At 47.7% G+C, this 72,089-nt stretch overlaps 1 protein-coding gene across 5 annotated transcripts; it reads left to right on the top strand.

Moving 5' to 3' along the window:
• Positions 1 to 30,465: 30,465 nt before the first annotated feature.
• Positions 30,466 to 68,330, top strand: LOC143770499 (chymotrypsin inhibitor-like). 5 transcript variants are annotated; one of them, XR_013214644.1, is made up of 5 exons: positions 30,466 to 30,677; positions 32,782 to 32,941; positions 33,434 to 33,497; positions 33,690 to 33,728; positions 36,064 to 36,367. XR_013214644.1 is itself a non-coding variant. In XM_077260171.1 (4 exons), exons 2-4 carry the CDS (start codon positions 65,254 to 65,256, stop codon positions 66,875 to 66,877), a joined length of 249 nt encoding a protein of 82 aa, XP_077116286.1. In that variant the 5' UTR covers positions 30,628 to 30,677; positions 65,227 to 65,253; the 3' UTR covers positions 66,878 to 67,006. The 5 variants fall into 5 exon arrangements, 2 of the variants coding, with proteins under 2 accessions (XP_077116286.1, XP_077116285.1); XR_013214645.1 differs by lacking the exon at positions 32,782 to 32,941 and having other exon boundaries at positions 30,490 to 30,677; XM_077260171.1 differs by lacking the exons at positions 32,782 to 32,941; positions 33,434 to 33,497; positions 33,690 to 33,728; positions 36,064 to 36,367 and adding exons at positions 65,227 to 65,290; positions 65,469 to 65,507; positions 66,705 to 67,006 and having other exon boundaries at positions 30,628 to 30,677.
• The last annotated feature ends 3,759 nt before the right edge of the window (positions 68,331 to 72,089 follow it).

Genomic DNA, 72,089 nt, shown 5'->3' with positions numbered 1-72,089 from the left:
TCATGTGTGGTGGCCATTATACAGTATGGAGCGTCATGTGCGGCCATTATACAGTATGCAGCATCATGTGTGGTCATTATACAGTATGGAGCATCATGTGTGTTCATTATACAGTATGGAGCACTGTGTGGCCATATTTTTTTGATTAAAATTATTGTATATGAAACAGTATGATTAGCAGTGCTAAATGGGTGTGGTTGGGACGTGGATATAGGTGTGACTAATTATGAATGGGTGTGATCAGAGGTGTGGCCTAAAATTTACCGCACTGAAGAGCTTGTGATCAATTGGCCCTGGTATATAATGTATACTAGAGATGATAATAGAGCTCAGAGGAATTAATTAATAAAGATGGTTTGCAATTTCATCTTAGAGCAATAAATATTATATAGGTGACAGATAAGTCATACTCAGAGTCTTAGCATCACTGCCAAAAAGGTATAAGCATCCAAAGAATCAAGTAACAGTTATTGGGGTCAGTGCCCAAGGAATACCAATAACCTGATCAAAAACCTGATGGCATAATCGCCAGAAAAAAGATACTTCTAGCATATACAGATATCATTGCCAGAAATCTAACTCAACAGTGCAAAATGGCATCTCTGCTAATTCAGGCATGTTTTCCACACAGTGATATGCGCATAGTCAGAGGATGATGAAATATTGCTTAATAGCCACCCCTATATCTAGGTGGCATATTGACAGGCCGCCAGCGCAGCAGAACATGTGCATAGTCAGTGTACACTTATCTTAAGGAGACACAAGTCTCATCCCGACGCGTTTCGCCCCATAAGAAGATCCAGAGGGGCTCATCAGGGGAGTGCCACTCATAGGCACAGGCAGCGGACAATGCGGTTGCTGCATGCGGTAAAGAAAGTAGCGGGCATGAGCGTGTATCCTCGGTATAAATAGATAGGACCCGGAAGTGACTATATTACTTCCGGTGTACGCTTAGAACACCCTTGGTGCGCATGCCCAAGCTACTAATTGCGCAGTAACATACTGAGCAGGTAAAGGTGTCAATGTGTACCGGTGTTAGTGGATACATTACACATGTCCATGGTTCAACATCACTTCCGGTGCGCGCCCAGAGTACTACGCATGCTAAAGCGCCAATGTACAGTGACGATCCAAGGAAGCGTATGCGCATGCCCATGGTTACGGAGCGCACCGATGTGTGGAAAGGACAAACAGCGCCAGGCCCGGATCTAGGGGTGGGCCCAAGGGGCCCGGGCCCTGGGCCACCCACCAAGCGGGGGCCTCCCACCAATATAGGGATAAATATCGCAAAACATGTAAAATACACATCTCTCTTTGCTGTGAACCGTTTCTAATGATAAGGAACATTTAACAAAAGAGAAACTATTGAAAGTGTAGGGACCTGGCTACGGTCCTACATCTCAGGGGCTGGCGCAGAACAGCAGAGTTATGGCACCTGCGTCAGCATCTACTGACCTGGCTCGCCAAACTTCCTTAGTACCTGTACCTAATGCTTAGCTTATGGCACGCGGCAGCCTTCTCCGATCCCAACAGAAGCTTCTAGGCGCTACCTATTCAGCTATATGATCGCTCCCTGGGTTTAGATCAGATGAGAGTTTGTTCAGCTACCTTCGAGGAAGGAGGTGAAGCCACGATGTCGGCGCGAGAAGAGGATCCTCCACCACAGAACACGGCAGGACTTCACTCTGGATCTTCAGTCACTGAAGATCCAGAGGTGAAGTGGGTCAGTCTTCACAGTGTCGCGGTGGGTGAGCATGATCTCTGTGTGTGTGTGTGTGTCTGTTTGTGTATCTTTCTTGCAGCTCCTGTCCTACACAGTATCATACTGTATATACAGGTCCACACTATATCCTGCATTACAGTGTGTCTGTGTATACTGTACAGGGTCGGACTGGGGCAACGGGAGACCCGGACACTGGTGAATGATCCTTCGGTGGGCCAGGGCCTGCCCCCAGCCCCTGCCTCCTTCAATAGTCCCTGCTCTGCACGCTAACAGTGTGCACTGAGTGGTGCACGCTTAGTGACCCAGCACCGGCGAGCAGGCTGTACAAATGATCACCTTCTAACAGCAGTGCGCAGCCTGCGTGGAGTGCCGACCTCACTTCAGCCAGCACAGTCAGAAGAACAGCTGACTGTTCACTGTGTGAGGCTGAGTCTGAGGAGACACACAAGCACACACAATGCAGTCACCTGGTTCTTTCTGAGCTGTGTCTCTTGCTCTTCATCCTCAAAACCAAGTACAGAGGTGGTCTAATGCTGATTGGCTGAAATTCAGCCAATCAGCATTAGTTTTCTTCCTGTGACCTCACAGCACAGCTCAGGCAAGGAGCTGTGATTGGTTGGCTGTCCTGCTCAAGCAGCACAGCAGTGTCCTATAGAGAAACAGAGAGAGGAACTTTTAAGGCTACGTTCACATTTGCGTTGTTGGGCGCAGCGTCGTCGACGCATACCGACGCATGCGTCATGCGCCCCTATCTTTAACATAGAGTGTGGGGGTCACACAGTAAATTTCTAACTTCCTGTGGGCCCCCTCCCCCACTGTATCACCTAAATTCCTGTGGGCCCCCACCCAGTCACAGAAATTCCTGTGGCCCCCTCTTCTGGGGAAGGAGACCTTCAGGAAATTAGGTGACACAGTGGGGAAGGGGCCCTCAGGTATTAGACTCCTTCATGACATCTGCTTTATATGTATGGTGCATGTTAATTGCTACTGTCAATCTCTGTAGTCGTATATAGAGGATGTGTCCCATGTGGTGTAGTATATAGAGCATGTGTCCTGTGTGGTGCAGTATATAGAGGATGTGTCCTGTGTGGTGCAGTATATAGAGGATGTGTCCCATGTGGTGTAGTATATAGAGGATGTGTCCTGTGTGGTGTAGTATATAGAGGATGTGTCCTGTGTGGTGTAGTATATAGAGGATGTGTCCCATGTGGTGTAGTATATAGAGGATGTGTCCTGTGTGGTGTAGTATATAGAGGATGTGTCCTGTGTGGTGTAGTATATAGAGGATGTGTCCCATGTGGTGTAGTATATAGAGGATGTGTCCTGTGTGGTGTAGTATATAGAGGATGTGTCCCATGTGGTGTAGTATATAGAGGATGTGTCCTGTGTGGTGTAGTATATAGAGGATGTGTCCTGTGTGGTGTAGTATATAGAGGATGTGTCCCATGTGGTGTAGTATATAGAGGATGTGTCCTGTGTGGTGTAGTATATAGAGCATGTGTCCTGTGTGGTGCAGTATATAGAGGATGTGTCCCATGTGGTGTAGTATATAGAGGATGTGTCCTGTGTGGTGTAGTATATAGAGGATGTGTCCCATGTGGTGTAGTATATAGAGGATGTGTCCTGTGTGGTGTAGTATATAGAGGATGTGTCCTGTGTGGTGTAGTATATAGAGGATGTGTCCCATGTGGTGTAGTATATAGAGGATGTGTCCTGTGTGGTGTAGTATATAGAGGATGTGTCCCATGTGGTGTAGTATATAGAGGATGTGTCCTGTGTGGTGTAGTATATAGAGGATGTGTCCTGTGTGGTGTAGTATATAGAGGATGTGTCCCATGTGGTGTAGTATATAGAGGATGTGTCCCGTGTGGTGTAGTATATAGAGGATGTGTCCCATGTGGTGTAGTATAGAGAGGATGTGTCCCGTGTGGTGTAGTATATAGAGGATGTGTCCTGTGTGGTGTAGTATATAGAGGATGTGTCCCATGTGGTGTAGTATAGAGAGGATGTGTCCCGTGTGGTGTAGTATATAGAGGATGTGTCCTGTGTGGTGTAGTATATAGAGGATGTGTCCCATGTGGTGTAGTATAGAGAGGATGTGTCCCGTGTGGTGTAGTATATAGAGGATGTGTCCCATGTGGTGTAGTATATAGACATACCTCCCAACTTTAAAAGATGGGAAAGAGGGACAAAGTTTGCGGCGCGCAACACGCGCCGCGGCAAATTTTAGGCCACACCTCTGACCACACCCATTCACAATTAGTCACACCCATATGCACGTCCCAACCACACCCATTTAGCACTGCTGATCACACTGTTTCACATACAATAATTATAAACAAAAAAATATGGCCACAGTGCTCCATACTGTATAATGGCCACACATGATGCTCCATACTGTATAATGGCCACACATGATGCTCCATACTGTATAATGGCCACACATGATGCTCCATACTGTATGATGACCGCACATGATGCTCCATACTGTATAATGGCCACACATGATGCTCCATACTGTATATTGGCCGCACATGATACTTTGTACCATATAATGGCCACACATAGCTACTCCTACACACGTGGCTGCGCTCCGTACACTTTGCACACACGGCTCCGCTCCGTACACATGCGCTCCGCTCCATACACCTTGTACACATTCAGCTCCGCTCCATACACCTCGTACACATTTAGCTCCGCTCCGTACACCTCATACACACACGGCTCCGCTCCATACACCTCGTACACACGCGCTCCGCTCCATACACCTCGTACACATTCAGCTCCGCTCCATACACCTCGTACACATTTAGCTCCGCTCCGTACACCTCACACACACGGCTCCGCTCCATACACCTCGCACACACACGGCTCCGTACACCTCGTACACACACGGCTCCGTACACCTCGTACACACACGGCTCCGTACACATCGTACACACATGGCTCCGCACACCTCGTACACACACGGCTCCGTACACCTCGTACACACACGGCTCCGTACACATCGTACACACACGGCTCCGTACACATCGTACACACACGGCTCCGTACACATCGTACACACATGGCTCCGCACCTCGTACACACACGGCTCAGTACACATCGTACACACACGGCTCCGCACACTTCGTACACACACGGCTCCGTACACATCGTACACACACGGCTCCGCACACTTCGTACACACACGGCTCCGTACACATCGTACACACACGGCTCCGTACACATCGTACACACACGGCTCCGTACACATAGTACACACACGGCTCCGCACACATCGTACACACACGGCTCCGCACACTTCGTACACACACGGCTCCGCACACTTCGTACACACACGGCTCCGTACACATCGTACACACACGGCTCCGTACACATCGTACACACACGGCTCCGCACACTTCATACACACACGGCTCCGTACACATCGTACACACACGGCTCTGCACACTTCGTACACACACGGCTCCGCACACCTCATACACACACGGCTCCGTACACATCGTACACACACGGCTCCGTACACATCGTACACACACGGCTCCGTACACATCGTACACACACGGCTCCGTACACCTCGTACACACACGGCTCCGCACACTTCGTACACACACGGCTCCGCACACCTCGTACACACACGGCTCCGTACACATCGTACACACACGGCTCCGTACACATCGTACACACACGGCTCCGCACACCTCGTACACACACGGCTCCGCACACTTCGTACACACGCGGCTCCGTACACCTCGTACACACACGGCTCCGCACACTTTGTACACACGCGGCTCCGTACACCTCGTACACACACGGCTCCGCACACTTCGTACACACACGGCTCCGCACACCTCGTACACACACGGCTCCGTACACATCGTACACACACGGCTCCGCACACTTCGTACACACACGGCTCCGTACACATCGTACACACACGGCTCCGTACACATCGTACACACATGGCTCCGCACACTTCGTACACACACGGCTCCGCACACCTCGTACACACACGGCTCCGTACACATCGTACACATGGCTCCGCACACTTCGTACACACACGGCTCCGTACACCTCGTACACACACGGCTCCGCACACCTCGTACACACACGGCTCCGCTCCGTACACCTTGCACACACACGGCTCTGCTACATCCACACTGTACACCTCCTGACCCCACACACAGCATTACTTACCTCATCCTGCAGCGGCAAGTTGGCAACCAGCACAACTTCGGAGGTCCCGACTCCCGATCATGTGACCTCTGACTCCTCCCCTCCTGTGACCTCATCACAGGTCCTGTGCGCAGAAAGCAGGTAGCCATACGGAAGGGTAAGGGCCCGGGGCATGGCTTGAGACAAGGGGGCGTGTCGGTCCTGCTGTCTGCGGGTGCGGGATCAGCGCGTCCTGCGCTGGACAGCGGGGCACAGGCTCCAAACCAGGACAGTCCCGCACAATGCGGGACGGTTGGGAGCTATGATATAGAGGATGTGTCCTGTGTGGTGTAGTTTATAGAGGATGTGTCCCTTGTGTAGTATATATTATATTATTTCTATATAACTGCATGGTGGGCCCCAAGAATGACTTTTCTCTGGTGGGCCCCAGGTACTCCAGTCCGGCGCTGATACTGTATGTATATAGTGTGGACCTGTTTACAGTATAGTGCTGTGCTTACACTTTATACAGCCCCTCTATTCTATATACAGCCAGCACAGCAACAGCCTCTGATATATACAGCCCGGCAGCAGCCCCTCATATAATATATATATATATATATACAGTGTATATATATATATATATATATATATATATATATATATATATATATATATATATATACAGCCCAGCAGCAGCTTCTAATATACAGGTCCTTCTCAAAAAATTAGCATATAGTGTTAAATTTCATTATTTACCATAATGTAATGATTACAATTAAACTTTCATATATTATAGATTCATTATCCACCAACTGAAATTTGTCAGGTCTTTTATTGTTTTAATACTGATGATTTTGGCCTACAACTCCTGATAACCCAAAAAACATGTCTCAATAAATTAGCATATTTCACCCGTCCAATCAAATCAAAGTGTTTTTTAATAACAAACAAAAAACCCATCAAATAATAATGTTCAGTTATGCACTCAATACTTGGTCGGGAATCCTTTGGCAGAAATGACTGCTTCAATGCGGCGTGGCATGGAGGCAATCAGCCTGTGACACTGCTGAGATGTTATGGAGGCCCAGGATGCTTCAATAACGGCCTTAAGCTCATCCAGAGTGTTGGGTCTTGCGTCTCTCAACTTTCTCTTCACAATATCCCACAGATTCTCTATGGGGTTCAGGTCAGGAGAGTTGGCAGGCCAATTGAGCACAGTAATACCATGGTCAGTAAACCATTTACCAGTGGTTTTGGCACTGTGAGCAGGTGCCAGGTCGTGCTGAAAAATGAAATCTTCATCTCCATAAAGCATTTCAGCCGATGGAAGCATGAAGTGCTCCAAAATCTCCTGATAGCTAGCTGCATTGACCCTGCCCTTGATGAAACACAGTGGACCAACACCAGCAGCTGACATGGCACCCCACACCATCACTGACTGTGGGTACTTGACACTGGACTTCAGGCATTTTGGCATTTCCTTCTCCCCAGTCTTCCTCCAGACTCTGGCACCTTGATTTCCGAATGACATGCAAAATTTGCTTTCATCAGAAAAAAGTACTTGGGACCACTTAGCAACAGTCCAGTGCTGCTTCTCTGTAGCCCAGGTCAGGCGCTTCTGCCGCTGTTTATGGTTCAAAAGTGGCTTTACCTTGGGAATGCGGCACCTGTAGCCCATTTCCTGCACACGCCTGTGCACGGTGGCTCTGGATGTTTCCACACCAGACTCAGTCCACTGCTTCCTCAGGTTCCCCAAGGTCTGGAATCGGTCCTTCTCCACAATCTTCCTCAGGGTCCGGTCACCTCTTCTCGTTGTACAGCGTTTTCTGCCACATTGTTTCCTTCCAACAGACTTACCATTGAGGTGCCTTGATACAGCACTCTGGGAACAGCCTATTTGTTGAGAAATTTCTTTCTGGGTCTTACCCTCTTGCTTGAGGGTGTCAATGATGGCCTTCTTGACATCTGTCAGGTCGCTAGTCTTACCCATGATGGGGGTTTTGAGTAATGAACCAGGCAGGGAGTTTTTAAAAGCCTCAGGTATCTTTTGCATGTGTTTAGAGTTAATTAGTTGATTCAGAAGATTAATGTAATAGGTCGTTTAGAGAACCTTTTCTTGATATGCTAATTTATTGAGACAGGTTTTTTGGGTTATCAGGAGTTGTAGGCCAAAATCATCAGTATTAAAACAATAAAAGACCTGACAAATTTCAGTTGGTGGATAATGAATCTATAATATATGAAAGTTTAATTGTAATCATTACATTATGGTAAATAATGAAATTTAACACTATATGCTAATTGTTTGAGAAGGACCTGTATACAGCCCAGAATATACATGCATACATATGTACATATTTTAATATTTAATTCCCTTTCAGGACTTCAAGGGTTGACACGATCATTTTGTTACTTTTACATTACCATCATGGACAATCGTGAAGGAGATAGGAACAGACATCGCACAAGAATTTGGGAGTCTGGGGCTTCTAGAAGATGTAAGGTGTTATGACCCCAATGGCGAGGGTCTCAGAGGAACAAGTAAGTCTGCGACGTACAAAAATCCAGCTCATAGGGCAGTGGTAACTGGGTTGACCATATATCTACTCCTAACGCCAACACTAGAAGTAGCCGGGGAACATGCCTACGTTGGTCGCTAGATGTCTCGCGCCAGCCGGAGGACTAACTACCCCTAGAAGAGGAAAACAAAGACCTCTCTTGCCTCCAGAGAATAGACCCCAAAAGTAGGATACAAGCCCCCCACAAATAATAACGGTGAGGTAAGAGGAAATGACAAACACAGAGATGAACCAGGTTTAGCAAAGAGAGGCCCGCTTACTAATAGCAGAAAGTAGTAAGATAACTTATATGGTCAACAAAAACCCTACAAAAATCCACACTGGAGATTCAAGAACCCCCGAACCGTCTAACGGCCCGGGGGGAGAACTCCAGCCTCCCTAGAGCTTCCAGCAAGGTTAGGATACAGATTATGTACAAGCTGGACAAAAATGCAAACCAAAACAAATAGCAAAAAGCAAGGAAGCAGACTTAACTTAATTTAGCAGGAACCAGGATCAGTAGACAAGAGCGCAACAGATTAGCTCTGATTACAACGTTGCCAGGCATTGAACTGAAGGTCCAGGGAGCTTATATAGCAACACCCCTGACCTAACGACCCAGGTGAGCATACAAGGGATGAATAGCATACCCAGAGTCAAACCACTAGTAGCCACCAGAGGGAGCCAAAAGGTAAATTCACAACAGTACCCCCCCTTAGTGAGGGGTCACCGAACCCTCACCAAGACCACCAGTGCGATCAGGATGAGCGGTGTGAAAGGCACGAACCAAATCGGCCGCATGCACATCAGAGGCGACCACCCAGGAATTATCCTCCTGACCATAGCCCTTCCACTTGACCAGGTACTGAAGCCTCCGCCTGGAGAGACGAGAATCTAAGATCTTCTCCACCACGTACTCCAACTCGCCCTCAACCAACACCGGAGCAGGAGGCTCAGCAGATGGAACCACAGGCACAACGTACCGCCGCAACAAGGACCTATGAAATACGTTGTGGATGGCAAACGACACCGGAAGATCCAGGCGAAAGGATACAGGATTAATGATTTCCAATATCTTGTAAGGACCAATGAAGCGAGGCTTAAATTTGGGAGAGGAGACCTTCATAGGAACAAATCGAGAAGACAGCCATACCAAATCCCCAACACGAAGTCGGGGACCCACACTGCGGCGGCGGTTGGCAAAACGCTGAGCCTTCTCCTGTGACAACTTCAAGTTGTCCACCACATGACTCCAGATCCGCTGCAACCTATCCACCACGGAATCCACCCCAGGACAGTCAGAAGGCTCCACATGTCCCGAGGAAAAACGAGGATGGAAACCAGAGTTGCAGAAAAATGGCGAAACCAAGGTGGCGGAACTAGCCCGATTATTAAGGGCAAATTCAGCCAACGGCAAGAAGGTCACCCAATCATCCTGATCAGAAGAGACAAAACACCTCAAATAAGCCTCCAGAGTCTGATTAGTTCGCTCCGTTTGTCCGTTAGTCTGGGGATGTAAAGCGGATGAAAACGACAACTCAATGCCCATCCTACCACAAATGGATCGCCAGAACCTGGAAACAAACTGGGATCCTCTGTCCGACACAATATTCTCAGGAATGCCGTGCAAACGAACCACGTTCTGGAAGAACACAGGAACCAGATCAGAAGAGGAGGGCAGCTTAGGCAAAGGAACCAAATGGACCATCTTGGAGAAACGATCACATATCACCCAGATGACAGACATGCCCTGAGACACCGGAAGATCAGAAATGAAATCCATAGAGATGTGTGTCCAAGGTCTCTTCGGGACAGGCAAGGGCAAGAGCAACCCGCTGGCACGAGAGCAGCAAGGCTTAGCTCGAGCACAAGTACCACAGGACTGCACAAATGACCGCACATCCCTTGACAAGGAAGGCCACCAAAAGGACCTGGCCACCAGATCTCTGGTGCCAAAAATTCCCGGGTGCCCTGCCAACACCGAGGAATGAACCTCGGAAATGACTCTGCTGGTCCATCTAGCAGGCACAAACAATCTGTCAGGTGGACAAGAGTCAGGCCTACCAGCCTGAAATCTCTGTAACACACGTCGCAGATCTGGAGAAATAGCAGACACGATAACTCCTTCCTTAAGAATACCCCCATGTTCAGCGACTCCAGGAGCATCAGGCACAAAGCTCCTAGACAGAGCATCGGCCTTCACATTCTTAGAACCTGGTAAATACGAGACCACAAAGTCAAAACGGGAGAAAAACAATGACCAGCGGGCCTGTCTAGGATTCAGGCGTTTAGCAGACTCGAGATACATCAGATTTTTGTGATCAGTCAAGACCACCACACGATGCTTAGCACCCTCGAGCCAATGACGCCACTCCTCAAATGCCCACTTCATGGCCAACAACTCCCGATTGCCCACATCATAATTTCGCTCTGCCGGCGAAAACTTCCTAGAGAAAAAGGCACAAGGTCTCATAGTAGAGCAACCAGGGCCTCTCTGCGACAAAACGGCCCCTGCCCCAATCTCCGAAGCATCCACCTCAACCTGAAAGGGAAGTGAGACGTCAGGCTGGCACAAAACAGGCGCCGAAGTAAACCGGCGTTTCAACTCCTGGAAAGCCTCCACGGCAGCAGGAGCCCAATTAGCTACATCAGAGCCTTTCTTGGTCATATCCGTCAGCGGTTTAACAACGCTAGAGAAATTTGCAATAAAACGACGGTAGAAGTTAGCAAAACCCAAGAACTTCTGAAGACTCTTAACTGACGAGGGTTGAGTCCAATCATGAATAGCTCGGACCTTGACTGGATCCATCTCCACAGCAGAAGGGGAAAAAATGAACCCCAAAAAGGGAACCTTCTGTACACCAAAGAGACACTTTGAGCCTTTTACAAACAAAGAATTTTCACGCAGAATCTCAAAAACCATCCTGACCTGCTCCACATGCGAGTCCCAATCATCAGAAAAAAACAGAATATCATCCAGATAAACAATCAAAAATTTATCCAGATACTTCCGGAAAATGTCATGCATGAAGGACTGAAAAACTGAAGGTGCATTAGAGAGCCCAAATGGCATCACCAAGTACTCAAAATGACCTTCGGGCGTATTGAATGCGGTTTTCCATTCATCGCCCTGCCTAATGCGCACAAGGTTGTACGCACCACGAAGGTCAATCTTGGTGAACCACTTGGCACTTTTAATCCGGGCAAACAAATCTGACAACAGCGGCAAAGGATACTGAAATTTGACAGTGATCTTATTTAAAAGCCGATAATCAATACAAGGCCTCAAAGATCCGTCCTTTTTGGCCACAAAAAAGAATCCCGCACCAAGAGGGGAAGACGAAGGACGGATATGCCCCTTCTCAAGAGACTCCTTGATATATGAACGCATCGCGGTATGTTCAGGTACCGACAGATTAAACAGTCTCCCCTTAGGAAACTTACTGCCAGGAATCAAATCTATTGCACAGTCACATTCCCTATGAGGAGGCAGTGCACTGGACTTAGACTCGCTGAAGACATCCTGATAATCAGACAAATACGCCGGAACTTCCGAAGTCGTAGAAGAAGCAATAGACAAGGGCAGGGAATCTCCATGAATTCCATGGCAGCCCCAACTTGACACTGACATAGCCTTCCAGTCCAAGACTGGATTATGGGTCTGTAACCATGGCAAACCCAAAACAACCAAATCATGCATTTTATGCAGAACAAGAAAACGTATAACCTCCCGATGTTCGGGAGTCATGCACATGGTAACCTGTGTCCAAAACTGCGGTTTATTTTTTGCCAATGGCGTAGAATCAATACCCCTAAGAGGGATAGGATTTTCCAATGGCTCAAGAACAAATCCGCAGCGCTTGGCAAATGACAGATCCATAAGGCTCAGGGCAGCACCTGAGTCCACAAACGCCATGACAGGATACGATGACAGTGAGCAAATCAAAGTTACAGATAGAATAAATTTAGGTTGCAAATTACCAATGGCGACCGGACTAACAACCTTAGTAAGACGTTTAGAGCATGCTGAGATAACATGTGTAGATTCACCACAGTAGTAACACAAGCCATTCTGGCGTCTATGAATTTTCCGCTCATTTCTAGTCAGGATTCTATCACATTGCATTAAATCAGGTGCCTGTTCAGACAACACCATGAGGGAATTTGTGGTTTTGCGCTCCCGCAACCGCCGGTCGATTTGAATAGCCAGGGCCATAGAATCATTCAGACCTGTGGGAATGGGAAAACCCACCATCACATTCTTAATGGCTTCAGAAAGGCCATTTCTAAAATTTGCAGCCAATGCACACTCGTTCCACTGGGTCAGCACGGACCATTTCCGAAATTTTTGGCAATACACTTCAGCCTCGTCCTGGCCCTGAGACATCGTCAGCAAGGCTTTTTCTGCCTGAATCTCAAGATTGGGTTCCTCATAAAGCAAACCGAGCGCCAGAAAAAACGCATCAATGTCAGCCAATGCCGGATCTCCTGGCGCCAGCGAGAAAGCCCAATCCTGAGGGTCGCCCCATAAAAAAGAAATAACAATTTTTACTTGCTGAGCGGAGTCTCCAGATGAACAGGGTCTCAGGGACAAAAACAATTTACAATTATTCCTGAAATTTCTAAATTTAAATCGGTCTCCGGAAAACGGTTCAGGAATCGGTATCTTAGGTTCTGACATAGGATTTCTGATAACATAATCTTGAATGCCCTGCACACGAGCAGCAAGCTGGTCCACACTTGTAATCAAGGTCTGGACATTCATGTCTGCAGCAAACACAAGCCACTCAGAGGTAAAGGGGAAAAGAAAAAAAAAAAATGAGAGAGAGAAAAAAAAAACTCAGAACTTTCTTTCTTATAATCCCGCTTCTGCAATGCATTTAACATTTAATACTGGCCTGGCAAACTGTTATGACCCCAATGGCGAGGGTCTCAGAGGAACAAGTAAGTCTGCGACGTACAAAAATCCAGCTCATAGGGCAGTGGTAACTGGGTTGACCATATATCTACTCCTAACGCCAACACTAGAAGTAGCCGGGGAACATGCCTACGTTGGTCGCTAGATGTCTCGCGCCAGCCGGAGGACTAACTACCCCTAGAAGAGGAAAACAAAGACCTCTCTTGCCTCCAGAGAATAGACCCCAAAAGTAGGATACAAGCCCCCCACAAATAATAACGGTGAGGTAAGAGGAAATGACAAACACAGAGATGAACCAGGTTTAGCAAAGAGAGGCCCGCTTACTAATAGCAGAAAGTAGTAAGATAACTTATATGGTCAACAAAAACCCTACAAAAATCCACACTGGAGATTCAAGAACCCCCGAACCGTCTAACGGCCCGGGGGGGAGAACTCCAGCCTCCCTAGAGCTTCCAGCAAGGTTAGGATACAGATTATGTACAAGCTGGACAAAAATGCAAACCAAAACAAATAGCAAAAAGCAAGGAAGCAGACTTAACTTAATTTAGCAGGAACCAGGATCAGTAGACAAGAGCGCAACAGATTAGCTCTGATTACAATGTTGCCAGGCATTGAACTGAAGGTCCAGGGAGCTTATATAGCAACACCCCTGACCTAACGACCCAGGTGAGCATACAAGGGATGAATAGCATACCCAGAGTCAAACCACTAGTAGCCACCAGAGGGAGCCAAAAGGTAAATTCACAACAGTAAGGCAAAAGAAGCAACAATGAAATCAACAGAAGAGATAGCGAAGACAAGAAAATGGGACAAGTTCTTCACTGTTCATTCAAGGCAAGTGTCGGAAAGGAGTAAGGACCTTGTAGAATCTGATCAACCTGACAATGCTTCAGTGGAAATGGTTGTTGATCCTGGCAAAGAAAAGGTTGAAGTAGTAACGTGTACAACTGAAGAACACAAAGAAAAGGAGACTGATAGTGGCACATCTTATGAAGAAGGTGAAGTTGAGGGCCCACCAGGGGACGATGACATTGGACTTTGGCCAGCCATTATTTCAGAACAGATGCGAGATTACTGGTTGAAAAGGGGTGTATCAACAATCCAGCACTGTGGTGAAAGTTTGTTCATTGCACACTCAGTTCAGCAACGTAGAAAGGACCGCAATATTCTAAGAATGTGCACACTTGGGCTTTTCCGTCGTCAAAATCATAATGGAGAAGTCATAAAGAGGAATTGGTTATGCTTCTCTCCCTCTAAAGGATGCATTTACTGCTTCCCATGCAGATTGATGTGCTTTATTACAGCATCTGAGTCTTCTCAGCTTTCGTATAATGGATTCTGTGATTGGAAACATTCACAAGAACGTATAAAAAGTCATGAGCTGTCAGCGGAACATCTGAACTCTACAATTGCTTTCAATATGAGGTTAAAAACGATTGGGCGAATTGATACGGAGTTAACACAACAGATCGAGGCTCAGGAGCATTATTGGAGGTCAGTATTGAAACGAGTAGTAAATGTTATTCAGTTTATTGCCGAGCGTGGCTTAGCATTTAGAGGAGATAACGAATTGGTTGGATCACCTAGAAATGGAAACTTTCTGGGCATTCTTGAACTCATCGCCCAGTACGATGACTTTCTTGCACAGCATATCAAAACTCAAGCCAGTCATGGCAAGGGTCATACAAACTACCTGTCATCTACAATTATGGAAGAAATTATCAATGTAATGGGCGAACAAGTCCTCAGAGAAATTATTTCTCGAGTTAAAAAATCAAAATACTACTCCATCTCTTTGGACTCCACACCCGATGCAGCTCACGTTGACCAACTGACCCTTGTATTGAGGTATATGGAGAAAGATGGCCCTGTGGAACGCTTTGTAACATTCATGGCAAACAAAGGCCATGGCGCTCAAGACATGTTCAATGCCTTGTTGGAATTTTTGAAGAGACATGACCTAGACTTGGGAAACTGCCGCGGTCAAAGTTATGACAATGCATCTGCAATGAGTGGCAAATACAACGGCCTGCAAGCCAAAGTGAGAGAGAAAAACAATCTTGCATCCTTGATTCCTTGTACGGCACACTCTTTAAATCTGGTTGCTAAAAATGCTGTAGAAAGCTGCTCGAGTGCTGTACATTTTTTTGACTTCTTTGAAAAGCTGTTCCTCTTCTTCACAGTTTCAACGCACCGGCATCAGCTCCTGACTGAGGCTTTGACAAATATTGACACATGAACAGCATTGACTCTCAAACGTGTCACAACAATGCGTTGGTCCTGCAGAGCTGACTCTACTAAAGGCTGAGTCACACATAACGATATCGTTAACGATATCGTTGCAACGTCACACTTTTGGTGACGTAGCAACGATCCCACTAACGATCTCGTTATGTGTGACAGCGACCAACGATCAGGCCCCTGCTGGGAGATCGTTGGTCGTTGGCGAATGATCAGGACCATTTTTTGGTCGCTGATCACCCGCTGTCATCGCTGGATCGGCGTGTGTGACGCCGATCCAGCGATGTGTTCACTTGTAACCAGGGTAAATATCGGGTTACTAAGCGCAGGGCCGCGCTTAGTAACCCGATATTTACCCTGGTTACCATTATAAAAGTAAAAAAAAAACAGTACATACTCACATTCTGATGTCTGTCACGTCTCCCGGCGTCCACAGGGTTAAAACTGCTTTCGGCAGGAGCGCTGCTAATGCACGCGCTGCTGCCGAGAGCTTCCCTGCACTGACTGTGTCAGCACTGGCCGTAAAGCAGAGCACAGCGGTGACGTCACCGCTGTTACTGCCGGCGCTGACACATTCAGTGCAGGGAAGCTCTCGGCAGCAGCGCGTACATATTAGCAGCGCTCTTGCCGAAAGCAGTTTTAACCCTGCGGACGCCGGCCGGGGACGTGACAGACATCAGAATGTGAGTATGTAGTGTTTTGGTTTTTTTACAATGGTAACCAGGGTAAATATCGGGTTACTATGCGCGGCCCTGCACTTAGTAACCTGATGTTTACCCTTGTTACCCGGGTGCTGCAGGGGGACTTCAGCATCGTTGAAGACAGTTTCAACGATGCCGAAGTCGTTCCCCTGATCGTTGGTCACTGGAGAGAGCTGTCTAGGTGACAGCTCCCCAGCGACCACACAACGACTTACCAACGATTACGGCCAGGTCGTATCGCTGGTCGTGATCGTTGGTAAGTCGTTTAGTGTAACTCCAGCTTAAGGCCCTTAAGCATGACTATCAGCAGATTAAAGATGTACTTAAACAGATTGCTGATGACTTTGAAGAAAAAAAGCTGTCTACGGTGTGAAGCAGAAGGACTGTTAAGACAAATGAATCAGCTTGAAATTGGTATTAACACCACCTTCTGGAATGATATCCTGCAAAGAACAGACGCTACTAGTAAAAATCTACAACACGCAAAACTCGATCTAAACACTGCTGTGGCATCACTGACCAGCTTAAAAAACTATGTCGCATCAAAGCGTGACTCCTTCAAAATTTATGAGAAGCAAGGCGAAGAGCTGTCTGGTTCATCTGAGTATGTTCAAACGATAACTCAAAACAGGCGCCGAAACGTGTGTATTAATCCATTGGATTATGGCCATACGGAAGAAGTACAACTCAGACCTTCTGAAAAATACAGAACAGAAACTTTCTTGCCTATCGTTGAACAGTTTATCGCTTCTCTTGACCAACGTCTTCAAGCTTATAAAGATATATCAATCAAATTTAGCTTTTTTAGCCATCTGAAAGAACTGTCTTCAGACGAGCTTAAGGCCACAGAAGGGCAACTCGTCAGGTCTTATTCAGATGACTTGGACATTACATTTATCGATGAACTGTGTCAGTTTGTAACATTTGCCAATTTATTCACAGACGAGGAGCCAAAAGATATCAGCACTGAACTTTTCATGTACAAGCTTATCATGGAAAAGGGTGTGCAGGACACTTTCCCGACTGCGGAGACCAGTGTGTCGTAAATAGTGCCTTCCCCCTACCACCAATCCTGAAAAGACGACACAAACAGGCTCAGATGGGTTGAACTAGTCGGTCACAGTTTATTAATTTAATAAGCAGGGAGGGGCAAATTACATTTCGCAGCGGGCTCACAGCCGTGGGCCCAGTCTGCGACCGACCAGCGGCCAGCCAATGAGCGGCTACGAAGCTTCGCCCCTCCCTCCATTTCCACTGTGACTTAAAAATAACAGTATTATAATCATCAGCTATAAATTCCAAGTAATAAAACATTTTAAAGTCATAAACACAGTAGTAAATATGTAGGGGAGGGAGGGTGGGACAATTGCTTCCAGAGGGTCAGCCGGGGAGAAAGAGGAAGGGACTGGCCCCGGCACCTGGATTTAACCCTTGTGGGTGTGGCCAGACGCCCCTTCCTCTCTCTTCCCGTTGGTCAGCTGGGCGTCCCCATTAGTGCATCACCTGGGGGAGTAGTGTGAGGGGGGAATAGGCACTGCACGGTGTTTTCCTATTTGCTTTTTCCATAAGGGGCTCCGCAGTCAGAGGCACATTCCCTATGCGGTACCGTGCCTGCCAGACTGCGGTGACCCGTGTGTCGTAAATAGTGCCTTCCCCCCTCCCACCAATCCTGAAAAGACGACACAAACAGGCTCGGATGGGTTGAACTAGTCAGTCACAGTTTATTAATTTAATAAGCAGGGAGGGGCAAATTACATTTCGCAGCGGGCTCACAGCCGTGGGCCCAGTCTGCGACCGACCGGCGGCCAGCCAATGAGCGGCTACGAAGCTTCGCCCCTCCCTCCATTTCCGCCACGGAGGATCATGTGTACTACCTACACGTGACTCCGACCCCCACCCTTCAGCCTTAGTTCCTGTTCGATACCGTCTTGTAGACCTGACAAAAATATATCGAGACCAATGCCCGTGAGATGAATGCCGTCGGGCCTCAGCAGTCCTGATTTGTCGCCTTCCAGTTGGTAGTGGCGAACTACAATGCCGAATTTTGATTTTACGAATCTTGCCACTCTCAGGTTGACCTTTTTTCTTGATCGTTCTAAGCCTCTTGGATCCTTAGCCCTGTGCCAGACCGCACGCGGCACCATCTCCGACCACACCAATATCATGTCGGGTAACAGGTGGAAGAAACGCTCGATATCAGCTGTCATCGTTGAACTGAGGTCAATACATCTCCGTTTTCCCAGATCGTTGCCACCAGCGTGCAAGACTAGTATCACCGGCCCTTTGGCCCTCTTAGCGATGTTACATAGTTACATAGTTATTTAGGTTGAAGGAAGACTGTAAGTCCATCTAGTTCAACCCATAGCCTAACCTAACATGCCCTAACATGTTGATCCAGAGGAAGGCAAAAAAAACCCATGTGGCAAAGAGTAACTCCACCATGGGGAAAAAAATTCCTTCCCGACTCCACATACGGCAATCAGAATAGTTCCCTGGATCAACGCCTTATCAAGGAATCTAGTATATATACCCTGTAACATTATACTTTTCCAGAAAGGTATCCAGTCCCCTCTTAAATTTAATTAATGAATCACTCATTACAACATCATACGGCAGAGAGTTCCATAGTCTCACTGCTCTTACAGTAAAGAATCCACGTCTGTTATTATGCTTAAACCTTCTTTCCTCCAGACGTAGAGGATGCCCCCTTGTCCCTGTCTCAGGTCTATGATTAAAAAGATCATCAGAAAGGTCTTTGTACTGTCCCCTCATATATTTATACATTAAAATAAGATCACCCCTTAGTCTTCGTTTTTCCAAACTAAATAGCCCCAAGTGTAATAACCTATCTTGGTATTGCAGACCCCCCAGTCCTCTAATAACCTTGGTCTCTCTTCTCTGCACCCGCTCCAGTTCAGCTATGTCTTTCTTATACACCGGAGACCAGAACTGTGCACAGTATTCTAAGTGTGGTCTAACTAGTGACTTGTATAGAGGTAAAATTATGTTCTCCTCATGAGCATCTATGCTTCTTTTAATACATCCCATTATTTTATTTGCCTTTGTAGCAGCTGCCTGACACTGGCCACTGAATATGAGTTTGTCATCCACCCATACACCCAGGTCTTTTTCATTGACGGTTTTGCCCAGAGTTTTAGAATTAAGCATATAGTTATACATCTTATTACTTCTACCCAAGTGCATGACCTTACATTTATCCCCATTAAAGCTCATTTGCCATTTATCAGCCCAAGCTTCTAGTTTACATAAATCATCCTGTAATATAAAATTGTCCTCCCCTGTATTGATTACCCTGCAGAGTTTAGTGTCATCTGCAAATATTGAAATTCTACTCTGAATGCCCCCTACAAGGTCATTAATAAATATGTTAAAAAGAAGAGGGCCCAATACTGACCCCTGTGGTACCCCACTGCTAACCGCGACCAAGTCCGAGTGTGCTCCATTAATAACCACCCTTTGTTTCCTATCCCTGAGCCAGCTCTCAACCCACTTACACATATTTTCCCCTATCCCCATTACTCTCATTTTATGTAACAACCTTTTGTGTGGCACCGTATCAAAAGCTTTGGAAAAGTCCATATACACTACGTCCACTGGGTTCCCTTTGTCCAGTCCGGAACTTACCTCTTCATAGAAGCTGATCAAATTAGTCTGACATGAACGGTCCCTAGTAAACCCGTGCTGATACTGGGTCATAAGGTTATTCCTCTTCAGATACTCCAGTATAGTATCCCTTAGAATGCCCTCCAGGATTTTACCCACAGTAGAGGTTAAGCTTACTGGCCTATAATTACCAAGTTCAGTTTTTGCCCCTTTTTTGAATATTGGCACCACATTTGCTATACGCCAGTCCTGTGGTACAGACCCTGTTATTATGGAGTCTTTAAAGATTAAAAATAATGGTCTATCAATGACTGTACTTAGTTCCTGCAGTACTCGGGGGGTGTATCCCATCCGGGCCCGGAGATTTGTCAATTTTAGTTATTTTTAGACGCCGCTGTACTTCCTGCTGGGTTAAGCAGGTGACATTTAATGGGGAATTTTTATCACTAGTCATTTTGTCTGCCATGGGATTTTCTTTTGTAAATACTGATGAAAAAAAGTCATTTAGCATATTGGCTTTTTCCTCATCCTCATCCACCATTTCACCCAGACTATTTTTAAGGGGGCCAACACTGTCATTTTTTAGTTTCTTACTATTTATATAGTTAAAGAATATTTTGGGATTATTTTTACTCTCTCTGGCAATGAGTCTCTCTGTCTCAATCTTTGCTGCCTTGATTTGCTTTTTACAGAATTTATTCAGTTTTCTGTATTTATTTAATGCCTCCTCACTACCTACTTCCTTTAATTCTCTAAATGCTTTCTTTTTGTCCCTTATTGCGCCCCTTACAGCTCTATTTAGCCATATTGGTTTCCTCCTATTTCTAGTATGTTTATTCCCATACGGTATATACTGTGCACAGGTCCTATCCAGGATGCTAATAAACGTCTCCCATTTTCTTTGTGTATTTTTGTGTCTCAGGATATCGTCCCAGTTAATTGCACCAAGATCCTCTCTCATCCGTTGGAAATTTGCCCTCCTGAAGTTTAGTGTCCTTGTCACCCCTCTACTACACATCTTATTAAAGGAGACATGAAAACTTATTATTTTGGGATCACTATTCCCCAAGTGACCCCCAACCCTTATATTTGATATGCGGTCTGGCCTGTTGGTTAATATTAGGTCTAGCAGTGCCCCCCTCCTTGTTGGGTCCTGAACCAGTTGTGAAAGGTAATTGTCTCTCATAGTTGTCAAAAACCGATTACCCTTGCTGGAACTGCAGGTTTCTGTTCCCCAATCTATTTCAGGGTAGTTGAAGTCCCCCATAATAATGACTTCTCCTTGAGTCGCAGCTTCATCTATTTGCTTTACGAGGATATTCTCCATTGCTTCCATTAGTTTTGGAGATTTATAACAAACCCCTATCAGTAATTTATTATTTTTTTCCCCTCCCCTTATCTCCACCCACAGGGACTCTACATTTTCATTAAATTCACCTATATTATCACGCAGGATGGGTTTTAAGGAAGATTTTACATATAGACACACCCCTCCCCCTCGCTTATCTGTACGGTCATTTCTGAACAGGCTATAGCCCTGCAAGTTAACAGCCCAGTCATGGCTCTCATCCAGCCATGTTTCAGATATCCCCACCATGTCATAATTATGCTCCAACAACATTAGTTCTAATTCATCCATTTTGTTGGCGAGGCTTCTGGCATTAGTATACATGCACTTGATGTTACTCTCTGTACCTCTATTCTTTCTTAAATTACTAACTGTTCTAACCCCACCCCCCATGCCACCGCCACCCCCAACTTCCTTATTTGTGCCCAGGTCTCTATCTGCACTATCTTCCCCTCCTATAAAATGAATACCCTCCCCCCCAATCCCTAGTTTAAACACTCCTCCAACCTTCTAACCATTTTCTCCCCCAGCACAGCTGCACCTTCGCTATTGAGGTGCAGCCCGTCCCTAGCGTAGAGCCTGTAGCCAACTGAGAAGTCGGCCCAGTTCTGCAGGAACCCAAACCCCTCCTTCCTACACCAATTCTTGAGCCACTTATTAACCTCCCTAATCTCCCATTGCCTCTCTGGCGTGGCACGTGGTACAGGCAGTATTTCGGAAAATACCACGTTGGAGGTCCTTGCTTTCAGCTTGCAGCCTAATTCCCTGAAATCATCTTTAAGGACCTTCCACCTACCTCTAACTTTGTCATTTGTGCCAATGTGCACCATGACCGCTGGGTCCTCACCAGCCCCTCCCAGTAATCTGTCCACCCGATCAGCGATGTGTCGGACTCGAGCGCCAGGTAGGCAGCACACCGTCCGACGATCCCTGTCTTTGTGACAGATTGCCCTATCCAACCTATGTTGATGACTTCTGGGAAGATTTTTGGCCACTGTAGGCCTCTTATCCCTCTCCAGTTGACCACTACGTTCCTGAAGCCTAGATTCACGCCCCCCGGCCGATGTTCGGCCCGCTTCTTTGCCCAGTAGATGTATGAATGTCCAACCACCCAAGCTGCAGGTTTTTTAGCGCCTGGAAAAAACAAGATATGTTACTTAAGCAGGTCGGGTCTTATGTATCTGGCGAAGCATGCGGATTTCCACCGACCCAACCGCTGCACTTCAGCCTCGGGGATGCCGGCTTTAGCCGCCTCGGTGGCAGCCCCTATACGGAAAGAATGTGTACCGTATTCCGACGGATCGAGGCTAACGGCTTTGAGACACCGATTAAAAATTGTGTGGAACTGGTATTTGGTAAGGGGGGGAGCCATCTGCGTGTGCCAGAAAGAATCTACCCGCACGCTTCATTTTCGTGTATCTTTTTACTACGTTTAGTGGGCATATGGGGCCATCCGACGACTTAACTAGGACCCACGTCCCTCTCCCGGCGGGGTCGCATTTGGATTTGCGCACCCTAATGCGCAGTGCCTCATTACATATGACAGGATCTTCGTTGATTAGCCCGCCATCTAGTGAAGTTTTTGAACGCGGCACCAGCTCGCTGATCCGAAGCGCTCCGAAAAAGGCGATGGCAAACGCGGCTGATGCTAGGACTGACTCGTAGTGGGATGTGCACACCGATGAGGAAATCGTGATAATATCGTGTAGTAAACTCAAAGAAATGGGACGACGACACTCCTGGCTAGGTTGGAGCCTTTTCCAGCCTTTAACGGCTTGTCTGATGAAAAAATATTTCGTCACGTCTGCCCACCCCGCAAGCTGGAAGAAAAAGGCTAATCCCGAGAGATGTCGCTGCGCCGATGTTCCCGACGCGCCTCTTTGCCTGAGCAAATTCAAAAGATCGACCAGCACTTCGCATCTCGCCCGATCGCACCTATCCACCGGTCTTCCGTGAATTAGTGAGCACCACTCGTCCCATGCCTTACCGTAAGCCTGCCAGGTAGCCGGCATAACTGATGCGCGGATCAGTGGCATCATTGATTGGCTACCGTGTCCAAAAGGAGTGTTGGACACTGGACACCCGATGGTTGCGCGGTCGGAAGGAGAGATTTGAAAGCCTGCCAATCGGAGAATAACAGAGCGTTAACAAGGTTACCATCAACCGACATAACTGTGGCGCGACACCAGATGTTGTGCTTCAAGCACAGTAATGCCAGGCGGCGTAGCAGCGCGAGTAAAGGTGGGGATGCAGAGGACATGCTGTTCAAGCTCTTTACTGTGCCGGGGTGTTTTGTGGAGAATCTTATGTTCCTGTTCTCTAGTTGTGTGCCCCAGAGCTCTACTGCAAGACTTCTAGCAGGGCAAATTGGCGGAGGCCCATGAGGCCGGCCAGCTCGCTTTGCACCATTGGTCTTGGTAGATTGCCACAAACCCGTCTCTGAGACTTCCACCTGCTGCTAGCCCTAGCTCTTTGCTTGGCGTTTCCTGGGACATGAGGCAAGTGTGGCCGTTGTAGGAATATAGGAATGTTTTCCAGACTAGCAAGTCTTCCTTCAGTGTGCGAGTAAGCCTAATTCTATGGCCTGGCTGGGAGATGCCCTTCGTTGCTAGCGATAGCCGGCGTGAAAAGGTTCTGCCCACTGGCATTACATGGCAAGCAAAGTTGAGTAAACCTAGCAGGGACTGCATCTGTTGGAGGGTGACTTTTTTAACCCCGCAGAATTCTTCAACCGTTTTCAGCATTTTCAGTAATTTATCCTCCGGCAATCTAAACACCATTGCGTTAGTATCTATCTCTATGCCGAGGAAAGGCAGCACGCTACACGGGCCGACCGTTTTTTCTGTTGAGAGAGGCACGCCGAAATGGCTGGCTAGAAATTCAAATTTGTTTAGGAGGAAATAACAGAGTTTCGAGTCTTCTTGCCCGATGAACAGGAAATCTTCGAGTTAGTGGACCGTCGAATTGCTGCCGGTTTCGTAACGTACTACCCAGTCAAGAAAAGTGCTGAAAAGCTCGAAGTAGTGACAGGAGATGGAGCAGCCCATCGGTAGGCACATGTCAAAGTAAAAGAGCTGGTCCACCTTACAACCTAAAAGGTGGAAGCACTCAGGGTGAACGGGTAGTAGGCGGAAGGCTGACTCTATGTCCGATTTTGCCAGCAGGGCACCGGGCTCGGCGGTCCGCACAAGATCGACTGCCCTGTCAAATGAAGCGTAGGTTACTGATGCCTCTTCAGGGAGTATCACGTCGTTAACCGAATCGCCTTTAGGGTATGAGAGGTGATGGATTAACCGATACTTTCCCGGTTCTTTTTTAGGGACGATGCCCAGGGAAGAGATTCTAAAATTCCTGAATGGCAGTGATGTAAATGGGCCCGCCATCCTGCCTAGTTTTACCTCTTTTTGAACTTTTTCCCGTAAGATCTCGGGAAATTCATGAGTGGATTTAAGATTATTTGCCGATTTCGTTTCGCGACTAAAGTTAAAGGGGATGAAGAAACCGAATTTAAAGCCGAGATCGAGTTGCTGCGCGGCCTCTTTATTGGGGTAGAGGCTTAGCCAAGGGCCCATTGCGGTAACGTTCACCGGGGTTATGCCGTGCATGTGCTTGGCGGGTACATCTCGCTGCGGGGTGTCCGCCACCGCAGGCGGAGCAGTCGTGTTTGTATCTATAGGAACGGCAGTACCCCTCGTTGTACAGCAAGCAGGCCCCTGGTTTCCGTACGACCACTGAATTTTGGCCTGCGGTGGCTGGGTAATTAGTGGCCGACGACGAAAAGGGGGGCTGTTTTTGGGATAGTATAAGACGCAGCCAAACATCCGTCGCTTTTACGCCCCAGCCTAGGTCGGGTTGCATAGCAAGCCACCTGCGGAATTCTTCGTCGTACCGCCTCCACGCTGACCCGCCGTGAGACTTATAAGAGTTATATACTAAGTCTTGGTATATGAAGAGCTCGGAACAGCGTTCCGGGTGTTTTTGACCCATGATGCAGCCTAAGACTGCGAAGGCCTTAAGCCAGTTATTCATGGTTTGGGCGATCTTAGGTCTGCTTCTTTCGAATCCTGCCCTCCGCTCCTTATCTACGGATTGCTGGTCTTCTGACAATAGCGACCATATATCCACGTAATCGTTATCCCATATTTTCTGTTTTATCTCTGGATCCACGTGTGTACCTAAGGGACTAATTCCGCAGAAAAAGGCATCTTTGTGGAGGCTAGCAAGGCTAGCTGACTGAGCTGTCCTTGTGTCAGTTGGTCCGGCCGAGCGAGTCAGCTGTTGGACCAGCGCCCTGATAGTGGATGCTAATTCCCCTTCCCCTGTGATATGTATGGCATGATGCTCGCCAAATTCAGAGCTCTTACCGTTGTCTGACGCAGGCCGAGTGTCTCCCGGTAGTGGGGGTACTCCGACTCCCGTCGTAGCGATAACTTGTTGGCAGGAAGCCCAGGGAGGTACTGTAGATTGGTAGCCCGGGGACATGAGGGTGGGTATCCCCTGCCGGTAGCCGAGGCTGGGGACGTTGACGGCAATGGCTCGTCGTGTGGCTGAGCGGTTACCGCTAGTGGTGTCGCTCCCGCCATGTTGATGTGTGGCTGAGCCGTTACCGCTAATGGTGTCGCTCCCGCCATGTTGACGTGTGGCTGAGCCGTTACCGCTAGTGGTGTCGCTCCTGCCATGTTGATGTGTGGCTGAGCCGTTACCGCTGATGGCATCGCTCCCGCCATGTTGACCTGTGGCTGAGCGGTTACCGCTGTTGGCGTTGCTCCAGCCCTGATGGATCCTCGGGGTGAGCGCCGCCTTCTATGGTAGTGCCTCTCGCTGCACTCGGAACTGTTAGACTGTCCCGACGTGGATGGCGAGCGCCACCTAGCGGACCGGGATCTGTGGCGATAGGTACGCGCGCGGTGTCTATAGGGGGAATAGTGGGGATTTGTGGGGCCGTGGACGTAATGCTGGGAGTCTTCAGAGGAGGATGGGGACGGTCTGCGGTGTATACGCCTGTGACTGTCGTGGTTAGGGGATAAGACTGGCGTGCGCTGGCTGTGTGTCATAGCTGGCGGTGTGGGGCGCGGCGACGGCGTTAGCGATAAGGCGACGACGTTAGCCGCCGGGGGTGTGCGGGACGGGAGCGTGGAGGGTGTATTAAACAGCTCCGTTTGCGTCTGGGTGTATGGGGGTGTTGGAGGTGCGCCGTTTATTAGTGGTGTGTATGCGTTGCGTGTGCACGTGTTTTTGTCATACTGTACTGGTTGCGGAGCGCGCTGGTTGGACGAGATGGCCCGATCAGCACGCTCCGTGACAGCGTTGTTGGGTGAAAGGCCTGACCCCACGACCCCTCGTGCAGGCATTGCAGCGATGCCTGCTGGAAGGGCGTAGTGGGCCAGGCCGCGGCTGGCGGATGTTCTGTGCTGGGGTGGTGGGTGGACGAGTGGGACCAGACTTGGGGGGCCAGACCGCACTGCCTGTGAGGCTCCCCTCCGAATGATTTGGTGTGCAGGGGCCCCACAGGCTAGCATTGTGCTCGCCGAGAGTGCAGGGGCGGAAGTGGGTGGGGCGTAATCGCACCGATCAGGCAGCAGGGAGGGGGATCTGCCTGCAGCTGCGGGGGCTGTGCGGCGCACCCGGGCTGTTTGGCGGCGCTGCACCGCTATCCCGCTGAGCGGCTGGCGCGCAGCCAGGCTACCAGAGGCGGCGGGCGGCCCCCCGTTATGCCCGGAGCTCCGGGCGGAAGTGGGGGCGGAAGTGGGCGCATCCCTGCCGGACGGCGGTGCGCTCTGGGAAACGGGGTGGGCCTGCGTCCATGTGGAGTGCAGGAGTTGCTCCATGCGCGCCAGGCCCCGGTCTGTAGGGCAGGGACCAGAAGTGACCGGGGCCTGCGCATATGTAGGAGGAGGGGGGCAGCGTGGACTGGCCCGGTGATGCGGGACCCTGCGGCGTGCAGCAGCGCCCAGCGAGGACGACCCTGTGCACGGGGCGGCTGACAGAGCGCGGCGGCTTGGAAGCGCCGGCTCGCCGCCGACACGCAGGCGCTCGGGGGGCGTGAGGAACGCCCAGAGCATCTACCAGGAGGAAGCGCTGCGGCAGGGAGAGGAGCGCCGGTGGCAGAGGACAGAGGCTCCGGCAGAGTGGAGGAGGAGGGACAGCCCGAAGCACCGGCGATTGAACGAGGTGGGTCCACGGGCGGGGGAGGGGGCGCAGGCAGTCCGGGAGAGGGGGCGGCGGTAGTCCGGGAGACCCCGAGGCCCGCGGGCAGGGGAGGGTGATTTGTCAGCCCCGGGACGGCAGGAGAGGACGAGGACCCGGTAGAAAGTGTGTGGGAGGACGGAGCCCTGGGGGATGGCGAGTAGGCTTGAGGGGAGACTAGGGGGTGAGGAGAGGGCACAGGAAGGTGAGCACCCAGGTCAGAAATAAGGGAACGCAACCATTGCTCACCTTCCTGTGCAGCTCTCCGTTGTATGGCCTCGATCATGGGGTCAGACATGGCAGGCAGGATATCCGGGGACAATTGCTTCCAGAGGGTCAGCCAGGGAGAAAGAGGAAGGGACTGACCCCGGCACCTGGATTTAACCCTTGTGGGTGTGGCCAGACACCCCTTCCTCTCTCTTCCCGTTGGTCAGCTGGACGTCCCCATTAGTGCATCACCTGGAGGAGTAGTGTGAGGGGGGAATAGGCACTGCACGGTGTTTTCCTATTTGCTTTTTCCATAAGGGGCTCCGCAGTCAGCCTATGCGGTACCGTGCCTGCCAAAATATTGAGATAGCTCTAAGGATATATCTAATTTTGATGGTAACAAACTGCAGTGGTGAGCGTTCCTTCCCAAAACTCAAATTAGCTGAAAACCGATTAAGGACATCCATGAAGCAGGAACGACTTGTAAATTTGGCTATCATGAGATATACTGCGTGAATTGGACTTTAGTGACATCATTAGTGATTTTGCAGCACGAAAATCAAGGAAAGTGCCTGGACTGTAAAAAATGAATGATTTTTACCTGAATTCCTCTGCGTAAATGATTTTTGTAAACTCTTTTTCCTTCCCAGGAGCTGCAGAATCACTCATCTGCACGGCCCCAGCTTTCCTTCCTCACTCCTCACTCTCCTGTCACCAACTGAATAAATCCAACTGCCTAGCAACGGCCTAGCAACTGACTGAGCTAAAGCAGCTCCCCTGAAGTCGGGTGTAGAGCTCCCCCTTCTGGCCTGGAGTCAGAATGGTGTTGTATGTGCTCATTACCAGTTAAAGGGATCAACCCTTGCTTCCAAGCATGGCATCACTCTCCCCGTGAGGAAAGCAATGTCACTGTAACAACCGGTTGCCTGGGGTGTTACATGGGGAGGCTACAGGAGGCTTCTGCTGGACATAGGGAAGCTATGGGGGCATCCTGCTGTACATTGGGCGTCTATGAGGGGATCCTGCTTGACATGGGGAGGCTACAGGAGGCTCCTGCTGGACATAGGGGGTCTATGAGGGTCTCCTGCTGGATATGGAGAGGTTATTGGGAGTTCTTTCTGAACATGGAGAGGCTGTAGGGAGCCCGTGCTGTACATGGGAAGGCCCTGGGGGGTCATGCTGGACATGGGGAGGCTGTGTGTGGGGTCTTACGGTATATAGAAGGGGCTGTGTGTGGGCACAGTTGGTATATTGGGAATATCAGCATACTTAATTCTGATTAATATTAAGTGTTACAATTAAGATGAATATAAAATGTGAAGGAAACCCAGTTCCTCCCACGTCACCAATCCGTGACGTAACTACACAGGCACAGCTCTCCGGCGCGCCCTTTGTCTCTCAGGTCAATAAGGGAACTGCACCTAGAGCAAATGACCGCCAGTGAGACTGCCCTGTTACCTACGCTGGGTATTCTAAGATTCGCAATCAGAGTAAAAGGATCAGCCCAAAATTAATTTATGATTTAATTGCCTTAAGGGCGCGCTAGGTAATTACAAGAAATATACAGTCAAAATATATCAAGAGTTACAGTCAGAGTAAAATATAACAATAATAATACAAGGCTTAGAGGTATAAAGCTGGAGGTCAATTTACCAGGTTGAAGGTCGCTTGTGGAAGCCAGGGGGCTCAGCGTTCTGCAGGTCCAAGACTTAGTTTCCGGGCAGCCCCCAGAAAGCGTGTGCTCCCCTCTGGCTGGCATACCCTCTCCCTTAGTTCCTTAGTTAGTCATCTTCCTCTGTTCTGACCCACTCTCCAAGGGTCCCAGCTCTTAACCCTGCTGTGTCCCTCCCCCCTGTACCTGGGCGGGCTGAGAATCTCCACCCCTCAGCTTCCCTGCAAGATCTGTATCCAATATCTAATAAATGGAATAACTTCCCTCAGGATGATCGGATCAGCACACGGGCGGTACCAGCAACCCCCACATGTACTTATGTTGGCTAACAGATGTAAATCATTCAGCTGCGGCAAGAAAAACTAAGTCTCTGAGCACTAAAAAATACTCGGAGGACCCCCGAGCGTGCTCGAAAAATCTCGAGTAACAAGTATATTCGCTCATCACTATTAATGTTATATATTAATATTGAGCAAAATTAATTTCAGCCTATTGGGTCGGCCTCCAAAACAGTCACAGGTTTCTCATGTGACCCCTTGTGAAAATTAATTGCCCACCTTTACTTTAAACAATTTAATCACACTGTTACAGTGCTATTATTAAGATCACTATATGGGCATCGAAACGCGTGGGTAAAACGTTTCTGGATGATTTTAGTTAGATCTTTATACTTTTTTACAGATTTACACTAAAATTAAGTATTAAAGGTGCAAACCCCAATCCTGTACTGAGTATAGCTGCTGTTATTCGGGAACAGGCCACAGTTTCTGTCCGTGCTCCACTCCTGAGGCTGATTGTCTTGGGATTGGGGAGGGCATGAAGATGATTTTCCTTCTTTTTCTACTGTAAGGTAGTAGCCAGGTAGCATGATGTTCATGATGGTCAGACTGGGAATGTTCCGGAGCTATCAGCCACCAAATCCTATGTAGACATATGGTCAGATATCCGGGGAAAGGAACAAGAAGAACTCAGGAGATAATGAGCAAATATTCAGCACCAGGAAATCTGGATCAGGAGCGGCTGAGTACACAGGAGCAACGTGTCTTCACTTACAGATACTATCATCCTGCCTGCGGCATTAATAAATCTGCACAGAGCAAATAAGAAGCAAAGAGAAACAAAGTAACAACCTCAACAGAAAGAAAGAAACAATTCTGCTCAGGTGTCCAACCCAGAATAAAGGCTGCACCCACCAGACTGCAGCGCTTGCCCCTCCTCGGCACGGCCCACCTACAGGCAGGACCACATATAATCCAGAGGTGGTCACATCATTCATCTACTGCTCTTCTGCGTCCTGAGAATTCGTCTACTCCTGCGGGATCTCACCAACCTCATCCTGTAAGATACGACCTCTATAATTACAGTAGATGAATCTGCACTGATGTCGGCTTTGTACTTTGTGTATCAGATCACTATTACAGGACGCGTAGTATTAGAGCTCGTGGTTTATTGTTAGGATTCAATTATATATAACTTGTGTGTGTTGCAAGAAGTATCTCATGTAGTTGTCTATGACCGCACCTAAATAGGAATAATCGTATATAAGACGATCAAAACTGCAGCCAAATTATAACATTGGGAATATTTTAATTGTTTATATTTTAAGATATTAGGTAACATAAGCATAGGATATCCTGTACTGATCCTGAGTTACAGTTGTGCTCAAAAGTTTACATACCCCAGCAGAATTTTTGCTTTCTTGGCCTTTTTTCAGAGAATATGAATGATAACACCAAAACTTTTTCTCCACTCATGGTTAGTGGTTGGGTGAAACCATTTATTGTCAGACTACTGTGTTTTCTCTTTTTAAATCACAATGACAACCCAAAACATCCAAATGACCCTGATGAAAAGTTCACATACCCCATTTCTTAATACCGTGTATTGCCCCCTCTAACATCAATGACAGCTTGAAGTCTTTTGCGGTAGTTGTGGATGAGGTTCTTTATTTTCTCAGATGGTAAAGCTGCCCACTCTTCTTGACAAAAAGCCTTCGGTTCCTGTCAATTCCTGGGCTGTCTAGCATGAACTGCGCGCTTGAGATTTCCCCAGAGTGGCTCAATGATACTGAGGTCAGGAGACTGAGATGGCCACTCCAGAACCTTCACTTTGTTCTGCTGCAGCCAATGACAGTTTGACTTGGCCTTGTGTTTTGGATCATTGACATATTGAAAGGTAATGTATGTCCCATGTGCAGATTCTGGGCTGATGAGTGCAAATTTGCCTCCAGTATTTGCTGATAATGTTCTGCATTCATCTTTCCTTCATCTTTCACCAAGTTTCCTGTGAATCTGTAGCTCACACATCCCCAAAACATCAGCGATCCACCTCCGTGTTTTACAGTAGGAATGGTGTTCCTTTCATCATAGGCCTTGTTGACCTCTCTCCAAATGTAACATTTATAATTGTGGCCAAAAAGTTCAATTTTGGTCTCATCACTCCAAATTACCTTGTTCCAGAAGCTTTGAGGCTTGTCTCTGTGCTGTTTTGCGTATTGTAGGTGAGATGCTTTGTGGCATTTGAGCAGTAATGGCTTTCTTCTGGCGACTCGACCATGCAACCCATTTTTCTTCAAGTGCCTCCTTATTGTGCATCTTGAAACAGCCACACCACTAGTTTTCAGAGAGTCCAGTATTTCAGCTGATGTTATTTGTGGGTTTTTCTTTGCATCCCGAACAATTTTCCTGGCAGTTGTGGACGACATTTTTGTTGGTCTACCTGACCGTGGATTTGTTTTTGCAGAGCCCCTGATTTCCATTTGTAAATCACAGTGTGAACGCTGCTGACTGGCATGATCTATTCCTTGGATATCTTTTTGTATCGCTTTCCTGTTTTATACTGTTCAACTACCTTTTCCCGTAGATCCGCTGACAATTCTTTTGCTTTCCCCATGACTCACAATCCAGAAACGTCACTGGCTGGATGAAAGATGCCAGAGTCTGTCTGGATCCCAGAAACTCACTCAGCTTTTATGCACACACACTGACTACAAGCAAACAGGTCACAGGTGAGGATGTTTTTTAGTAGCCATTCACACCCATTTGTGTCAACTTCTGTTCATGCTATCAGGCCAAAATCGCCAGGGGATGTAAACTTTTGATTAATGTCATTTGGATGTTTTGGGTTGTCATTATAATTTAAAAAGAGAAAACACAGTAGAGACAATAAATGGCTTCACCCAACCACTAACCATGAGTGGAGAAAACGTTTTGGTGTTATCATTCATATCCTCTGAAAAAAGGCCAAGAAAGCAAAAATTCTGCTGGGAATGTAAACTTTTGAGCACAACTGTACATTACTGATCCTGTGTTACACCCTGTGTATTAGTTGGGGATGTTCTCGGCTGTTGTCGCTCTTCCATTATTAGAATAAACTAGGACACGTTATCTGCATAAAGTTCAATAATCTTCTGATCTTGCAATTCTTGATGTTGCTTTTCCAGTTTGCTGTTGGCACAATCACTAGTAGTATCGTGTTAGGCGATGATGACATTATACATAGGTCACAGATCACGCCCTCGCCGCTCCTAACCTTACTGTATATAAGATGCTGCACTTGTAGGATCCGGCATCACCAGGAGCCGTGTGCTGTGCATCCTCCAGGTAGGTACCGAAATGTTTGCTCTTATCCAGAGGAAAGATAGAATCATATTATCCCAATACCAGAGAGAAGCGCTACATCTATAGAACACCCGTCAGGAGATGGAGATTTACTTATATTCATAGCATCCAGTGGGAACCACACTGAGGATACCGGGGCTGGAGCTCCCCTTATAATGGATCTGTCACTTGTTTCATTACTGTATTAAAGGGTGTATGGATGTCAGGGAGAAAGCTTCAGAAGCCGGAGACCTTTATAAAGAGGAACTCTTCCTTGGTGCTCCCTATTTATTTAAACAGATGGCATGTAATACTACATTTCTCCTCCAGTGGCCGCTGTAGGGAATTGAGAAGCTGCACCTCCATCAATCAGTTAATTATAGGGACGGCTTCGAAATTAGACTAATCTTTTAAGTGTTATGTTAAGCATTAATTGATTTTTGCAATATAGCAAGAGAAAAAAACTAAATATCTGATGCAATTGATAATTTACAGAAAAACAGTGGAACATCATCGCTAAATATGGGGCGAACATCTGCAGTGCTGCTGGCCTCCCTGAGTGAGTTGCATGCGTTATGTACTGTACATTGTATTATACTATAGATATATACTAATAATAGAAGAAGGAAGAATCCAATTTTCCTTGGCTTTTTTAATGTATATTTTGCAGTAGAAATATTATTATTATTATTATTAATTATTTATCTTCTTATTATCATTATTATTTATTTATTTTATTAATAATTCTCAGCTCTGCTCCTCATGGTGATCGCTGCACAATCAGCAGACAGTAAGTATTTGATATTCTCTATGATATACATGATGTCCTACATTGTATCATGACGATTATAATATAAGGATTTGATTTTGTCTAGTCTTCCAGGGAGCTTCCTGTGGGCCACAGTGACAACTCGTGCTTAGAGGTGTTGTCACATCCCTTCCCCCACTTGTACTCTTCTTTTGCAGGAAGGATTTACATAAATCTCTTATCTAAAAGTGGAATCTGGAAATGGAACACTGAAGAGAAAACTGATACATTGTGTCATATCTAGTGTTGAGCATTCCGATGCTGCAAGTATCGGGTATCGGCCGATACTTGCTGTATCGGAATTTCCGATACCGAGATCCGATATTTTTGTAATATCGGATATCGGTATCGAAACAACATTAATGTAAAAAGGTGTAAAAGAAAGAATTAAAATAAAAAAAATCGCTATACTCACCTGTCCGACGCAGCCGGGACCTCGGCGATTGTAAGCGGCAGCGTTGTTTCTTTAAAATTCGCGCTTTTACTTGCTTACGTGAATTCCCGGCTTCTGATTGGTCAGGGCGGCCATGTTGCCGGGACTCGGACCAATCACAGCAAGCCGTGACGAAATTACGTCACGGCTTGCTGTGATTGGTCCGCGTCCCGGCAACATGGCCGCCATTAACCAATCACAAGCCGTGACGTCACGGGAGGCTGGACACGCGCTTATTTTGAAAAGCGCGCGTGTCCAGCCTCCCGTGACGTCAACGCTTGTGATTGGTCACGGCGCCATATTGCCGGGATGCGGACCAATCACAGCAAGCCGTGACGAAATTACGTCACGGCTTGCTGTGATTGGTCCGCGTCCCAGGAACATGGCCGCCATTAACCAATCACAAGCCGTGACGTCACGGGAGGCTGGACACGCGCTTATTTTGAAAAGCGCGCGTGTCCAGCCTCCCGTGACGTCACGGCTTGTGATTGGTCACGGCGCCATATTGCCGGGACGCGGACCAATCACAGCAAGCCGTGACGTAATTTCGTCACGGCTTGCTGTGATTGGTCCGAGTCCCGGCAACATGGCCGCCCTGACCAATCAGAAGCCGGGAATTCACGTAAGCAAGTAAAAGCGCGAATTTTAAAGAAACAACGCTGCCGCTTACAATCGCCGAGGTCCCGGCTGCGTCGGACAGGTGAGTATAGCGATATTTTTTATTTTAATTCTTTATTTTACACATTTATATGGTTCCCAGGGCCTGAAGGAGAGTTTCCTCTCCTTCAGACCCTGGGAACCATCAGGAATACCGTCCGATACCTGAGTCCCATTGACTTGTATTGGTATCGGGTATCGGTATCGGATTGGATCCGATATTTTGCCGGTATCGGCCGATACTTTCCGATACCGATACTTTCAAGTATCGGACGGTATCGCTCAACACTAGTCATATCCATTATACAGGCTTCCTTCTTTATGCCCTGTGCCAGGCTCCACCCTTCAGGCCATTAGGTGGCATAACACATTGTATCAGTTTTACTCGAAGCCTTATTTTAAATAAAAAATCATGATTCCTAAACAGATATTTTATTGTTATAGGGGTTGTCCACATTTAGAGACATTATACACTATATTTTTTACTTAAAAATAATTGTCACACTCTGGTTATATTAAACCTTTGGTGCCATTTTGCTTTCACAAGTTCTTCCATTTAAATTTTTATGGATTATATCCGTGTGAATGTACAGGTAGTGTAGAGTAGGTGTGTTAATATTCTCACCAATTGCCGTCTTCTCCGGTATCCAGTGGTCATCTTCTCAGTCCTATAACTAAAGTTCCAGTTCTCCGGATCTTGTATGAGCTGGAAGTTGTGAACGAGGCTCCGTAGATTTACATTGTAACAGTGACACATGGAGCCCTGTATGATCCGGCTAGATAGAAAAGTGACCCAGAATAGGACAGAGCGGCACTGGACACCACAGAAGACTGCGATCGGTGAGTATACAATACACCTACAATGCATATTACATTCACACAGGTATAAGCCATAACCATAGATACAGGAGGGTTTCTTTAAGTAAATAAAACGTTCCAAAAGTTGCAGGACCCCTTAATGACATCATAGTGAGTCATAGTGAGTGCAGTTCACCCTCTTATCCTGCAGAGCTGATCCAGAGCACATCCTCTTTATTCACAGACCCCCAAATATTTATGTAACAATGTTTATTATTGAGAAAGAAAAGACAAAACAGAGATGGAGGCTGCACCTCACACATATTAGGCTGCTACAGCTTTTGGTTTAGGACTTATTATTATCTATGAGTGGAAGCACCGGACAAACACTAATATGCTCCTTATTGTTCTCCTCTTATATTTTTACAGCCGAATGTAAAGCAGGCGAGGTGTATAATGAATGTGGGAGCGCCTGTCCGCCAACCTGCGATAACCTGGGTCGTGTAGATGCTTGTATTTTAATGTGTGTACCCGGTTGTTTCTGCAAGGAGGGCACCCTAAGAAACAACAAGGGTGAATGTGTGACTAAGGAAAACTGCTGAAGCGGGAACTGCCCCTAAAGTAGTTACACCTATTAAATCTGCCACTTTATGTCTTTGTAACAACTGATACATTTAAAGTGACTTTGTCTGAATTTAAAGAGGCGTCTTATATAAATAAAGTGATTGGCTAACCTCGTTGTTTTTGTCTGTATCAGGACTTGTACATACACAGATCTCTGATCAATCAGATCACCGTCAATCTATATCATCTATTGATTTGGTTATATTTCATCTTGTATTTTCTGACACTTAGAGATCACTGTGTAAGGTTCAGTAGTCATTGCCCACAACACGAGCAGCTGTAATCTGGTGGGCTACAGAGCAGAATTGGGGATTTCGGCTCACTTTTTATAGCTTTCCTTTATGTAACAGAAGAGTGATCATGGTTGTGTCCTTTTAAAAGTCAATCACACAGTCCCTGACAATGTCCTCCAAGAGAAAGCCAGGTAATCAATAAGGAATCCCAGGTACAGCACCCTCCAAAAGTCAGCCCCAGTGCCCCTCTGAAGAATCAGCCACAGTTTCCACCTCAAGAGACAGTCATTATACCCCACCAGAAAAGTCCGATATTGTTCTCCCAACAGGAAGGAGTCACCGCTCCTCATTACAACCCAGTCGTAGTGTTTTCTATAGAAAGTAATCTCATTAGTCCTGGTGGTCCATAGAAAAGCCAAATAGATGGATAGTTTCATAGATGAACCTGCATCACATCAGGGTTTGTCCCTTGGTTGCACTTCAGGAGTCCACCTCCATGCTTCTTCTTTGCTGAGTTGCAGTGCGCTCCTTCATGATTGACAGTTCACACAAACATCATCATTGCACCACTGGCCCAAACTGTGCGCTCCCGATGCTTCGCCTCTGCAGAGCGATGCAGGGATTCCTGTCATGATTCCCAATGGCAGGGAAACATCAAAACACAAAAATAACGGACGAGCTCTGGGTGATGGAATCTCGAGCTGACCGTGAGCTAAATCTACCACACAACTAATAGTAGCCAGGGAGCATACCTGATTAACCCTAGATGCCACGCGCCAGCCGGAGGACTAACTACCCCTGGTAGAGGAAGGAACAGACCTGGCTTACCTCTAGGGAAATACCCCAAAAGATGATAGCAGCCCCCCACATGTAATGACGGTGAGTTTAGAGGAAAAGACATACACAGTATGAAGGTAGATTTAGCAAAGAGAGGTCCACTTACTAGATAGCAGAAGGATACAAAAGAGGACTTCACGGTCAACTGAAAACCCTATCAAAAAACCATCCTGAAATTACTTTAAGACTCCTGTGTCAACTCATGACACAGGAGTGGCAATTTCAGCCCACAAGAGCTTCCAGCTACAGAGAATAACAAAACTGCAAACTGGACAAAAGATACAAAACAAAAGGACAAAGTCCACTTAGCTGATCAGCAGACTAGTAGCAGGAACATGCAACCGAAGGCTCTGGTTACAATGATGACCGGCAAGGAAATGACTGGAGAGCAAGGCTAAATAGGAAACTCCCAAACACTGATGGGAGCAGGTGAACTGAGACAGCAAAGACACACAAGTCACCAGTACCACCAGCAACCATCAGGGGAGCCCAAAAGCGGATTCACAACAGTACCCCCCCTTAAGGAGGGGGCACCGAACCCTCACGAGAACCACCAGGACGATCTGGATGAGCCCTATGAAAGGCACGAACCAAATCCGAGGCATGAACATCAGAGGCAGTTACCCAAGAATTATCTTCTTGACCATAGCCCTTCCATTTAACCAGATACTGAAGTCTCCGTCTGGAAATACGGGAGTCCAGGATCTTCTCCACAACGTACTCCAATTCACCCCCTACCAGCACAGGAGCAGGAGGTTCAGTAGAAGGAACCACCGGTACCTCATACCTCCGCAACAACGACCGATGGAATACATTATGGATAGCGAAAGATGCCGGGAGGTCCAAACGAAAGGACACAGGGTTAAGAATCTCCAAAATCCTATAAGGACCGATGAACCGGGGCTTAAACTTAGGAGAAGAAACCCTCATAGGGACAAAACGGGAAGACAACTACACCAAGTCCCCAACACGAAGGCGAGGACCAACACGACGCCGGCGGTTAGCAAACTGCTGAGTCCTCTCCTGGGACAACTTCAAATTGTCCACCACTTGTCCCCAAATCCGATGCAACCGATCCACCACAGCATCAACTCCCGGACAATCCGAAGATTCCACCTGACCAGATGAAAAACGAGGGTGAAACCCTGAATTGCAAAAGAAAGGGGAAACCAAAGTGGCAGAACTAGCCCGATTATTAAGAGCAAACTCTGCCAACGGCAAAAAGGCAACCCAGTCATCCTGATCCGCAGACACAAAACACCTCAAATAAGTCTCCAAAGTTTGATTAGCTCGCTCCGTCTGGCCATTAGTCTGAGGATGGAATGCAGACGAAAAAGACAAATCAATTCCCAACCTGGAACAGAATGTCCGCCAAAATCTAGACACGAACTGGGCTCCCCTGTCAGAAACGATGTTTTCCGGAATCCCATGCAGGTGAACCACATTTTGAAAAAACAGAGGGACCAATTCAGATGAGGAAGGCAACTTAGGCAATGGCACCAAATGGACCATTTTAGAAAAACGGTCAAACACCACCCAGATGACAGACATCTTCTGAGAAACAGGGAGATCAGAAATAAAGTCCATAGAGATGTGCGTCCAAGGCCTCTTCGGAATAGGCAAGGGCAACAATAACCCACTAGCCCTAGAACAACAAGGCTTGGCCCGAGCACAAACATCACAAGACTGCACAAAAACACGCACATCTCGAGACAGGGAAGGCCACCAGAAGGACCTAGCCACCAAATCTCTAGTACCAAAAATTCCAGGATAACCTGCCAGAGTAGAAGAATGAACTTCCGAGATGACTCTACTGGTCCAATCATCAGGAACAAACAGTCTACCAGGTGGACAACGATCAGGTCTATCTGCCTGAAATTCTTGCAAAGCACGTCGCAAGTCTGGGGAGACAGCAGACAAAACCACCCCATCCTTAAGGATACCAGCAGGTTCAGAATCCCCAGGAGAGTCAGGCTCAAAACTCCTAGAAAGAGCATCTGCCTTCACATTTTTAGAACCCGGTAAGTATGAGACCACAAAATTAAACCGAGAAAAAAAACAACGACCAGCGTGCCTGTCTAGGATTCAGGCGCCTGGCAGACTCCAGATAAATCAGATTCTTGTGATCAGTCAAAACCACCACCTGATGTCTGGCACCCTCAAGCCAATGACGCCACTCCTCAAACGCCCACTTCATGGCTAAAAGCTCCCGATTACCAACATCATAGTTTCGCTCGGCGGCCGAAAATTTACGAGAAAAGAACGCACAAGGTCTCATCACTGAGCAATCGGAACTTTTCTGCGACAAAACCGCCCCTGCTCCGATCTCGGAAGCATCGACCTCAACCTGAAAGGGAAGAGAAACATCAGGCTGGCGCAACACAGGAGCAGACGAAAAGCGGCGCTTAACCTCCCGAAAGGCCTCCACAGCAGCAGGGGACCAATCGGCAACATCAGCACCCTTTCTAGTCAAATCAGTCAAAGGTTTAGCAACGCCAGAAAACCCAGTTATAAATCGACGATAGAAATTAGCAAAGCCCAAGAATTTCTGAAGACTCTTAAGAGAAGTAGGCTGCGTCCAGTCACAAATAGTCCGAACCTTAACAGGGTCCATCTCAACAGAAGAAGGGGAAAAAATGTACCCCAAAAAAGAAATCTTTTGAACCCCAAAAACACACTTTGAACCCTTTACACACAAAGAACTAGTCCGCAAAACCTGAAAAACCCTCCTGACCTGTTGAACATGAGACTCCCAGTCATCAGAAAAAATCAAAATATCGTCCAAATACACAATCATAAATTTATCCAAATATTCACGGAAAATATCATGCATAAAGGACTGAAAGACCGAAGGTGCATTTGAAAGGCCGAAAGGCATTACTAAATACTCAAAATGGCCCTCAGGCGTATTAAATGCGGTTTTCCACTCATCCCCCTGCTTAATTCGCACCAAATTATACGCCCCACGAAGATCAATCTTAGAGAACCACTTAGCCCCTCTTATGCGAGCAAACAAATCAGTCAACAAAGGCAACGGATACTGATATTTGACTGTAATTTTATTCAGGAGTCGATAATCAATACAAGGCCTCAGAGAGCCATCCTTCTTAGACACAAAGAAAAAACCAGCTCCTAAAGGAGATGAAGAAGGACGAATATGTCCCTTTTCCAGGGACTCCTTAATATACTCTCGCAAAGCAGCATGTTCAGGCACAGATAAATTAAACAAATGACCCTTTGGAAATTTACTGCCAGGAATCAGATCTATGGCGCAATCACAATCTCTGTGGGGAGGGAGAGAACCAATCTTAGGCTCTTCAAAAACATCACGATAATCAGACAAAAATGCTGGAATCTCAGAGGGAGTAGATGACGAAATGGAAACCAAAGGTACATCCCCATGAGCCCCCCGACATCCCCAGCTTATCACAGACATTGTTTTCCAGTCAAGGACTGGGTTATGAGATTGTAACCATGGTAATCCAAGCACTAAAACATCATGTAAATTGTACAACACAAGGAAGCGAATCACCTCCTGATGGTCTGGAGTCATACGCATAGTCACTTGCGTCCAGAATTGTGGTTTATTACTAGCCAAAGGGGTAGAATCAATACCCTTCAGAGGTATAGGGACTTCCAGTGGCTCTAAATCAAACCCACAGCGCCTGGCAAAGGACCAATCCATAAGACTCAGGGCGGCGCCAGAGTCCACATAGGCATCCACAGTAATAACTGATAATGAACAAATCAAGGTTACAGACAGAATAAATTTAGACTGTAAAGTGCAAATAGACTTGTCAGCCTTCTTTGTGCGTTTAGAGCATGCTGATATAACATGAGCAGAATCACCACAATAGAAACATAACCCATTTTTACGCCTGTAATTCTGCCGCTTGCTTCTGGACAGAGTTCTGTCACATTGCATATTCTCTGGCGACTTTTCAGAAGATACCGCCAAATGGTGCACAGGCTTGCGCTCCCGCAAACGCCGATCAATCTGAATAGCCATTGTCATGGACTCATTCAGACCTGTAGGCGCAGGGAACCCGACCATAACATCCTTAACGGCATCAGAGAGGCCCTCTCTGAAATTTGCCGCTAGGGCGCACTCATTCCACTGAGTAAGCACAGACCATTTACGAAATTTTTGGCAGTATATCTCAGCTTCATCTTGCCCTTGAGATAGGGCTATCAAAGCTTTTTCAGCTTGAATCTCCAAATTAGGTTCCTCATAAAGCAAGCCTAAAGCCAGAAAAAAGGCATCCACATTGAGCAACGCAGGATCCCCTGGTGTCAATGAAAATGCCCAGTTTTGAGCGTCACCTCGCAGCAAAGAAATCACAATCTTAACCTGCTGGACAGGATCTCCAGAGGAGTGAGGTCTGAGAGAAAGGAATAATTTACAATTATATTTGAAATTCAGAAACCGAGATCTATCTCCGGAAAACACCTCTGGTGTAGGAATCTTAGGTTCAGACATCGGAGTATGTATAACAAATTCTTGTAAATTTTGAACCTTAGTAGCAAGATTATTTAAACCTGCAGCCAAGCTCTGAGGATCCATCTTTAAACAGGTGAGATCAGAGCCATTCAAGGATTAGAAGGAGAGAAAGGCAAAGGCTGTAATTAGAGCTGAAATACAACTGATCCAACTATGGAGCAAACATAGGAAAAAAAAAAAAAAAACTCTACAGACTTCTTTTTCTCTCCTTTCTTCTGCCAGTAACTTTAACACGGGCCGGTCATACTGTCATGATTCCCAATGGCAGGGAAACATCAAAACACAAAAATAACGGACGAGCTCTGGGTGATGGAATCTCGAGCTGACCGTGAGCTAAATCTACCACACAACTAATAGTAGCCAGGGAGCATACCTGATTAACCCTAGATGCCACGCGCCAGCCGGAGGACTAACTACCCCTGGTAGAGGAAGGAACAGACCTGGCTTACCTCTAGGGAAATACCCCAAAAGATGATAGCAGCCCCCCACATGTAATGACGGTGAGTTTAGAGGAAAAGACATACACAGTATGAAGGTAGATTTAGCAAAGAGAGGTCCACTTACTAGATAGCAGAAGGATACAAAAGAGGACTTCACGGTCAACTGAAAACCCTATCAAAAAACCATCCTGAAATTACTTTAAGACTCCTGTGTCAACTCATGACACAGGAGTGGCAATTTCAGCCCACAAGAGCTTCCAGCTACAGAGAATAACAAAACTGCAAACTGGACAAAAGATACAAAACAAAAGGACAAAGTCCACTTAGCTGATCAGCAGACTAGTAGCAAGAACATGCAACCGAAGGCTCTGGTTACAATGATGACCGGCAAGGAAATGACTGGAGAGCAAGGCTAAATAGGAAACTCCCAAACACTGATGGGAGCAGGTGAACTGAGACAGCAAAGACACACAAGTCACCAGTACCACCAGCAACCATCAGGGGAGCCCAAAAGCGGATTCACAACAGATTCCTGCTTACCAGCTCAATAGAGGAGAGTTTGCAGGTACTGCCAGTAATGGCCAGTATCCTCAGCAATAAGCAAAAAACATAAAAATTATCCTAATTATTCAATTAGACACATTTTTGAAGAAGGTAATAATAGCCCTTTAAAGTTGATGGTGGCACCTGATCCACTCCAGACTTGGTTTCCAATCCATAAAGCGGCCATGTATGGGGAAAAGTTACAACGAACTTTCCTGGTCTCCACTCGCCGGATTGGTCACATCTCCCCTATTATTGGCTACCTACAATTAGAGATAAGTGAACCTTTCAAGTTTCGGTTCGGTTACATTCGCCAAATGTTTAGACATTCACTGAACATGTTCACCAAAAAGTTTGACTAATGTACCCGAACCCCATTAAATTCAACAAGAGGCCAAACCAAATGTACACACAACACCTTACGGAGTGACAAAAAGGGGGTTTCCTGCTGTACATTGGGCATCTATGTGGGGATCCTGCTCGACATGGGGAGGCTACAGGAGGCTCCTGCTGAACATAGGGAAGCTATGGGGGTTTCCTGCTGTACATTGGGCATCTATGAGGGGATGCTGCTAGACATGGGGAGGCTACGGAAGGCTCCTGCTGGACATAGTGAAGCTATGGGGGTTTCCTGCTGTACATTAGGCATCTATGAGTGGATCCTGCCCGACATGGGGAGGCTACGGGAGGCTCCTGCTGGACATAGGGAAGCTATGGGGGTTTCCTGCTGTACAGTAGGCGTCTATGAGGGGATCCTGCACGACATGGGGAGGCTACAGGAGGCTCCTGCTGAACATAGGGAAGCTATGGGGGTTTCCTGCTGTACATTAGGGGTCTATGAGGGGATCTTGCTCGACATGGGGAGGCTACGGGAGGCTCCTGCTGGACATAGGGAAGCTATGGGGGTTTCCTACTGTACATTGGGCATCTATGAGGGGATCCTTCTCGACATGAGTAGAGTGCCCGCCAGGGCCGTGGGGTACTCGGTTCCGGGTCCCTGGGCGCCCATGTTAAAGGAAAAGTCTTTAAAGGGGTCTGGTGAATAATACAAGTTTGTGATACCACTTGTGGTATTCAGTCAGTGATGACCAACGTTGCTTAAATGGGTTCTCTGGGGTGATGTTATGGCTGCAGGGATGGTATGGCTTCCCACAGGTGAAGTGTCTCCCCAGGGCTCCCGGTCTGTACATGGAAGATGGTGAATGGCACAGTAAAGAATGAGGACACAGGTTTGCAGTCTCTTTATCTCTTTACTGTATGGTTCAGGCAGCCACAGTCCAGGATACGGGATCACAGGAGCTGGTGATGGTCCGGCTGGCTTGGAATCATCTCAGGAATCCCCCTAACCAGGTGGGGTTGGAAGCCTTCCTTCTATCGCTGTGGTGTTGTAGTCCCTTGCTGTCTTAGGCCTCACACAAGGTCCTCACGTTCTCTCTCTGTCCCCCTTTAGGTAGGACACAAACCCGTATGACAGGTAGCTCGAGCCTCTTTCCAGGATCTCTATCACGACCCGGGCTCTATCTGTTACTGTGTCCTCGGGTGTTAATAGTGGACAGTAGTGTTGAGCGATACTTTCCGATATCGGAAAGTATCGGTATCGGAAAGTATCGGCCGATACCGTCAAAATATCGGATCCAATCCGATACCGATACCCGATCCCAATGCAAGTCAATGGGACGAAAATATCGGAATTAAAATAAACCCTTTATAAACTTGTAGGTTCATTCTACATGAAGGAAAACAACTAAGAATAATGTAGGATGTATTGGGGGACGTGGCGGAGACATTAAAGGCACAGAGGTTTAGCCCAATGTAATAGAATAGCAGGATTTTGGGTTTTTTTTATGACGTTCGGCGGTAGAAAGATTTTGACTATGTTAATTTTTTTTTTTATTTTGTCAGATATTGATGTTTCACTACTTCCACGCCCTTCACCTTCTTTTTTACTTCTCCCACACTTTCTTCTTCATTATCCTCATCATCAGCTTCTTTGACATCAACTTCTTCACCTTATTCATCTTCTTCTTCATCTTCTACCTATTATTTTTTTGGTTACATTGTTCATATTCTTTTTATTTTACTATTATCTTCATCATATTCTACTTCTTCATCATATTCTTATTTGTGACAGGCATTCCCGTAGTTGTTATCTATAAAAGTTTGAAGATTACACCTTCCGTTCTGCCTGTCACAAAACAGTTACATTTGTCCGCGTTCAGTTTGGCCTGCAGCATCAGGCTTTATCCAGGGGCACCACGAGGAGGAACGGACTCACCCCCATACACTGCTTAGTCTTCTTCTGCTTATAATTTAGATAATATTTTTTGCTCTGATATTTAGTGTTATGCTTAATGTTCTTCTGCTCTTTGTTCTGCAGCCTCTTGTTCTTCTGCTTCTCGGTCTTCCAGGTCGTCGTCGTCTCCAGGGTCGTCGTCTCCGGGGTCGTCGTCATCGGGGTGGTCTTCAGGGTCGTCGTCTCCGGGGTCGTCGTCATCGGGGTGGTCTTCGGGGCCATCGTCTCCAGGGTCGTCGTCATCATGGTGGTTGTCGTCTCTGGTGTCGTCGTCATCTTAGGGGTGGTCTTCCGGGTCATCGTGTTTAGTCTCTTGAACTTGGAAATGTAGCAGAAGGTACAAGAAGGCTGAGAAAATGCCGAGAACCAGCTGATGGAACTGGAACTCAGATGGCTACCCGAAGGTCCAAGAGCCAATGGAACTACCGAGGACCAGCTGACGTTACTGGAACCCGGTTACTAAGCAGGAGGTACCCGTGCCTGAAAGCACTACCAAGGACCACCTGACGTTGGTGGAACTCGGATACCCAGAGGGAGGCACCTAAGCCAAAGGCTCTGCCCGGAACCAGCTGACGGTACTGGAACCAGGATGGGGAGCAGAAGGTACAAGAGCAAGTGTCTGCGTGGCTTTTGCAGGACACGATGCCGGCTGCACAGCAGGGGAACAGCTGGCGGTGCTGAACCCCACTGACACATTGGCTGGTGTTTTTCTCTGTGCAGCTAGCAGTACCGGGCCCCAACTGGCGGTGTTGGAGCCCGGGGTCAGCAGGAGGAGGAGATGGAGCAGAGTGTAGGCCGAAGCCTGCACTGGCGGCAGCTTTTGGGTCTGTTGTGCCTGCGTGGCAGTTGCAGGACACGTTGCCGGCTGCACAGCAGGGGAACAGCTGGCGGTGCTGAACCCCACTGACACATTGGCTGGTGTTTTTCTCTGTGCAGCTAGCAGTACCGGGCCCCAACTGGCGGTGTTGGAGCCCAGGGCTCTGCAGGGGGAGCAGAGTGTAGGCCAAAGCCTAATTGAACCAATTTCAAAGGTAACCTTTAACCCCCCCTCAGGGGTTACAAAGTAGAAGAGCCACAGCTTATGCAGCAGTAGTGCTGCACAAGTCAAAGGTTGCTCTTTTAATTTCGCTCCTTGCACACGCTGAATGAAACACGTATAACATTTAGCCCTTTAAACAGTCAAACTGTGTTGGAGGCGCGAGTTCCCTTTGTAATGAGACGCAGCACAGATGTCAAGAATCCCACCTTGGTGCTGGGTGCAGCCTCCTGAGCGTTGTTATTTGCTGTACAGGAGTCTGCGCTGTCGTGTGATCCCCTGGCCTAGCGCTGTTAGCGCTGCCCATGTTCTGGCATCATTTAATGTCGGCCGGTGCGGTTCGCGATGACCATGAATCCCAGCCCCGCAGTGTCTTAACATTGTTAAAACACTGCGGGGCTGGGATTCAGGGCCTGGCGCAGCACATATGTTCGCCTCTCACACTCGGGTCCTTACACCCGCTTCAGACTGTGCGGCGTCATCTGATCCCTTATCGCATGCCACGGCCATGAAGCCGCACAGTCCGCAGAAGGCGGAAGGAGATGAGGGACAGGCGAACTGATGCACTGATCATGCCCGTCAATCACACCCTCGCAGTCCCAATAAATAAGACAACGAGGGGCGTTGTGTGGGTCAGGGCGGCCGCAGAGGCGCAGGCAGCCAAACAATGATGCCAGAGGACGGGCAGCGCTACCAAGGGGGTTGCAGCGTGTCATTACAAAGGAAAGTCACACCACCGGGACGGTTAAATGGTCACACAGAGGACACATTTTAGACGTGTTTTCAGTTCCACATGTGCGAGGAGAATACGTTTATGAGCCACCTTGCACACATGCAGCATTACCGCTGTACAAGGTGGCCTTTAAAACGTACAAACGCCTGGGGGAGGGGGGACAGGTTCCCTTCAATTTCAGTTCTTGTGTCTGCGTGGCTTTTGCAGGACACGATGCCGGCTGCACAGCAGGGGAACAGCTGGCGGTGCTGAACCCCACTGACACATTGGCTGGTGTTTTTCTCTGTGCAGCTAGCAGTACCGGGCCCCAACTGGCGGTGTTGGAGCCCGGGGTCAGCAGGAGGAGGAGATGGAGCAGAGTGTAGGCCGAAGCCTGCACTGGCGGCAGCTTTTGGGTCTGTTGTGCCTGCGTGGCAGTTGCAGGACACGTTGCCGGCTGCACAGCAGGGGAACAGCTGGCGGTGCTGAACCCCACTGACACATTGGCTGGTGTTTTTCTCTGTGCAGCTAGCAGTACCGGGCCCCAACTGGCGGTGTTGGAGCCCAGGGCTCTGCAGGGGGAGCAGAGTGTAGGCCGAAGCCTAATTGAACCAATTTCAAAGGTAACCTTTAACCCCCCCTCAGGGGTTACAAAGTAGAAGAGCCACAGCTTATGCAGCAGTAGTGCTGCACAAGTCAAAGGTTGCTCTTTTAATTTCGCTCCTTGCACACGCTGAATGAAACACGTATAACATTTAGCCCTTTAAACAGTCAAACTGTGTTGGAGGCGCGAGTTCCCTTTGTAATGAGACGCAGCACAGATGTCAAGAATCCCACCTTGGTGCTGGGTGCAGCCTCCTGAGCGTTGTTATTTGCTGTACAGGAGTCTGCGCTGTCGTGTGATCCCCTGGCCTAGCGCTGTTAGCGCTGCCCATGTTCTGGCATCATTTAATGTCGGCCGGTGCGGTTCGCGATGACCATGAATCCCAGCCCCGCAGTGTCTTAACATTGTTAAAACACTGCGGGGCTGGGATTCAGGGCCTGGCGCAGCACATATGTTCGCCTCTCACACTCGGGTCCTTACACCCGCTTCAGACTGTGCGGCGTCATCTGATCCCTTATCGCATGCCACGGCCATGAAGCCGCACAGTCCGCAGAAGGCGGAAGGAGATGAGGGACAGGCGAACTGATGCACTGATCATGCCCGTCAATCACACCCTCGCAGTCCCAATAAATAAGACAACGAGGGGCGTTGTGTGGGTCAGGGCGGCCGCAGAGGCGCAGGCAGCCAAACAATGATGCCAGAAGATGGGCAGCGCTACCAAGGGGGTTGCAGCGTGTCATTACAAAGGAAAGTCACACCACCGGGACGGTTAAATGGTCACACAGAGGACACATTTTAGACGTGTTTTCAGTTCCACATGTGCGAGGAGAATACGTTTATGAGCCACCTTGCACACATGCAGCATTACTGCTGTACAAGGTGGCTGTAAAACATAGAAACACCTGGGGGAGGGGGGACAGGTTCCCTTCAATTTCAGTTCTTGTGTCTGCGTGGCGGTCGCAGGACACGTTGCCGGCTGCACAGCAGGGGAACAGCTGGCGGTGCTGAACCCCACTGACACATTGGTGAGTTGTTTTTCTCTGTGCAGCTAGCACATCTGGGCCCCAACTGGCGGTGTTAGAGCCCAGGGTCAGCAGGAGGAGCAGGGGGAGCGGAGTGTAGGCCGAAGCCTGCACTGGAGCAAGTTGAAAGGAAACCTTTAACCCCCCCCCCCCCCAGGCGTTTGTAGCTGGAAGAGCCATCGTGTACACCACTAATGCTGGAAAAGGTAAACTTAGCTCTTTTAATTATGGTCCTTGCAGATGCTGAACCTAACACTTATGAAATGTGTCCCCTCACAGCGTTCAACCGTCCGGTAGGTGGAACTTTCCTTTGTCATGTGACGCAGCACAGCCGTCATTTTTACCCCCTTGGCGCCATGCGCCGCCTCCTCAGCGTTGTTTGAATCTGTCCCGGAGCCTGCGCTGTTAGGTTACCCCTTGGCCATGCACACATTTCGCGCTGCCCGTCTTCTGACATCATTTGCTGTCAGGCTGGCTGCGCCTGTGTGGGTGCGCTGTCCGAGATTCAGCCTCGCGGTGTCGTGTAATGTAATCCCACCGCGGGCCTGGGATCCGTGGCCATGCGCAGTGCATATCCTCACCTCTCACTCCCCTCCCTACGGCTTCTTCAGACTGTGCGGTGTCACGGCCGTGGCATGCTATTAGGGACCAGCTGACACCGAACAGTCTGAAGAAGCCATAGGGAGATGAGTGAGAGGTGGAGGTTCAGATATGCACTGCGCATGTCCATGGATCCCAGGCCCCCAGTGGGATTAAATCAGAAGACACTGCGAGGCGGGCTCTCTGCCAGCGCGGCCGCACAGGCGCAGCCATCCTGACACCAAATGATGCCAGAAGACGGGCAGCGCTAAGTGTGCCTGGCCACGGGATAACATAACAGCGCAGGCTCCGGGACGGAATCAAACAACGCTGAGGAGCGGGTGCGCGGCGCCGGGGGGGTAGGAATGACGGCTGTGCTGCGTCACATTACGAAGGAAAGTCCCACCTCCGGGACGGTGTTACGGTATCAGTGGACACATTTTATAAGTGTTAAGTTCTGCGTGTGCAAGGTGCTAAACAAAAATAGCTACCTTTTCCTTGTGCAGCATTACTGCTGCACAAGGTGGCTCTTTCAGTAACAAACGCCTTGGGGGGGGGGACAGATTCCCTTACATTTCAGTTGTTGTGTCAGCGTGGCGGTCGCATGACACATTGCCGGCTACACAGCTGGGGATCAGCTGACGTTACTGAAACCCAATAACACTGGGTCGTATGTTTTGACTGTGCAGACGGCACTTCTGAGCCTCAACTGGCGGTGTTGGAGCCCAGGAATTTAAGTTCAGGTGGTAGAAAGATGAACACAACAGGAGACCTGGATAATGTATACAGTGACCTAATTATTTAATCAGGAGGAGGAGTGGCAAATTCCTGCGAGATCCAGGCCTTGTTCATTTTCAGGAAAGTAAGCCGGTCAACGTTATCGGAGGATAGTCGCATGCGACGGTCAGTTAGTACACCACCTGCAGCACTAAAGACACGTTCCGATAATACACTGGCCGCAGGGCAAGACAGCACCTCCAATGCATACTGGCTTAGCTCTGGCCATGTATCCAGCTTTGAGACCCAAAACTTGAAAGGGGAAGAGCCGTCTGGGAGTACAGCAAGAGGGCAAGACATGTAGTCTGTCACCATCTGACGGAACCGTTGCCTCCTGCTGACTGGAGCCGTCTGTGATGGTGTAGACTTTTGTGGGGGGCACAGAAAACTGTGCCACAGTTGGGCCATACTGGTCTTGCCTTGGGCAGAGGCACTGCTTCTGCTCCCTCTTTGTGCAGAGCCTCCACCACTGCCTGGACGCACTGAGCTGCTTTGGAATGCACTAGCAGAACTTCTCTCAGTTGGAATGGAGAAGATGATGGAATTGACCAGTGTGTCTTGGTACTCCCGCATTTTTCGCTCCCGGTTCAACGGTGTGATGAGGCTTTCTACGTTGTCCCGGTAGCGAGGATCGAGGAGGGTGAACACCCAATAATCAGACATGTTGAGAATGTGGGCGATGCGGCCGTCGTTTCTCAGGCACTGCAGCATGTAATCCACCATGTGCTGCAGACTGCCAACTGCCCAAGAAACGCTGTCCCCTGCTGGAGGCGTGATCTCTGCCTGCTCGTCATCACCCCACCCTCGCTGTACACACTGAGTACTGGACAATTCGGTAACTCCCTCCTCTGGACGGACGTCTTCCTCCTCCATTGACTCCTCCTCATCCTCCTCACAAACTGTCCCCTGCCTACGCGTTTGTGAGGAACCACGTGGCGCTGACTGTCCAGAAGATGATGGAAATGGTGAATCCTCATCCTCCACCTCTTCCACAACATCATCCCTTAGCGCTTGCAGTGATTTTTCAAGCAGGCAGATAAGGGGGACAGTCATGCTGACTAGTGCATCATCTGCACTCGCCATCCGCGTGGAATAATCAAAGGGACGCAAAACCTGGCAGACGTCATTCATAGTGGCCCACTCTGTGGTTGTGAAGTCTGTACGGCGCTGACTGCGACTTTTTTGCGCCTGAAGCAGCTGGTACTCCATTACAGCTTGCTGCTGCTCACACAACCGCTCCAACATATGTAACGTGGAATTCCACCTGGTAGGTAGGTCACATATGATGCGATGTTCCGGCAGGCGGTGTCGGCGCTGCAGAGCCGCAATGCGCGCTTTTGCCGTGCTGGAACGCCGCAAGTGAGCACACTCTAGGCGGACCTTGTGCAGCAGTGCATCAAGATCCGGATAGTCCCTCAAAAAGCTCTGCACGACCAAATTGAGCACATGTGCCAGACATGGGATGTGAGTGAGGTTGCCGAGGCCCAGAGCTGCCACCAGATTTCGGCCATTATCACACACTACCGTGCCTGGCTGGAGATTCGCTGGCACAAACCACACATCGCTCTCCTGCTTGATGGCATTCCAGAGCTCCTGCGCTGTGTGGCTACGATTCCCCAAAAAAATTAATTTCAACACGGCCTGTTGACGTTTGGCCACGGCTGTGCTCATGTCGGTCGTAACAGGTACACGTTCATCACGGGTCCATGTGGAGGTGGACTGTGACGGCTCCTGCAGCGATGATTCTGAGGAACTGGTGTAAGAGGAGGAGTCAATGCGTACAGAATGGATTCCTGCAATCCTTGGAGTGGGCAGGACACGTCCTGCGCCACTCGCACGGTCTGTACCCGGCTCAACGACATTAACCCAATGGGCAGTGAGGGAAAGGTATCGCCCCTGTCCATGTTGACTGGTCCACGCATCGGTGGTGAGGTGGACCTTGCTACTGACGGCGTTCAGTAGCGCGTGTTTTATGTGTCCCTCCACATGCTTGTGCAGGGCAGGGACGGCTTGCCTGCTGATGTAAAAGCGGCTGGGCACATTGTACTGTGGGACTGCCAATGACATCAAGTCACGGAAGCTGTCAGTCTCCACCAGCCTGAATGACAGCATTTCCAGTGACAGAAGTTTGGCAATGCCTGCAGTCAGAGCCTGTGCTCGTGGGTGGTTTGACGAGAAAGGCCGCCTTTTCTCCCATGCCTGTACTACCGATGGCTGTAGACTGGGCTGGGAGTGTGTGGATGACTGGGAAAGTGGTGCTGCGGGTGGAATTACAGCGGGTCTCTGGACAACAGGGCCAGAGGTTCTTCCACGGCGATCCTGGGAGGAAGCCGAACCAGCTGCGTGTGAGCTGGAGGAAGAGGCAACACGAGCTGAAGAGGTGGTAGCTGCCGCTGTTGGTTGGCCTAGCTCTTCAGTGTGTTTTTCTAACTCCGCCGGGTGCCTGGTGCGCAGATGTTTCCACATGTTGGAGGTATTGAGGTTGCTGACATTTTTCCCTCATTTGACTTTTTGATGACACACCTTGCATCTGACATAGCAAATGTCATCTGCAACTGTGTCAAAAAAGGACCAGGCACTGCAAGTCTTGGGAGCGCCCTTTTTGGCTTTTGGAAGAGACATGCTCCTAACGGGTGCCAAAGCGGAGGCTGCAGGATCCGCAGTCTTCCCCCTCCCTCTCCCTCTTTGGGCCGTACGGGGAATCTCTTCCTCAGAGCTGCTCCCACCACCTTCCTGTCCCTCACGCCAAGATGGGTCAAGGACCTCATCATCTACACTACCCTCTGCCCCCAACTGCTCCTCCTGGGTAGTCTCAGCAGCAGAGCACGCACCAGTAAGTGGCACCTGAGTGTCATCATCAGCTGATGCGGCCTGCGATGTGGTGACCGGAGCCACTGGCCCACCCGCCTCTTCAGAGGAAGACAGAAAAAGCTGTTGGGCATCACTGCACCCTGCCTCTTCTTCCATTTCTCCAATGCTGCTTGGCTGGCCCCCTGTTTCCAAGCCAAGAGATTCAGAGAACAGAAGTAGAGACGGCTCCTGTCCTGGGCTCTCTGTCTGCCTGGGCAATTTGGCAGGTGGTGAAGAGACAGATGGCTGCTCTCCAGTGCTCTGTGTCTGAGAGGATGTGGCACTAATGGAAGTTGATGCATTAGCTGCCATCCATCCGACAACAGCTTCAATTTGTTCTTGACGCAGCAGCGGTGTACGGCGCTCTGACACAAAGCTGCGCATGAACGACTGTTGCCTGGTGAAAGTGGGTGCTGATGAGTCACCGGTGCCTGCAGCAGGCACAGAATCCCCACGTCCCCTCCCTGCTCCGCGCCCACGCCCACGTGCCTTACTCACTGCCTTCTTCATCTTGGTTGACTGATAAAGATAAGCAGAAAAGTACTAACGGATTTGTGTGCTTATTCCTGAGCAACTCCTCCTAACAGGTATAAGAAACACAAATTTTCTAAAGTGTGGACTAGACTTTAATATGAGCTAATGTGGCCTACACAAATGTAAAGTGGTGTAACTGGTGTGTTTGGTGAACTTTATTATTTATTTATTTTTTGGGGGCTGAACTGACAACAGATAGAGCTGCAGTCACACGGAGACCGTGCAGACAGACGTAAACGGCGCTGCAAGGCCCAAAAACCCTCCTCTACGTTATCCTATGTAGTGTTTTTCCACAAGTTAGCTGGAGACGGGTGGAAAGACACTAATAGGATTTTTTTAAATAAATTAGCAGCAACCTACACTACTTGAAAAAAAAAGAAAATTGATTTGGCGGTATGACGCAGTGAACAACCCTGAGCTGGAGACAACCAGGCTATGGCTGCTCACAGACTACAGGGCGAGCTGCAATCACACGGAGACCGTGCAGACAGCCGTAAACGGCGCTGCAAGGCCCAAAAACCCTCCTCTACTTTATCCTATGTAGTGTTTTTCCACAAATTAGCTGGAGACGGGTGGAAAGACACTAATAGGATTTTTTTAAATAAATTAGCAGCAGACTACACTACTTGAAAAAAAATTAAAATTGATTTGGCGGTATGACGCAGTGAACAACCCTGAGCTGGAGACAACCAGGCTATGGCTGCTCACAGACTACAGTGCGAGCTGCAATCACACGGAGACCGTGCAGACAGCCGTAAACGGCGCTGCAAGGCCCAAAAACCCTCCTCTACTTTATCCTATGTAGTGTTTTTCCACAAATTAGCTGGAGACGGGTGGAAAGACACTAATAGGATTTTTTTAAATAAATTAGCAGCAGACTACACTACTTGAAAAAAAATTAAAATTGATTTGGCGGTATGACGCAGTGAACAACCCTGAGCTGGAGACAACCAGGCTATGGCTGCTCACAGACTACAGGGCGAGCTGCAGTCACACGGAGACCGTGCAGACAGCCGTAAACGGCGCTGCAAGGCCCAAAAACCCTCCTCTACTTTATCCTATGTAGTGTTTTTCCACAAATTAGCTGGAGACGGGTGGAAAGACACTAATAGGATTTTTTTGAATAAATTAGCAGCAGACTACACTACTTGAAAAAAAAAAAAAAAAAAAAGAACAGTATGAGGCAATGAACCACCCTCCCTGAACTGAATACAACCAGCTATGGATGGCCTATGTGGCTGCACTCAGACTAGAGAGTGGGCTGCACTCACACACACACACACACAGACCTTGCAGATCGCTGTGAAAACAGCGCTACAAGGCAAAAGCAAGGTGAATAGTAGGTGAACACAGCGGTTGCTAAATTAGCCTTTGGAAAGCACAAAGAAGCAAATCGCTATCTCTAAACTGTCCCTCAGTCAGCAAACAGCGTCCTGTCACTAACTGAATTCACAGCAGAGTGATCGCAAAATGGCGCCAGCGACTTTTAAACTGCAGCATGACATCATTTCAGCAGCCAATCACAGCCTTGCCAGTAGTTTCATGCCCTCCATGCTAAACAGGATGTGCCCACACTTGGAATCATTCTCATTGGCTGAATTTCTGCATTTTGAATCTTGGAACTTCCGATTCCGGTATCCGATACGCGGCAAGTATCGGAATCCCGGTATCGGAATTCCGATACCGCAAGTATCGGCCGATACCCGATACTTGCGGTATCGGAATGCTCAACACTAGTGGACAGGTAACTTGAAATCTAGCTGTCCGCCGGTTTCTGCCGTGTGGCATAGAGTTACCCCCACAACCTCGGTCTTCCGGCTACTAGTATCTGCGCTCAGCGTGGAGGAGGTTCAGTCGCAGCTTCTCTCTCCAGCTCTTCACTTCGCCTTTGCTCCTTCCTCCTTTCAGTCTCTTTACAAGTTGCTCTGCTCTCTTTTTCCTTCCCAGGAGCTGCAGAATCACTCGTCTGCATGGCCCCAGCTTTCCTTCCTCACTTCTCTCTCTCCTCTCACCAACTGAATAAATCCAACTGCCTAGCAACTGCCTAGCAACTGACTGAGCGAGAGCAGCTCCCCTGAAGTCGGGTGTAGAGCTCCCCCTTCTGGTCTGGAGTCAGAACGGTGTTGTACATGATCCTACCTTGCTTCCAAGCATGGCATCACTCTCCCCGTGAGGAAAGCAATGTCACTGTAACAACCGGTTACCTGGGGTGTTACATGGGGAGGCTACTGGAGGCTTGTGCAGGACATAGGGAAGCTATGGGGGTTTCCTGCTGTACCTTTGGCGTTTTTGAGGGGATCCTGCTTGAAATGAGGAGGCTACAGGAGGCTCCTGCTGGACATAGGGGGTCTATGAGGGTCTCCTGCTGGACATGGAGAGGTTATGGGGGGTTCTTTCTGAGCATGGAGAGGCTATAGGGAGCCCGTACTGTACATGGGAAGGCCCTGGGGGGTCATGCTGGACATGGGGAGGCTGTGTGTGGGGTCTTGCGGTATATAGAAGGGGCTGTGTGTGGGCACAAAAGGTATATTGGGGACATCAGCATACTTAATTCTGATTAATATTAAGTTATACAGTTAAGATGAATATAACATAACTTTCATTAATGTTTAGTGATGAGCAAATATACTCGTTACTCGAGATTTCTCGAGCATGATCTGGGGTCCTCAGAGTATTTTTTAGTGCTCAGAGATTTAGTTTTTCTTGCCGCAGCTGAATGATTTACATCTGTTAGCCAGCATAAGTACATGTGAGGATTCCCTAGCAACCAGTCAACCCCCACATGTACTTATGCTGGCTAACAGATGTAAATCATTCAGCGGCGGCAAGAAAAACTAAATCTCTGAGCACTAAAAAATACTCGGAGGACCCCCGAGCGTGCTCGAGAAATCTTGAGTAACGAGTATATTCGCTCATCACTATTAATGTTACATATTAATATTAAGCTAAATTTATTTCAGCCTATTGGGTCGGCCTCCAAAACAGTCACAGGTTTCTCATGTGACCCCTTGTGATAATTAATTGCCCACCTTTACTTTAAACAATTTAATCACACTGTTACAGTGCTATTATTAAGATCACTATATGAGCATCGAAACGCGTGGGTAAAACATTTCTGGATGATTTTAGTTAAATGTTTGCACTTTTTTACAGATGCTGTTATTCGGAACAGGCCACAGTTTCTGTCCGTGCTCCACTCCTGAGGCTGATTGTCTTGGGATTGGGGAGCGCATGAAGATGATTTTCCTTCTTTTTCTACTGTAAGCAGGGCCGGCTCCAAGATTTTGAGGGCCCCAGGCGAAAGAGTCTCAGTGGGCCCCCCCTTTAAAACATACCACGATTCATGATCGCATATAACACAGCCATGTAGTATATAACACAACCCACATAGTCTATAGCACAGCCACGTAGCATATAACACAGCCACGTAGTTTATAGCACAGCCACGTAGCATATCAGACAGCCATGCAGTATATAGCACAGCCACATAGTATATAGCACAGCCACATAGCATATAACACAGCCATGTAGTATATAGCACAGCCACGTAGCATATAACACAGCCACGTAGTATATAGCACAGCCACGTAGCATATAACACAGCCATGTAGTATATTGTTGTGAATTAGACTTTTTTGGCTCCCTCTTGTGGTCACTAGTGATATTACTCTGGGATTGTCTTTTCTCAGTTTGGCACCCACCTGGGTCGTTAGTCCAGGGGTGTTGCTATATAAACTTCCTGGATTCTCAGTCCAGTGCCTGGCATCGTTGTAATCAATCCTTTCTGTTTGCTCCTGTCTGCTGGTCCTGGTTCTTGCAAAATTAAGCTAAGTCCTGCTTTCCTTGTTTTTTGGTTATTTGCATTGCTCTTATTTTCTGTCCAGCTTGTACTAAATGTGATTCCTGATTTAGCTGGAAGCTCTAGGGGGCTGGTATTCTCCCCCCGGGCCGTTAGACGGTTTGGGGGTTCTTGAATATCCAGCGTGGAAATTTTGATAGGGTTTTTGCTGACCGTATAAGTCATCTTACTATTTTCTGCTATTAGTCAGTGGGCCTCTCTTTGCTAAATACCTAGCTCATTCTTACGTTTGTCTTTTCTTCTTACCTCACCGTTATTATTTGTTGGGGGCTTGTATCCAACTTTTGGGGTCTTTTCTCTGGAGGCAAGAAAGGTCTATCTTTTCCCTTCTAGGGTTAGTTAGTTCTCCGGCTGGCGCGAGACGTCTAGAACCAACGTAGGCACGTTCCCCGGCTGCTGCTATTTGTGGTGCTAGGATTAGATATATGGTCAGCCCAGTTGCCACTGCCCTATGAGCTGGTTGTTTGTGTTTGCAGACTTAGTATAAATTTCTGAGACCCTCTGCCATTGGGGTCATAACAGTATGCCAGGCCAACATTGAATGTTTAATGCATTGCAGAAGTGGGATTATAAGAAAGGAAATTCTGAGTTTTTTTTTTTTTTCCTCTCTGTGTTCCTCCCCTTTACCTCTGAGTGGCTTGTACTTGCTGCAGACATGAATGTCCAGACCTTGATTACAAGTGTGGACCAGCTTGCTGCTCGTGTGCAGGGCATACAAGATTTTGTTACCAGAAGTCCTATGTCTGAACCTAAAATACCTATTCCTGAACTGTTCTCTGGAGATCGATTTAAGTTTAGGAATTTCAGGAATAATTGTAAATTGTTTCTATCTCTGAGACCCCGTTCATCTGGAGACTCAGCTCAGCAAGTTAAAATTGTTATCTCTTTTTTACGGGGCGACCCTCAGGATTGGGCCTTCTCGCTAGCGCCAGGAGATCCGGCATTGGCAAATATTGATGCGTTTTTTCTGGCGCTCGGATTGCTTTACGAGGAACCCAATCTTGAAGTTCAGGCAGAAAAAGCCTTGCTGGCTATTTCTCAGGGCCAGGATGAAGCTGAAGTGTATTGCCAAAAATTTCGGAAATGGTCCGTGCTTACTCAGTGGAATGAGTGTGCTCTGGCCGCAAATTTCAGAAATGGCCTTTCTGAAGCCATTAAGAATGTGATGGTGGGTTTCTCCATTCCTACAAGTCTGAATGATTCCATGGCGCTGGCTATTCGAATTGACCGGCGTTTGCGGGAGCCCAAAGCCGCTAATCCTCTGGTGGTGTTGTCTGAACAAACACCTGATTTAATGCAATGTGGTAGAATTCAGACTAGAAATGAACGGAAAAATCATAGACGTCAGAATGGGTTGTGTTTTTACTGTGGTGATTCTACACATGTTATATCAGCATGCTCTAAACGCCTAACAAGGGTTGTTAGTCCTGTCGCCATTGGTAATTTGCAACCTAAATTTATATTGTCTGTGACTTTAATTTGCTCATTGTCTTCCTACCCTGTTATGGCGTTTGTGGATTCAGGTGCTGCCCTGAGTCTTATGGATCTGTCATTTGCCAAGCGCTGTGGTTTTGTTCTTGAACCGTTGGTAAATCCTATCCCTCTTAGAGGTATTGATGCTACGCCATTGGCGGAAAATAAACCGCAGTTTTGGACGCAGGTAACCATGTGCATGACTCCTGAACATCGGGAGGTGATTCGTTTTCTTGTTCTGCATAAAATGCATGATTTGGTCGTTTTGGGTCTGCCATGGTTACAGACCCATAATCCAGTCTTGGACTGGAAGGCAATGTCTGTGTCAAGTTGGGGCTGTCAGGGAATTCATGGTGATTCCCCGCCGGTGTCTATTGCTTCCTCTACTTCTTCGGAAGTTCCTGAGTATTTGTCTGATTATCAGGATGTATTCAGCGAGTCCAGGTCCAGTGCTCTGACTCCTCATAGGGACTGTGACTGCGCCATAGATTTGATTCCAGGTAGTAAATTTCCTAAGGGAAGACTATTTAATCTGTCTGTACCTGAGCATACCGCAATGCGTTCGTATATCAAGGAGTCTCTGGAGAAGGGGCATATCCGTCCAGCCTCTTCCCCTCTTGGTGCGGGATTCTTTTTTGTGGCCAAGAAGGACGGATCTTTGAGACCTTGTATTGACTATCGGCTTCTGAATAAAATCACTGTTAAATTTCAGTATCCTTTGCCTCTGTTGTCGGACTTGTTTGCCCGGATTAAAGGTGCCAAGTGGTTCACCAAGATAGATCTTCGTGGTGCGTACAACCTTGTGCGCATTAAGCAAGGAGATGAATGGAAGACTGCATTTAATACGCCCGAAGGTCATTTTGAGTACTTGGTGATGCCTTTTGGGCTCTCTAATGCTCCCTCATGCTCCCTCAGTGTTTCAGTCCTTTATGCATGATATTTTTCGGAAGTATCTGGATAAATTTATGATTGTTTATCTGGATGATATTCTGGTTTTCTCTGATGATTGGGACTCGCATGTAGAGCAGGTCAGGATGGTGTTTCAGGTTTTGCGTGAGAATGCTTTGTTTGTTAAGGGCTCAAAGTGTCTCTTTGGAGTACAGAAGGTTCCCTTTTTGGGTTTTATTTTTTCCCCTTCTGTAGTGGAGATGGACCCAGTCAAGGTCCGAGCTATTCATGATTGGACTCAACCCACGTCAGTTAAGAGTCTTCAGAAGTTCTTGGGTTTTGCTAACTTCTACCGTCGTTTTATCGCTAATTTTTCTAGCGTTGTTAAACCTTTGACGGATATGACCAAGAAAGGTTCTGATGTTGCTAACTGGGCTCCTGCGGCCGTGGAGGCTTTCCAGGAGTTGAAGCGCCGGTTTACTTCGGCGCCTGTTTTGTGCCAGCCTGATGTCTCACTTCCCTTTCAGGTTGAAGTGGATGCTTCTGAGATTGGGGCAGGGGCCGTTTTGTCGCAGAGAGGCCCTGGTTGCTCTGTAATGAGACCATGTGCTTTCTTCTCTAGGAAGTTTTCGCCTGCTGAGCGGAATTATGATGTTGGCAATCGGGAGTTGCTGGCCATGAAGTGGGCATTTGAGGAGTGGCGTCATTGGCTCGAGGGTGCTAAGCATCGTGTGGTGGTCTTGACTGATCACAAAAATCTGATGTATCTCGAGTCTGCTAAACGCCTGAATCCTAGACAGGCCCATTGGTCATTGTTTTTCTCCCGTTTTGACTTTGTGGTCTCGTATTTACCAGGTTCAAAAAATGTGAAGGCTGATGCTCTTTCAAGGAGCTTTGTGCCTGACTCTCCAGGAGTCGCAGAACCAGTTGGTATTCTTAAAGAGGGAGTAATCTTGTCAGCCATTTCTCCGGATTTGCGACGTGTGTTGCAGAGATTTCAGGCTGGTAGACCTGACTCTTGTCCACCTGACAGACTGTTTGTTCCTGATAAGTGGACCAACAGAGTCATTTCCGAGGTTCATTCCTCGGTGTTGGCAGGGCATCCGGGAATTTTTGGCACCAGAGATCTGGTGGCTAGGTCCTTTTGGTGGCCTTCCTTGTCACGGGATGTGCGGTCATTTGTGCAGTCCTGTGGGACTTGTGCTCGGGCTAAGCCTTGCTGTTCTCGTGCCAGCGGCTTGCTCTTGCCCTTGCCTGTCCCGAAGAGGCCTTGGACACACATTTCCATGGATTTCATTTCAGATCTTCCGGTGTCTCAAGGAATGTCTGTCATCTGGGTGGTATGTGATCGCTTTTCCAAGATGGTCCATTTGGTATCTTTGCCTAAACTGCCTTCTTCTTCCGATCTGGTTCCCTTGTTCTTTCAGAATGTGGTTCGTTTACACGGCATTCCTGAGAATATCGTGTCTGACAGAGGATCCCAGTTTGTTTCCAGGTTCTGGCGATCCTTTTGTGCTAAGATGGGCATTGAATTGTCGTTTTCGTCTGCCTTTCATCCTCAAACTAATGGACAAACGGAGCGAACTAATCAGACTCTGGAGGCTTATTTGAGGTGTTTTGTTTCTGCAGATCAGGATGATTGGGTGACCTTCTTGCCGTTGGCTGAGTTTGCCCTTAATAATCGGGCTAGTTCCGCTACCTTGGTTTCGCCTTTTTTTTGCAACTCTGGTTTCCATCCTCGTTTTTCCTCGGGACATGTGGAGTCTTCTGACTGTCCTGGGGTGGATTCCGTGGTGGATAGGTTGCAGCAGATCTGGAATCATGTTGTGGACAACTTAACGTTGTCACAGGAGAAGGCTCAGCGTTTTGCCAACCGCCGCCGCGGTGTGGGTCCCCGACTTCGTGTTGGGGATTTGGTATGGCTGTCTTCTCGATTTGTTCCTATGAAGGTCTCCTCTCCTAAATTTAAGCCTCGCTTCATCGGTCCTTACAAGATATTGGAAATCCTTAATCCTGTGTCCTTTCGCTTGGATCTTCCGGTGTCGTTTGCCATTCACAACGTGTTCCATAGGTCTTTGTTACGGCGGTACGTTGTACCTATGGTTCCTTCTGTTGAGCCTCCTGCTCCGGTGTTGGTTGAGGGCGAGTTGGAGTACGTGGTGGAGAAGATCTTGGATTCTCGTCTCTCCAGGTGGAGGCTTCAGTATCTGGTCAAGTGGAAGGGCTATGGTCAGGAGGATAATTCCTGGGTGGTTGCCTCTGATGTGCATGCGGCCGATTTAGTTCGTGCCTTTCACGCTGCTCATCCTGATCGCCCTGGTGGTCTTGGTGAGGGTTCGGTGACCCCTCCTTAAAGGGGGGGTACTGTTGTGAATTAGACTTTTTTGGCTCCCTCTTGTGGTCACTAGTGATATTACTCTGGGATTGTCTTTTCTCAGTTTGGCACCCACCTGGGTCGTTAGTCCAGGAGTGTTGCTATATAAACTTCCTGGATTCTCAGTCCAGTGCCTGGCATTGTTGTAATCAATCCTTTCTGTTTGCTCCTGTCTGCTGGTCCTGGTTCTTGCAAAATTAAGCTAAGTCCTGCTTCCTTGTTTTTTGGTTATTTGCATTGCTCTTATTTTCTGTCCAGCTTGTTCTAAATGTGATTCCTGATTTAGCAGGAAGCTCTAGGGGGCTGGTATTCTCCCCCCGGGCCGTTAGACGGTTCGGGGGTTCTTGAATATCCAGCGTGGAAATTTTGATAGGGTTTTTGCTGACCGTATAAGTCATCTTACTATTTTCTGCTATTAGTCAGTGGGCCTCTCTTTGCTAAATACCTAGCTCATTCTTACGTTTGTCTTTTCTTCTTACCTCACCGTTATTATTTGTTGGGGGCTTGTATCCAACTTTTGGGGTCTTTTCTCTGGAGGCAAGAAAGGTCTATCTTTTCCCTTCTAGGGTTAGTTAGTTCTCCGGCTGGCGCGAGACGTCTAGAACCAACGTAGGCACGTTCCCCGGCTGCTGCTATTTGTGGTGCTAGGATTAGATATATGGTCAGCCCAGTTACCACTGCCCTATGAGCTGGTTGTTTGTGTTTGCAGACTTAGTATAAATTTCTGAGACCCTCTGCCATTGGGGTCATAACAGTATATAGCACAGCCACGTAGCATATAACACAGCCACGTAGTATATAGCACAGCCACGTAGCATATAACACAGCCACGTAGTATATAGCACAGCCACATAGCATATAACACAGCCACGTAGTATATAGCACAGCCCATGTAGCATATAACAGCCCATATAGTATATAGCGCAGCCACATATTATATAACACAGCCACGTAGTATATAGCACAGCCACGTAGCATATCACACAGCCATGCAGTATATAGCACAGCCACGTAGTATATAACACAGCCACATAGTATATAGCACAGCCACGTAGCATATAACACAGCCACGTAGTATATAGCACAACCACGTAGCATATAACACAGCCATGTAGTATATAGCACAGCCACGTAGCATATAACACAGCCACGTAGTATATAGCACAGCCACGTAGCATATAACACAGCCATGTAGTATATAGCACAGCCACGTAGCATATAACACAGCCACATAGTATATAGCACAGCCACATAGCATAAAACACAGCCACGTAGTATATAGCACAGCCACATAGCATATAACACAGCCACGTAGTATATAGCACAGCCCACGTAGCATATAACAGCCCATATAGTAAATAGCACAGCCACATATTATATAACACAGCCCATGTAGTATATAGAACATATAGAACAGCCATGTAGCACAGCCCATGTAGCATATAACAGCCCACGTAGTATATAACACGGCCCATGTAGTATATAGCACAGCCATGAAGTATATAGAACAGCCATGTCGTATATAGAACAGCCATGTAGTATATAGCACAGACATGTAGACAGCACAGCCCCCCTCCCCCAAGAATGGCCCCATAGTCCAGTACTCACTGTCACTGTTATAGTTACAAAAAAACACTCCTCACCTCTCAACGTTCCAGCGCCACGCTGCTCCCTCCCTGCTCTGGTCTCGGCGGCTGCCGCTGCACTGCCTGACACACAGCGAGTGCGCGATAACGTCATCGCGCACCCACAGCGGCAGTGTCAGAGGCAGAGTGGGGAATGATGGGAGAGGGAGCATCAGGACAGTTGACGCTCTCTCCTCCATCATTTGCTTTGAACTCTACCGGCAGATGCCGGTGAAGTTCAAAGCGGCAGCGGGGGAGTTTGCGCTTGTGACAGGCAAGCCCCCCTTCCTCACAGGGGCCCCATAGCAGCTGCATGATGTGCCGCTAGCTGAGGGCCCCGGGGGGAGTGGGGGCCCTAGGCACTGGCAGCTGCCTGCCCCTAACGTCAGCCCTGAATGGGCCCCCCTGTCTCGCCAGGGCCCCTGCACTTGCCCGGGTACGCCTTGTGCTGACGCCGGCCCTGACTGTAAGGTAGTAGCCAGGTAGCATGATGATCATGATGGTCAGACTGGGAATGTTCCGGAGCTATCAGCCACCAATTCCTATGTAGACATATGGTCAGATAATCTGATACACAAGTACACACGGCCGGATCTGGGGACAGGAACAAGAAGAACTCAGGAGATAATGAGCAAATATTCAGCACCAGGAAATCTGGATCAGGAGCAGCTGAGCACACAGGAGCAACATGTCTTCACTTACAGATAATATCATCCTGCCTGCGGCATTAATAAATCTGCACAGAGCAAATAAGAAGTGTTAGGATTGAATTATATATAGCTTGTTGTGTTGCAAGAAGTATCTTATGTAGGTATCTATGACCGCACCTAAATAGGAATAATCTTATATAAGACGATCAAAACTGCAGCCAAATTATAACATTGGGAATATTTTAATTGTTTCTATTTTAAGATATTAGGAAACATAACCATAGGATATCCTGTACTGATCCTGAGTTACAGTTGTGCTCAAAAGTTTGCATACCTCGGCAGAATTTTTGCTTTCTTGGCCTTTTTTCGGAGAATATGAATGATAACACCAAAACTTTTTCTCCACTCATGGTTAGTGGTTGGTGAAGCCATTTATTGTCAAACATTCTTGATGTTGCTTTTCCAGTTTGCTGTTGGCACAGTCACCAGTTGTATCGTGTTAGGCGATGATGACATTGTACATAGGTCACAGATCACACCCTGGCCGCTCCTAACCTTACTGTATATAAGATGCTGCACTTGTAGGATCCGGCATCACCAGGAGCCGTGTGCCGTGCATCCTCCAGGTAGGTACCGAAATGTCTGCTCTTATCCAGAGGAAAGATAGAATCATATTATCCCAATACCAGGGACAAGTTCTACATCTATAGAACACCCGTCAGGAGATGGAGATTTACTTATATTCAGAGCATCCAGTGGGAACCACACTGAGGATACCGGGGCTGGAGCTCCCCTTATAATGGATCTGTCACTTGTTTCATTACTGTATTAAAGGGTTTATCCCCTCCCATAAAATGTATGGATGTCAGGGAGAAAGCGTCAGAAGCCGGAGACCTTTATAAAGAGGAACTCTTCCTTGGTGCTCCCTATTTATTTAAACAGCTGGCATGCAATACCACATTTCTCCTCCAGTGGCCGCTGTAGGGAATTGAGAAGCTGCACCTCCATCAATCAGTTGATTATAGGGACAGCTTCGAAATTAGACTAATCTTTTAAGTGTTATGTTAAGCATTAAATGATTTTTGCAATATAGCAAGAGAAAAAAAACTAAATATCTGATGCAATTGATAATTTACAGAAAAACAGTGGAACATCATTGCTAAACATGGGGCGAACATCTGCAGTGCTGCTGGCATCCCTGAGTGAGTTACATGCGTTATATACTGTACATTGTATTATACTATAGATATATACTAATAATATAACAAGGAAGAATCCAATTTTCCTTGGCTTTTTTAATGTATATTTTGCAGTAGAAATATTATTATTAATTTTTATCTTCGTATTATCATTATTATTTATTTTATTAATAATTTGCAGCTCTGCTCGTCATGGTGATCGCTGCACAATCAGCAGACAGTAAGTATTTGATATTCTCTATGATATACATGATGACCTACATTGTTTCATGACGATTATAATATAAGGATTTGATTTTGTGTAATCTTCCCAGGATCTTCCCGTGGGCCACAGTGACAACTCGTGCTTAGAGGTGTTGTCACATCCCTTCCCCCACTTGTACTCTTCTTTTGCAGGAAGGATTTACATAAATCTCTTATCTAAAAGTGGAATCTGGAAATGGAACACTGAAGAGAAAACTGATACATTGTGTCATATCCATTATACAGGCTTCCTTCTTTATGCCCTGTGCCAGGCTCCACCCTTCAGACCATTAGGTGGCATAACACATTGTATCAGTTTTACTCGAAGCCTTATTTTAAATAAAAAATCATGATTCCTAAACAGATATTTTATTGTTATAGGGGTTGTCCACATTTAGAGACATTATACACTATATTTTTTACTTAAAAATAATTGTCCCAATTTGGTATTATTAAACCTTTTGCACCATTTTGCTTTCACAGGTTCTTCCATTTACATTTTTATGGATGAAATCTGTGTGAATGTACATATAGTGTAGAGTAGGTGTGTTAATATTCTCACCGATTGCCGTCTTCTCCGGTGTCCAGTGCCGCTCTGGTCATCTTCTCAGTCCTATAAATAAAGTTCTAGTTCTCCGGATCTTGTATGAGCTGACGCCGTGAACGAGGCTCCGTAGATTTACATTGTAACAGTGACACATGGAGCCCTGTATGATCCGGCTAGATAGAAAAGTGACCCAGAATAGGACAGAGCAGCACTGGACACCACTGAAGACAGCGATCGGTGAGTATACAATACACCTACACTACATATTACATTCACACAGGTATAACCCATAACCATAGGAACAGGAGGGTTTCTGTAAGTAAATAAAAAGTTCCAAAAGTTGCAGGACCCCTTAATGACGTCATAGTGAGTCATAGTGAGTGCAGTTCACCCTCTTATCCTGCAGAGCTGATCAATAGCACATCTTCTTTATTCACAGACTCTCAAATATTTATGTAACAATGTTTATTATTGACAAAGAAAAGGCAAAACAGAGATGGAGGCTGCACCTCACACATATTAGGCTGCTACAGCTTTTGGTTTAGGACTTATTATTATTATCTATGAGCGGAAGCACCGGACAAACACTAATATGCTCCTTATTGTTCTCCTCTCATATTTTTGCAGCCGGATGTAAAGCAGGCGAGGAGTATAATGAATGTGGGAGCGGCTGTCCGCCAACCTGCGATAACCTGGGTCGTGTAGATGCTTGTGCTGCTGTGTGCAAATCCGGATGTTTCTGCAAGGCAGGCACCCTAAGAAACAACAAGGGTGAATGTGTGACTAAGGAAAACTGCTGAAGTGGGAACTGCCCCTAAAGTAGTTACACCTATGAAATCTGCCACTTTATGTCTTTGTAACAACTGATACATTTAAAGTGACTTTGTCTGATTTTTAAGGAGGCGTCTTATACAGGGTGGAGCGCGGTAATTTGCTGATTTGGGAATGAAATAAAAAAATTATGATCATTAGAAAAATTTATTTTATATTTTAATTATACTGAACAGTAATGGAATTTTTAAATTACATGGTTTTAAATAGTGTATCTGGCAAATGTCGACCTTCGCTATCCACACACTGCTGCATACGTTTTCTGAAGTTTTCATGAACTCTAACAAGCATGTCCACTGGTATTCTGCCAATTTCAGCTTCAATATTGTTCCTTAGGTCTTCCAAGGTGTTGGGACGGTTGATATACACCTTAGACTTCAGGTAACCCCAAAGGAAAAAATCGCATGGGGCTATATCTGGTGAGCGTGCTGGCCAGTTCACATCTCCCCTCAAAGAGATAAGCCGTCCAGGAAACATTTGCCTCAAACCATTCATGGTAACCCTCGCTGTGTGTGCAGTGGCACCATCCTGTTGGAACCATGTATCCTCTAGTTCCATTGCCTCAAGAGCCGGCTGAAAATAATCCTGTATCATAGACAAGTACCGTTCGGAGTTCACAGTTATGGCACGACCGTTATCCTGAAAAAAGTAAAGACCAATGATGCCTACTCGTGATATGGCGCACCACACAGTGACGCGGTCCGAATGCAGAGGTCTCTCGTGAACTTCTCTGGGGTTTGTTTCACTCCAGTAACGCATATTTTGTTTGTTTACACACCCACTGAGGTGAAAATGTGCCTCATCAGAAAAAAACACAATTGCGTCACGGGGTATCGTTGCTAACATGTCTTCACAAGAGGTCCGCCGTGTCAAATAGTCCCGTGCTGACAATTGTTGGACCACGCACATTTTATACGGGTGAAAATTCAGTTCATCATGAAGAATCCGGTGGAGAAAACGTCTTGAAATGCCAAGAGCAAATGATTGCTTCCGAGCAGAGCGTTTCGGAGATTGCAGTACTGCTGCTCTAACTCTCTCGATGTTTTGTGGTGTTGTAATCCTTCTCTCAGGTCCCCTTCGTACACATGACACATTCCCTGCTGTTCTGAATGCATTCACCCAATTTACAATTGATTGCCGTCCAGGAACACGTCCGCGTGGAGGAACAGCAAATTGTAAACGAAAAGCACGCTGCACTGCAATGATCGAGTGGGCATTTGAAAAATACGCTTCAACACAAAATGACCTCTCCTCACGTGTCCACTGCATGATGGCAACTGAAAGGCGGAGGAATACAAATCTCCCATCAGCCACTGTAAGCCACACCCACTCTCCCCTCTCTTCGACTGACAGTGCCGCCACAGCATGCAGTGCAAAAAAGCAAATTACCGCGCTCCACCCTGTATAAATAAAGGGATTGGCTAACCTCGTTGTTTTTTTCTGTATCAGGACTTCTACATTCACAGATCTCTGACCAATCTCTGACCAATCAGATCACCGACAATCTATATTGGTGTTTAAATTATCTATTGATCTGGTTATATTTTATCTTGTATTTTCTGACACTTTGAGATCACTGTGTAAGGTTCAGTAGTCATTGCCCACAACACGAGCAGCTGTAATCCGGTGGGCTCCAGAGCAGATTTGGGGATTTCGGCTCACTACTTTTATCTTTCCTTGATGTAACAGAAGAGTGATCGTGGTTGTACCCTATTAAAAGTCAATCACACAGACCCCGACAATGTCCTCCAAGAGAAAGCCAATTAATCAATAAGGAATCCCAGGTACAACACCCTCCAAAAGTCAGCCCCAGTGCCCCTCTGAAGAATCAGCCACAGTCTCCACCTCAAGAGACAGTCATTATACCCCACCAGAAAAGTCCGATATGGTTCTCCCAACAGGAAGGAGTCACCGCTCCTCATTACAACCCAGCAATAGTGTTTTCCATAGAAAGTAATCTCATTAGTCCTGGTGGTCCATAGAAAAGCCAAATAGATGGATAGTTTCATAGATGAACCTGCATCACATCAGGGTTTGTCCCTTGGTTGCACTTCAGGAGTCCACCTCCATGCTTCTTCTTTGCTGAGTTGCAGTGCGCTCCTTCTTGATTGACAGTTCACACAAACATCATCATTGCACCACCAAGCTGTGCGCTCCCGATGCTTCACCTCTGCAGAGCGATGCAGGGATTCCTGCTTACCAGCTCAGTAAAGGAGAGTTTGCAGGTACTGCCAGTAATGGCCGGTATCCTCAGCAATGAGCAAAAAACATAAAAATTATCCTAATTATTCAATTAGACACATTTTTGAAGAAGGTAATAATAGCCCTTTAAAGTTGATGGTGGCACCTGATCCACTCCAGACTTGGTTTCCAACCCATAATGTGGCCATGTATGGGGAAAAGTTACAACGAACTTTCCTGGTCTCCACTCGCCGGATTGGTCACATCTCCCCTATTATTGGCTAGCTACAATTAGAGATAAGCGAACCTTTCAAGTTTCGGTTCGGTAACATTCTCCAAATGTTTAGACATTCACTGAACATGTTCACCAAACGGTTTGACTAATGTACCCGAACCCCATTAAATTCAACAAGAGGCCAAACCAAATGTACACACAACACCTTACGGAGTGACAAAAAGGGGGTTTCCTGCTGTACAATGGGCGTCTATGTGGGGATCCTGCTCGACATGGGGAGGCTACAGGAGGCTCCTGCTGAACATAGGGAAGCTATGGGGGTTTCCTGCTGTACATTAGGGGTCTATGAGGGGATCCTGCTCAACATGGGGAGGCTACGGGAGGCTCCTGCTGGACATAGGGAAGTTATGGGGGTTTCCTGCTGTACATTAGGCGTCTATGAGGGGATCCTGCTCGACATGAGTAGAGTTCCCGCCAGGGCCGTGGGGTACTCGGTAGTTAAAGAGATGTTTCACGGCGGTGGCGACCCGGTCCATGGCCCTGGGTGCCCATGTTAAAGGAAAAGTCTTTAAAGGGGTCTGGTAAATAATACAAGTTTGTGATACCACTTGTGGTATTCAGTCAGTGACGACCAACGTTTCTTAAAGGGGTTCGCTGGGGTGATGTTATGGCTGCAGGGATGGTATGGCTTCCCACAGGTGAAGTGTCTCCCCAGGCAGGGCCGGACTGGCCATCGGGCAGTTCTGGCAAATGCCAGAAGGGCCGGTGACAGTAGTGGGCCGCTCGAGTGTGCCACTGTCGGCACACTCTCCCCGCTGTTGGCGCACTCCCGGCCCCGCATTCAACTATACCGGCGTCATAGATGCCGGTACAGTTGAATGCAATGATGGAGGAGAGAGTGTCTGCTGACGCCCCCTCTCCCATCATTCCCCGCTCTGCCTGCCGCTGACACTGCGGGTGCGCGATGACGTCATATCATCGCGCACCTGCTGTGTGACCGGGCGGGCAGACTGCGACTGCTGAGAGTGAGACCAGAGCAGCGCGGGGCAGGAGGAAAGGTGAGTAGAGTGTTTTGTTTTTTTTATCAATGAGTGATGACTGGATTGTGGAGCTATTGGGGGGGGGCTGTGCTGCATTCCATTCTATGGGCCTGTGCTGCATTATATTCTATGGGCCTGTGCTGCATTATATTCTATGGGCCTCTGCTGCGTTATATTCTATGGGGCTGTGCTGCATTATATTCTATGGGGCTGTGCTGCATTCCATTCTATGGGCCTGTGCTGCATTATATTCTATGGGCCTGTGCTGCATTGTTTTCTATGGGCCTGTGCTGCATTCCATTCTATGGGCCTCTGCTGCATTATATTCTATGGGGCTGGCTGCATTCCATTCTATGGGCCTCTGCTGCATTATATTCTATGGGGCTGGCTGCATTCCATTCTATGGGCCTCTGCTGCATTATATTCTATGGGGCTGGCTGCATTCCATTCTATGGGCCTCTGCTGCATTATATTCTATGGGGCTGGCTGCATTCCATTCTATGGGCCTCTGCTGCATTATATTCTATGGGGCTGGCTGCATTCCATTCTATGGGCCTCTGCTGCATTATATTCTATGGGGCTGGCTGCATTCCATTCTATGGGCCTCTGCTGCATTATATTCTATGGGGCTGGCTGCATTCCATTCTATGGGCCTCTGCTGCATTATATTCTATGGGGCTGGCTGCATTCCATTCTATGGGCCTCTGCTGCATTATATTCTATGGGGCTGGCTGCATTCCATTCTATGGGCCTCTGCTGCATTATATTCTATGGGGCTGGCTGCATTCCATTCTATGGGCCTCTGCTGCATTATATTCTATGGGGCTGGCTGCATTTCATTCTATGGGCCTCTGCTGCATTATATTCTATGGGGCTGGCTGCATTCCATTCTATGGGCCTGTGCTGCATTATATTCTATGGGCCTGTGCTGCATTGTATTCTATGGGCCTGTGCTGCATTCCATTCTATGGGCCTGTGCTGCATTCCATTCTATGGGCCTGTGCTGCATTATATTCTATGGGCCTGTGCTGCATTATATTCTATGGGCCTGTGCTGCATTATATTCTATGGGGCTGTGCTGCATTCCATTCTATGGGCCTGTGCTGCATTCCATTCTATGGGCCTGTGCTGCATTATATTCTATGGGCCTGTGCTGCATTATATTCTATGGGCCTGTGCTGCATTATATTCTATGGGGCTGTGCTGCATTCCATTCTATGGGCCTGTGCTGCATTATATTGTATGGGGGCTGTGCTGCATTACATTCTATGGGGCTGTGCTGTATTATAGTCTATGGGAGCTGGCTGTATTACATTCTATGGGGGCTGGCTGCATTACATTCTATGGGGGCTGTGCTGCATTACATTCTATGGGGGCTGTGCTGCATTACATTCTATGGGGGCTGTGCTGCATTACATTCTATGGGGGCTGTGCTGCATTACATTCTATAGGGGCTGTGCTGCATTACATTCTATGGGCCTGTGCTGCATTATATTCTATGGGCCTGTGCTGCATTATATTCTATGGGGCTGTGCTGCATTCCATTCTATGGGGGCTGGCTGCATTACATTCTATGGGGGCTGTGCTGCATTACATTCTATGGGGGCTGTGCTGCATTACATTCTATGGGGGCTGTGCTGCATTACATTCTATGGGGCCTGTGCTGCATTCCATTCTATGGGCCTGTGCTGCATTATATTCTATGGGCCTGTGCTGCATTATATT

This window comes from Ranitomeya variabilis, chromosome 4, assembly GCF_051348905.1.
Source record: "Ranitomeya variabilis isolate aRanVar5 chromosome 4, aRanVar5.hap1, whole genome shotgun sequence".
Taxonomy (NCBI): domain Eukaryota; kingdom Metazoa; phylum Chordata; class Amphibia; order Anura; family Dendrobatidae; genus Ranitomeya; species Ranitomeya variabilis.
This window is presented reverse-complemented; position numbering and strand designations above follow the sequence as displayed.

Excerpts from the sequence above, each read along its gene's own strand:
- LOC143770499 (XM_077260170.1), top strand. The coding sequence starts at position 65,254 with ATGGGGCGAACATCTGCAGTGCTGCTGGCATCCCTGA. Across the intron at positions 65,291-65,468 it reads AGTGCTGCTGGCATCCCTGA|CTCTGCTCGTCATGGTGATC; the intron begins GTGAGTTACATG and ends AATAATTTGCAG. Across the intron at positions 65,508-66,704 it reads CGCTGCACAATCAGCAGACA|CCGGATGTAAAGCAGGCGAG; the intron begins GTAAGTATTTGA and ends ATATTTTTGCAG.